Source organism: Gymnoscopelus microlampas (genome assembly GCF_963454915.1).
Source record: "Gymnoscopelus microlampas genome assembly, chromosome: 9".
In the NCBI taxonomy this organism is placed as follows: domain Eukaryota; kingdom Metazoa; phylum Chordata; class Actinopteri; order Myctophiformes; family Myctophidae; genus Gymnoscopelus; species Gymnoscopelus microlampas.
In genome coordinates, this window is record NC_139946.1 from 11557471 (window position 1) to 11617068 (window position 59598).

The 59598-nt window shown below is 41.9% G+C and overlaps 4 protein-coding genes across 5 annotated transcripts; 3 read left to right on the forward strand and 1 right to left on the reverse strand.

The window, feature by feature from the left end:
* Positions 1-3540: 3540 nt before the first annotated feature.
* Positions 3541-7385, forward strand: LOC311052126 (uncharacterized protein). The gene is made up of 3 exons (XM_084066934.1): positions 3541-3813; positions 5290-5418; positions 6069-7385. Exons 1-3 carry the CDS (start codon positions 3615-3617, stop codon positions 6968-6970), a joined length of 1230 nt encoding a protein of 409 aa, XP_083923060.1. The 5' UTR covers positions 3541-3614; the 3' UTR covers positions 6971-7385.
* A 1620-nt stretch (positions 7386-9005) lies between these two features.
* On the forward strand, positions 9006-18099 carry LOC311052737 (spindlin-1-like). 2 transcript variants are annotated; one of them, XM_084067916.1, is made up of 5 exons: positions 9006-9111; positions 10325-10362; positions 10918-11165; positions 11400-11633; positions 15329-18099. In XM_084067916.1, the coding sequence occupies exons 2-5, from the start codon at positions 10343-10345 to the stop codon at positions 15532-15534; spliced, it is 708 nt and encodes a 235-aa protein (XP_083924042.1). In that variant the 5' UTR covers positions 9006-9111; positions 10325-10342; the 3' UTR covers positions 15535-18099. The 2 variants fall into 2 exon arrangements, with proteins under 2 accessions (XP_083924042.1, XP_083924041.1); XM_084067915.1 differs by having other exon boundaries at positions 9022-9247.
* A 563-nt stretch (positions 18100-18662) lies between these two features.
* Positions 18663-22858, reverse strand: micos13 (mitochondrial contact site and cristae organizing system subunit 13). Its single transcript, XM_084067917.1, has 4 exons — positions 22693-22858; positions 21722-21878; positions 19843-19900; positions 18663-19132 (listed from the first exon to the last, which is right to left on the reverse strand). The coding sequence occupies exons 1-4, from the start codon at positions 22719-22721 to the stop codon at positions 19035-19037; spliced, it is 342 nt and encodes a 113-aa protein (XP_083924043.1). The 5' UTR covers positions 22722-22858; the 3' UTR covers positions 18663-19034.
* A 694-nt stretch (positions 22859-23552) lies between these two features.
* Positions 23553-51275, forward strand: hsd11b1la (hydroxysteroid (11-beta) dehydrogenase 1-like a; the record flags this gene model as incomplete). The annotated part of the gene is made up of 9 exons (XM_084065957.1): positions 23553-23649; positions 26279-26409; positions 27092-27295; positions 29597-29690; positions 30928-31093; positions 31718-31833; positions 36038-36167; positions 49378-49384; positions 51198-51275. Exons 1-9 carry the CDS (start codon positions 23565-23567, stop codon positions 51273-51275), a joined length of 1011 nt encoding a protein of 336 aa, XP_083922083.1. The 5' UTR covers positions 23553-23564.
* Positions 51276-59598: the final 8323 nt, after the last annotated feature.

The window sequence follows — 59598 nt, forward strand, 5'->3', positions numbered from 1 at the left end:
ATCTGGCCTGAGTCCAAATAATTAGACACCTGTTGTGCAATGAGCTAAATCAATGCAACGGGATTAAATGGTAAACCAGTGAGAAGTGCCCACTCTGGATTGATGCTCAAATTTACCAAGTGCCCACTCTACTTAGGTGCCCAGATTTAGCAAGTGCCTGCCCCACAATGTTTTGGTGCACAACCTTCATGTATTTGGATAAATAGGGCCTATCCCCAATAGGGAGAGAGCCTTGTGGCTAACTAGTGACTACCATACTACCAAAGTAGGCAGGGACGTGCTGGGCCCCTAATTCAGCCTGGGAATCTCAGATAGAGAGGCCCGGATGTTTTGCAGTTTAACATGTAACCTGTGTAGCATGCAGTTTAACCTGTAACCTGTTGTTTAACGTGACTTGTGTAGCATACAGTTTAACCTATAACCTGTTGTTTAACGTGACCTGTGTAGCATGCAGTTTAATATGTAACCTAACCTGTGTAGCATGCAGTTTAACCTGTAACATGTGTAGCATACAGTTTAACGTGACCTCACTGACCTGTGTAGCATGCAATTTAACATGTAACCTGTGTAGCATGCAGTTTAACCTGTAACCTGTATAGCATGCAGTTTAACCTGTAACCTGTGTAGCATGCAGTTTAACCTGTAACCTGTGTAGCATGCAGTTTAACCTGTAACCTGTGTAGCATGCAGTTCAACCTGTAACCTGTGCACACATAGGATCCAACCAGTGTGTGAGCACCTGCCTGTTTGCTTTCACAGGAGCAATTGCCCTTCTCTTATTTAAATAAAGGTCTTGCTGAACCACAGTTGCTCTCCACCCTGCTCTCATTCAATACGATGTAGGTTAGGTCGCTTTGTTTGAAAACGCTGAAAACGTTTTAGTTGAGCATGACAGTCTACAAGTATAAAAGGCACGAAAATAGCAAATTAAGTTGTCAGCACTCGCTATGCAAAACTTTTAAAAACACACAGCAGAAGAAGGAAATGTAAACGTTTCTCAGACGTATGTGGGTGTTAAGTGTGGTTTACATTTAGACTATGCAAGTAACACTCAAAAGTGTGAACTTGCTACAGTAGGTTCTGGTGACAGGCTTTTTATTAGGGCTTATCTATGAATCATTATCGTTCATATCTGTAATTATATGAAGTATGTACACTTTTGCTAGACTGGTTTAACTTGCTACTGTCCTTCACACCAACACGGTCTCACAGGGTTGGGGGTATAGTTGACTTGTGCGCCTGGATGATGTATTTCCGCTTTTATGTAGATGGGTCTTCAACGTTTTTCAGGTCAAGGACCCCCTAGCTTATAGAGAGATGAAGAAGGACCCCATACTGTGTATTCTTATTTTTTAGAATGCTTTCCATTCTGTCATACAGAAACGTGAATGGCGTCTGCATTATGGCCTTGCATAGAACTTTAACATTCTGTTCAGCTCACAACCCAGACATCTTCATTGAAATGGTCAGCCAGCTCTGTGCAGTTTTGGAGAAGTAAAAACTCCTGACTAGACACATAGTACTTCAACATGTGTGAGACACACTGTTCCGTGTGAACCTCAAAATGGTGAAGTAGAGCAGGGTGCTCTTCACAGCTTCTTCATTCATGACATCTGACAATTCAGCACTACTGTCTTTGGCAACGTTACGAGTGACTCCATACATGGGCAACTGGCAGCCCAGGGGCCACATGCGGCCCTCACCTTCACTTAATGTGGCCCGCAGGTTAATATCGGAATACTGATATATTATTGATTTCAGCTGTTACAATTCATGACCCGCTTTAATTACTTTAGTCTATTAGTAGCTTAATGACTAGTATTACAATTCTATTCTCTTTTTTTATGTCCAATGTATTTGTATTTAAGTTCATAAAGTTAACATACATACATATTAACTACATGGATTTGAAATTCAATAAAAATGTAACTTTTCAGGATTCCAATTAAAAAATAGCACAAAAAAATCTGAATAGAAGGCCCGACAGTATATGCAATGTGGCCGTCTGGAGTGAGTGTGGATATATAGTGGCCCTCTCCATGATCAAAGTTGTTAACCTGTAACCTGTGTAGCATACGGTTTAAATGAGAGATCCGGACATTTTAATTGTTTCGCTAATCACTCACCAACATTGAAAGGGACGTTGAGTTATTCCAGAGAGTCCCCTTCGTCACCGGCCTTCGTCCAGTCTGGCGAGCCCCTCAGTTGGCATAATGGGAGGCGCTGGAAGGCTGAAATTCGCCTAATATAACCGATGCAAAGTTAGTTTTTTCTCTACTCCTGCTCATCGTGGAGTCTCATGATACTCAAACATGCACTGAATGTTGCGAACGAGCGACCATTCGTGCAGAACGAGAAGACACACACACACACACACACACACACACACACACACACACACACACACACACACACACACATATGACAGAAAATCATGAATCAACGTTATTGCCACATCACAGTTGTATAAGTGTAACAAGAGGGTGAAATTCTTGTTTTTTCTTTTTCTTACCTCTCAACCGTTATGTCTCTCTTCCGATAATGCTTAAAGAATGTGATTTCTTTATTAAACCTGTAAATGCGGTTGGACACATCCAGTAGGTGGCGATACAGTTGGCTATGCAGTAGCTAGTTGTGTGCTTGAGGATGGATGTTAGGTCATTGTGTTTTGTTTTGGTAGAGGTGAACACCTTAAGTTGTTTAAATACATAATTAATTAACACCTGTTATAATGACGCAAATCAGAGTGCTTTTTAATGATTATTGCAGTACACTGAAGATATTGAGTTTTTCATTATTATTATTAATGGTATTATTATTACATTAATTAACTGTTTTGTGGAATGTACAAAATTGCACTTCCCTTCTTGTAACTGTATGAGAGGTGACCAATAAAAACCTTTTTGATTCTTTATTCAAAAATTGGCTCTATTAATTACGGTGCAAAATAACAACCATCCAGGCCAGCAGAGGGCAATAGCGGTAACATCAGGCTACAAGTTTCACATGGCCCGGAAGCAGGAACACCAGCAGCGTACGCAGTGTTGCCATGTCCGCTGATTATAAGCGACTTTGGGCTTCTTCCGTAAAGTTGCTTGTAAATTTATTGTAGTTGCGGGTTGCGTTTTTTTTGGGCTGGTTTCTAAATTGTAGTTGCTTATTTGGGCTTGTTTCCTAAATTTCGTTTAAACAAGTGGTTCTAAAACGTTTTCATTAAGGACCCCCTCATTAAGGACCCCCACATTAATATGTATTTGTCCACAGACCCCCTAAAAATATTTAAACTATTCCAAAGTATTCAAAAATTTCCTCCCCCAAGATTTTGAAAACAGTAGATCTGCAAGCTCACAATGCGTTGCATTTGAGCTTATAGATCTGCTATTTTCAGACAGCCGATGACGATGTAAAATGTTTAAAGTGCTTGTTGTGTGCCCCACAGTCGGTTCTTTTGGGCTTGTTTCTGGTTGCTTGTTTCTCTCACATAATCTGGCAACGCTGCCCCCGGAAGCAGGAACAATTACAATAACAACACAGTAGTAGTCCATGCTATCGTCAGTTGAGTCTTGGCATTTACTTAGTCATTTGATTTATTTGAGCGGTCTGGATGCTCCAAAATGTCAGGAAGTCAACAGCTCAGATTGTTTATTCAGGACCGCCTGACCTTGGCTGCTGAGGAGATCTTTGGTGTGCTGGAGAAAACCATCAGTGAATATGAAGAGCAAGTGGTTCAGTGCAAGTGGGAGGTGGAGCAGCTGAAACAAGACTTACTGCAACTGAACACAACACAGCCTCACATACACCTGTACAGAATAGGTACGATTACTCATCCTTTATATTAGCCATGGATCACACGACGGTCATCTGTCACGACCGTCATGGATGGACTTCAACTTGGTGTACAAATATAAAGTGCTTACCCCATGGCCACGGATGTTACAATGATCTACGGGCCCTCAGAAGTACCCGTATCTTCCGTATTGTTCAATAAAAAAGCATTTTAATCCGATCGGTGGCCATTTCACAGTTATAATGTATCAGAGTGCAATACAACTCCCAACCGATAGGGTTGCGTATTTGAACTCATTTTTTTGAGAAAATACGGAGAAAATGGCCACCGATCGGATTAAAATGCTTTTTATTGAACAATACAGAAAATACGGGTACTGCTGCGGGCCCGAACAGAATTTTAACATCCGTGGCCATGGGGTAAGCACGTTATGTTTGAAATATAAACGTTTATGTAGATGTACGGGCCATAAAGGGAGAAAGTTCAATCACTATGTTGAAGTTTCTTCCATGACAGTCATCTAGGCCTACCTAGGTTTTACCTTCAATAAAGAACAGTAGTTGGTAGTGAACTCATGATAGTGTGATTATATTTAGGCCTATATTTGTTTAGTTTTTATTATAAAAACTGCCTTCCTTCTTGGTCCACATAAAAGCAATAAGGTCACCAATTTGGCATGGTGATGATATATTTTAATACATTAGTGCTTGACATGTAGATATGTTGTCAAAGCTGTCTAAAGACAACCTACAAACCCAAATACTGTCACACAGGTTTACAGCTGTAAACAAAACATGGGGGGGTAAAATTCTCTGTCGTACAGACCATATTATGTCAAATATCACATAGACTAGTAAGGATGCACAATTAATCATTCATCACATCTGTATATCGGCCGGTATTTGATTATGCAATATCAATCAAATCAGTATCTGCAAAATAATCCATACATAAGTTTGAATATGAAGCTGAAGAAGCCCTCTTGTGGTGACTGAAGGCAGAACAGTTGAGGCAGAATCAGTGATTTTTTTTTCTGGGGGACTTTCAAAAGGATCTACGGTATCTGTTGAACAAAATAAAGTTGGAAAATGTCAAGTAAAAATAGATGTTCTTTACTACATTTAGGTTATGTGAAGTAATATACACACCAGTAGGCCTAATAAATGCAGTTTTTTTAAAAGTCTGCATCGGCACCCAGAATCACAGTTACTCTGTCACGGGTATAAGGTAACTCTACTGGTAACGTGTATTGTAATATCAGTAATGTTTTCATTATTATTATTGATTTTATTCCTTAGTCTTAGCCTTTCTTAGTGTTTTCTTTTCTTTCCTAATAATAATGTTGTTTTTCTTTTGTTGTTTTCTCCACCCCCCATGTAAAGCGTCTTTCCGTACTTAGAAAAGCTGTATATACATTTTAGATATTATTATTAATGGATCGATAGATATAGATTTGACCATGTTGGCCAAGCTTTCAAGTAATTGTTTGCTCTCTCTGTTAGATTCCCAGTCAGTTTCTGAGGCGGTGCTTCCTTTACAACAGCTGAACGCTAGACAGGAGCTGATGTCCAGTGATGAGGATGAGGCCGTTCAACATCATTCCCCACAAGTAAAAGAGGAACAGACAACAGGTAAAAACTAGCTTTACATTTAACACATTTCAATTTCTATTATTATGACTGGAATGCGTTGTTGTTATAGACCAGGGGTCTTCAACAGGAGGCCCGGGACACCTAGGGGGTCCTCAGACTCAGAGTTACTACAGGGGGGAAGCCAAATCTTTGCGTGATAGGATACCTTTTTTTTTTACATGAACCACTTCCCTAGCATCCCTATTCTGAGAGGAACATTACCCGAAAATAGCTGATCTTCAAGCTCACAACGCCTTGCGCTGCGAGGCGTTATGAGCTTGTAGATCTGCTATCTTTTTATTCAAAGAGGTTTGATTTCGGGGGTAAAAGAGCAGACCAAGTACAGACCCTCAATACTAAGTATTGAGGGTTTAAATGGTTAAATGTCTGAAAACACACATTAACATGAATCCAACACAACACTGATGACAGTGCTGTCAAACAAGTCTATGAAATCTATGAAAAAGTTGAATCTGCAACACAATTTTACGCAATATGTAGTGGGGGTCCCTGCTTCATCTCTCTCTCAGCTGAGGGGTCCTTGGCCTGAAGGCCCCTGTTATAGACTAATATGATAACATTTCTTTCATTTAAAAATTGATTGTTTCATTACAGTACATGTTCATAGTAATCGTTGCTCTCTCTGCCAGATTTCCAGCCAGTCTCTGAGGACGTGCCTCCTTTACAACAGCTGAACCCTAGACAGGAGCTGATGTCCAATGAGGCCGTCCAGCAACTCTCTCCACAAGTAAAAGAGGAACAGGTGGACCTTAGCATCATTCCAGACTCTGAGAACAGTATTTCCAACAGTGGAACAACAAATGGATTTGTTACATCAGAAACCAGCAGTGACGGTCAGCTGATCCCTTCTTATACCACGGAAACTGCGACGGCAAACCACAATGTCACAAACATATGCAACGGGAGTGGAGGATCGGGCTTGACGTTCAGCCAGACGGCCGACGACGATATTTTCTGTATGGAGCAAAATATTTGCCGTTTTTGCCGAAAGCAGTGCCGCTCGAACGCAGACCTGGTAGAACACGTGGAGGGGAGTCATATGGGACGGAAAGCCTTCAAATGTCCCCGATGTGACGCCGAGTTTGCTTGTCGAGACACGTTGGCTGTTCACTATCTAAGTCACAAACCTCACTCTTGTCCTGTTTGCGGGAAAGGTTTTAATCAGCGCTATAACTTTAACGTTCACATGAGAACTCACACCGGCGTAAAACCTCACTCTTGCCCTGTCTGCGGGAAATTGTTTAACGACGCCTCGAACCTTAACCTTCACGTGAGAACCCACACCGGCGTCAGACCTCACCGCTGTCCTGTCTGTGGTAAGATGTTCGCCGATAGGTCGAACCTTAAGGTGCACATGAGAATTCACACCGGCGTCAAACCCTACTCTTGCCTTGTCTGCGGGAAGTTGTTTACTCAGAACGTGAACCTTAAAGTTCACATGAGAATTCACACAGGTGAGAAACCTTATTTTTGCCAAAAATGTGGTAAAATGGTTACCCACAAAACTCATCTGAAAAGGTGTACACAATAATGACATAATCGTATGATTGCGATTATTTGAGCTAATCGCAAGTATTTTGCATAATCGTCCGAATTGTTTCCATTCATCTGTTGAAAAATATTAATTAACACAAAAACGTAAATAGTAGGTATACAAGCTCAAAATGTGTTGCGATGTGATGTGTTGTGAGCTGGTAGATCGTTGATTTTATCTTCTCTTTTTAAAGTGTAAATCATTAAGTATATGACTTGTTTTTTAGTACAGAGTATTATTTATTTAGATTATTGGTCATTGTCAGTCATTTCTTTGTATATTTAAGTTATTTATCATATCTGCCCTGTGCACGTTTTGTTTACAAATCTGAAAGTCAAACAGAAATGTAATTTTATTTACAGTATTTTTCAATGTTCAGTGGAAAAAACAACAATAAAATCATCAATTTCAATTAATTGTATGACGATCAATCATTCACTAATAATTCATGATCGTGATGACAGCCCTACATGCACATGAGGGTCCATGAAGCACTGAAGCGGTGCTTACTACTACTGTGTAGTGTGCTGTCCTTCATGAAAGCACATTTTAGAAGTCAAGACAGGATAGTTATTTTACCCATTTTGAGAAGAGGAAAGTGTGTCATCCATTCAAGTATTTATCTACAGTTAACTCATTCACTGCCTGAATTATTTCTGGCCGAGTTTGCCCACTGCCAAGATTTTTCATTGAAAAAAAAAAAAGTACTCAGGAGCCGAGATACAGCATTTTTAAGTTTTAAGTTAACAAGGAAGTGGATGGGAGTCTAGATCTTCGAAAAATCATATCTCCTTTGGGTCAAACTTAAAAAAAAAAAAAGTACTTTTTTTCCCATAAGTCGTTTTAGTCGTTCTAGGCAGGCATGGCTTATGGGACAGAAGTCGTTCTAGGCAGGGAATGAGTTAATGAGATGGCTACATAAAGTGAGAAATGAATATTACTGTATTTTATTACCTGGTTGTCAGAGTTATGGTCTGATGAAGGATGGATGGGTAGAGTCACAAAGCACACTGTTTTAGCTGACAAACAGTGTAGTAAACGAAAATTCCTGCTCTCTCTGCACTCTACACTAATGAAGGTCATGATATGACAGTCATGTTATGGTTGCGGCTGGACACTGAATGTTTTGTTTTCTGCAGTGCAGGCTGTAGTATTGGGGTATATTGTGTGTGATGTGTATACTGGTTTGCATACATATTTGAATTTGATTGTGCTTTTTGGGTGAGATACTGTGATGACACTGACTTTGTATATAGGCTATCCAACGAAACTGCTGCTTCATTATTGATGGTACTTTTTGTGATGTTATTCTATTCCTATCTACTTTTTCTTACTCTGTATCTGTAACTTAAATGCCTCTGGCGACTGAATTGAACATGACCTATGATGCATGACCTTACACTGCGTGTTAAAGACTCAGTGTAAAAAAATATTTTTTTTGGGGGAGACTTCGAAGAAAATGGACTTTGCCAATCTGATCTCTGGTATTTCATTCCAAAGAGTAGAGGTCCTGATAGCAAAGGCTTGATCACATTTGTTCCTATTCTCTGGATTAATTTCTGGACAGACAGAAATTGATACAATACAAGCAAGCACGCACACCTTTTTTTCCTCCCTGTCCTCATGCTATGCTAATGTGGATAGGGTTTTAGCTGATAAATCCCCTTATTATAATAATAGAGGAGACTTAATATAATGTAACATCGTTTTGAGTACTACATAACATGGACTATGTTATGTAAATAACATAGTCCATGTTATTATATAATTCACATCACTTGACGACACGGTGAACTGCCTTAATTATGAGTAAATAACAGTTCAATAAAAGACCAAGACAAGACAGGTGTCATTGTCTGCTCATTGAAATCAATGATCCAATTAGCATAAGCGAAGCCTACAAGTGGAACGTTTAATATGGGGACGGACATCAATTCCCATTGTTCATTGCGTGCACTTCCTCCTCGTGTGCGATCATCGCAACCAAAAGCACCATGGGAAATGTAGTTTTGTTCGGCGCGCCGTCCTCCCATTTTCCATAGGTTTCGCGAGGGTTTGCATGGGCGGGTGTTGTATGTTAGCCACATTTCTTTTGCTAGAAGAACTTAACAAATAACTGATATGAAATCGGCGTAAAGGTAATTATCCGACAACATGTCCGAGTTAAACTACAACGCTATTTATATCCGGGATCGTGATGTTGTGTGTTTTCGCCGATCGGGTATGAAACAGATATAGCAAGCAGCCTCTACTTTTCTTAACATCTGCATTGAGGTGAGCGTATGAACACAGCACAATTATTGATAACCTATTAGCCATCGATAGATTATGTGGTGTAGATGTTGTTGCCCTTAGACTAACCTTTAGTTTGGACTAAACATTGAGCTATAGTGCAGTGCATTTATATACCTCTGCAAGGGAATATTGCAGCAACTGATCAGACAATAGCTGCGACAAATCCAGCCGGCTATGTACTGTAATTTTTCAGATCACAGTCAGTGAGATCATGGCTGACGTGTTTTCTTGAAGTTGTGTGTCATAGAAGAGCCTGTTTAACTGGCTCCTTTCTCCTCCTGATCCAGCAGTGTGATCAGACAGTCTTAGTCAAAACAGTGATTGGAAGGAACAACGATCATTTGTGTTATAACCTGTGATTGAGCCAGACGAGCAGCCAGGGCCCTTACAATGATGTACATTATAAACAGTGACCTCCATGAATGTGTGTGTAGTTCATAAGGAAATATAACCAGGAAGTTATTTCGTCGCGCCAAGCCATTGGCTGAAGTGGGTGTCAGTCCCTGCTGCTGTGTGTGTGTACTAGGCCAGTGGTGGAACAAGTACTCACATTTTTTACTTGAGTAAGAGGATCAATACTGCAATGTAGACATATAAGTAAATGTCCAGAATTCAAAATGTACTTGAGTTAAAGTATAAACGTATTGGCATGACAATGTACTTAAAGGACCAAAAGTAAAAGTACTCTTTGTGCAGAATGTCCCATTTCAAATGTATAAAATGTATACAAATCCTTTGAAAATGGCAGATCTAGCTTGTAGATCTGCTATTTTCAAATAGTTATAATAATAATTAAAATCTACAAAGTATCATAATTGTAGTGGAGTAAAAGGTACAATATTTGTCTCTGAGAGGTAGTGGAGTAGAAATTAAAGTACTGAAAATTGGAAATACTCCAGTAAAGTAAAAAATACCTCAATAGTGTCCTTAAGTACAGTACTTGAGTAAATGTACTTAGTTACTTTACACCACCGGTCTGAAGCATAACAGCTTTCATAATCACTTTCATAATATTAATAATAAAGCTGTTGTCTCTCTCTCTCTCTCATTCATCAGCCGTTGCATTTTGGAGGCATGTCCAAGAAAAGGGGGAGGTATGTAGAAACATGAATCCATGTTATATGAAGCTATTATTGCTGGTTATCGTATATATGACAATAAAGAGGAAAAGTTGTGTCTGGTTTCATAATTAAGTGGCTGAACCAGTTGCACAACATTTTATATCAGACATGTGACTGGTGATGTTTCTTTTCCAGTGAACACTATAAGGAAGACTTACAGAAGGAATTTCCTATGTGTAAATGACTAGTTTTCCATCCTTCTCTCTATACAGCCACATACATTAATCTTTATCATTTTCAAAAGCAGTAACATCCCTTTAGAGATAAGCTAAATCAAGCTCTTTATGTGTTAACAAAAGTGGAAATGTATTCATCAGGTATTTGATAAGGTCTTGGGGCCTGACTTGATTAAGCTGTTCTGTTTATAAGCTTTTTTTTCCCTCTTCACCCCACACACACACACACACACACACACACACACACACACACACACACACACACACACACACACACACACACACACACACACACACACACACACACACACACACACACACACACACACACACACACACACTGTCTTTCCAGAAAACGGAGTAGCGGGGAACTGAGTGACACAGTAACCCCTGACCCCAACTGCATTCTGGGACTGCGTATTCAACACAACTGGCGTGAGAAAGGGAACCAAAGCAAATGGAAGGGCACTGTTCTTGACAGGCTCAGTGTTAACCCTTCCCTCTTCATGGTCAAGTACGATGGCTTTGACTGCGTATATGGCATTGAACTGTTCAAGGATGAGAGGGTATCGAACCTCCAAGTCTTGACTGAAAAAGTCGGTGAGTGTTAATAGGTGTTTTAATACCGTTGTCTGTATGGGCTACTTTGTATTGAGTCATTGTTTAAGTGCTAATGAACACCAAGACAGCAGTAGCTTTGGTTAAACAAAAGGAGCTCGGATCATAATTTGCATGCACTAACTACAGGACATTGACCTGTGTGTGGGAACAGGTCTCTGACCCCGATGTGATATGAAACTTTCACATGCATATGTCCTTTTGTCTGCTTTTTAGTAAACAACAAGATCAAGGTGCCTCACGGGGCAGAAGAACTGGTGGGTAAAGCGGTGGAACATCTTTTTGAAAAGGAGGATGGAGAGAAAAACGAATGGAGGGGTATGGTACTCTCCAGAGCGCCAATCATGACCAACTGGTATTATATCACTTATGAGAAGGACCCAGTGCTTTACATGTACCAGCTGTGGGATGACTATGCTGATGGAGACCTACGGATTCTGCCAGAAGCAGGTATTGGCTAATATGAGCATACAATAAAACATTCATGCACAGCTGAAGCAGGTAATGATGGTTAACAAAGCCCCATACCTCGCACAACTAACGTACGTATTGTCAATGAACAGAGATCCATACCTCCTGATGCAGGTGGTATCATCCATTAACAAAGATCCATACTTCGCACAACTGACACAAGTATTGTCAATTAACTGTCAGAAAATAGTCCCTGCATGGGACTGTTAGTCCCACTCCCACACGCTCCTGCTGGATTTCTGACCATTGCCACGCATGCCCGCAGTTAATTTGTTCGCAGCAGAAACTGAAGTGCTGTTTAGTCCTGCACAATCCTGCAATATTACTGTCTAATACTCCATACAAACAGAAACACAGAATATAAGACAGAGAGGGAGAGAGAGATGGCCATTACAGCACCACGAGACCGCAACACAGTGGGGACTGGGGTGGCGCTATTGGAGTGTGCACGTGCACACACAGGTGCACATATGCATGCGCGCACACATGTCGGAATAGCATTTTCGTCTCCACTACTACGCATATATCTACTTTAACGTTATAGTGTCTTAATGTGTTTATTTGTTTTTCACTTAGCCAAATGTTTCTATTTTCTAGAGATCTATTTTCTATTTTCAGAAAAATCATTCCAAGACAGCAGGTCTTAGAACAGAACAGATATATACCTACAATACAAATGTAATATTTGGGTGCATTCGTAGACTAAATGTTGTGCGAATCTGCTCTGATTCCAGAGCGCGTAATTTACCATTTTCGTGTTTTGAAACACATTCAAATGGTCGTTCATCCCAACTGTAAACATAATTATAACCTATTTTTTACTTGTAGATGTATGTTGAATAAGTAGTAGCAAAGATGCCACTACTGTCCCATTTTACAATGATACTTCATCTGACCGTCATTGTTGTGTTGTCTTGTCACTTAATGCTAAGACGCTTTAGTCAGTACTTAGAATTTTCGAGCACTCTCCGAATGACCAAGAAAGAGCACCCCGCGGCCCGGTGTGTAATGACTATATATAACAATGGTAATGGGTGGCACCTAGGCTGGCACCTCAATGGGCACCTCATTCCAGGGGTGGCCTGTGCCACCCGCCACTGAAAATGGCTCTTAAATATCCATACCTCACAAGAGAAGCACATATCATCAATTAACAAAGATTCATACCTCACGCAACTGAAGCAGGTATCGCAAATTAACAAAGATCCATACCTTACACATTGAGCTTACTACAGTAGTATAACAATGGTTCAAAGTGCCCACAACTGAAGTGGGTGTCGCCAAAGACCATACAACAAAGATTCAAACCTCCCGCCACTGAAACAGGTATTGCCAGTGAGCATATAACAGACTCATGCATGACACAGCTTTATACAATGCCTTTGTATCTCAACCCACAATTAACAAGGCAGCCTTGAGGTGTGTGTCGACTTCCGTTTATCAGTTCCTACTTCCTGTTTATCTGTTTGCCTTCTTCTACCACACCAGTCGTGCATTTGCCTCCACTCTATGCACAAATAATACTGCATGCCATGGGAAATCTACCAAAACTACATGTCACGCTTGCAAATTTCATATTTTCCATACACGTATTTTATGAAACTATATGATTGCTCGGAGTTCACGCTATGGGATCTTTCGTCGCCATAGTTACAGCCCAAAAGCCAAGCTATGGAATGATCAAACTGCGCGTGGAGGCAGGAAACGGACGGACCCACTCTGTTATCACGGTCCCAACCAGTGGCCAGTCCATAGGCTGCAGCTCTCGGTCCTAATAGCGCAAGCGTGTAGATTGTTTACTCGGCTATTGATACAGAGGACGGAGCGCTTATTATGTGCAATCTCACCACGTGTCAGAAAGTATGTTATTTCAAGTATTTTCACGTTGAGAGACGACACAAGCCTGTGTGTGTGTGTGTGTGTGTGTGTGTGTGTGTGTTTGAGAGTGAGAGTGTGTAATCATGTGTGTGTGTGTGTGTGTGTGTGTGCGTGTGAGTGTGTGCGTGTGTGTGTGCGTCAGGGCTAGGCAGAGATTGAGTCACAGTCAGGAACACACGGCTGGTATTTTCGGCGAATGAGTTTCTTTTGTGTGTGTGTTTGTGTTTGTGGGTTACTTCATCACGCGCGCGTGTGTGTGTGTGTGTGTGTGTGTGTGTGTGTGTGATCGCACGTGTGTGTGTGTGTGTGTGTGTGTGTGTGTTTGTGATCGCACGTGTGTGTGTGTGTGTGTGTGTGTGTGTGTGTGTGTTTGTGATCGCACGTGTATGTGTGAAGTCGGGGCTAGGCAGAGATCGAGTCACACACACGGCTGGTATTTTCGGCAAATGAGTTTATTTTGAAACTGTTGTAAATATTCAGAATCAATGTAGCAGTCAGTGTAGCATCAGTGTAGCGTACTGAGAAATGTATATGGCAACACAACAATATCTGATCGATGCGCACATTAAAAGTGAGTAGGTTATACGCAATATGGGCAACATTAATGACAGACATACGCCCTTTTGCACCATACACATTACATTTACATTGTGATTATTTTATAATTTAGAAATTCTAATTATATTATCCTAATTGCCTATAAAGGTGAACAAAAACCACAGGTGAAGATTTGATGTGAATCAATGTAGAGTAAGCACCTCCTCTGGAGATACCTCAGTCAGATGGATGGAAGAGGGACACACATGGTCTGGAGCCATGCTAGGACAGACAGCTTGCACATATATTTTAAATACTGGCCCCATAATAATAGTATACAGCCTATATTGTGGGCTACTAGATGTGAGGGCCAGGCGTGTTACCTCGTCTTATACTACAGTCACATGACTTCACTTGTGCCACTAGCCTCAACAGTGATCTTTTTTAATCGATTCTCACGTTTGTATATCAATATTAATCTCAGACGTAAGGGGGATAAAACCATTGACAGCTCTGCTTAACAACTGTATTTCGCCATACATGTAAAAATCTGTATACAGTCAATGCTTAGCTTAAAGCCACGGTTGTTGCCATCGAACCGGGCTGGTTGTTTTTTTCAATTAAATGGTGTAATCATGTCCTATGTCTGAATTTCATGGAATTTCTTTATTATTTTTTCTCTGGCTTCTTCAATTAGTAAAATCCTGGCTTTCATCAGCTGCACAGCGCCATCTATTGGTTTCAAAATGAATTGTGGATACATTGGATTTAGGTCTACCGGTTAGCAAGCTTTGACAATACCATTGTCAATGTGTGCCCTTTGACACACCAAATCAAATATATTAATTATATTTTTTTGCTGCAACAGTATTTATCCTGCGATGGCATTGGTGAACAGGGTCCATTGTTTTGAAAGTTAAATAAAGAAGTTACATTGTGGGATACAGCACACCACAAAGGTAGCTCTGATATGGCGTGTAGTGTGTTGTCCTGGTATCTTGGCCATACACTGGAAGTATGTGTGTTGTTCGCCTACTGCAGATAACTTACTTCTTCTATGCCATACTACTTTGTGATTCCGAGCACAGCCAACAGACCAACAGAAAGCCTCATTACAATATGTTTTTTTTTTGGTCTATGGCACATTATTCTGTGACTTAAACTCAAAATAAATAACTAAACAAAAGAAATAAATACATATAATCGCTACAATTATAGTGACAGAGATAAATCTCTTGTCCCTTCTCGTCTCTTCTCAGAGAACAAGCACCTGTTGCCAGCGGACAGGAAGCCCGGGGAGGAGACGGAGAGCCTGGTGGGGAAGCAGGTGGAGTATGTTACCGACAAGGGCGTGAAGAGAACAGGCCTGGTCATCTACCAGGTCCCAGCCAAACCCTCTGTCTACTACATCAAATACGATGATGACTTTCACATCCACGTCTATGACCTGGTCAAGACCACCTAAGAAGAGATGATGGACACTTCAATCTCACCCCCCCTTCAGCCCTCCTCCTCCTCCTCCACCCAGACCGCGCTACGTACATCCGCTTACTTTGCACTCACCTCTCATCTCTCATTCAAAGTCCCTGCAAAGGATTAAAAGATGATATGCTTTATCATTTCGGAGAAAAAAAAAACTGAAAAAGAAAGAAACAAACAAACAAACGGAAGCATAAAGGTTCTTTTGGTATGCACAGCAGCAACTGTAGCATTTCTTTGCTAGCTCCATTAGGAGGAGGGAGACAAACTGTTCGGAGCCGAAGAGTTATTGATATCTCTAGTAAACCTGTTTGAGTGTCGCTCTGCGTGCGATGCTTAACGTTTCAGTTAGTCCAGGAGTGCACTTGCTCAACAGATGCACGTGGTTAGTCGTGACTGCAGTTGCTTTTATTGTCCCTAAGATACTGTACTCGTTAATCTGGCCTTATTAAAAGCATTTTGAATGATAACTTCCCCAAAAACGTCAGTGTTCAACAGTACTGCCCCCCGAAACAGCCTTTGAAGATATTTCTTTAGATCAATAGGCCTTATGTAGGCGAGGCTTACATTCTCTGAGACCGGTCAAGCCTATAATTTCAATGTGATCGTCGTTTATGAAATCAAAATTTTGGTGTTCTGCATGTTTTTAATTTATTTGTTTTTGCATTAATCATAGACAATCACTCCCTCTTGGATCTGTAGTTCTCGATGGTCGGTTGTCTAGAAGACGGCTCACACAGGGTGTACCTGCCTAAGGCGGAGAACAGCCTGTGTTGTTTGCATTTTACACCATGGCTCTCTCCCCTGAGATCAGTGAGCAGGTGAAAGCAGAACAGACATTAAAGCAAAGTGATTAATAGTAGTATTGAAACAATACCCGAAGACTGAAGTTAGACTGTAGTGACCGCTCTGCCCCCTCCATTATGCTCCTTTTGGAAAACCTGTCCTGCTGCTACTGTATCCCTTTTTATCATCACTGGCTGTATAATTAGGCTACATTAATATACCTTCTCCCAGGCCTCGAACATTGGAGCCAGATTCTTTCCGTAGGCACTCACCCATCTTAGGTTAACGGCACAAGGATCAAGATCTAGCCTGATTTATACTTCGTCATACGACAGGGTCCTGCAGCAAAATAGCCGATCTACAAGCTCACGCAACACGTCGGTATGACGCGTTGAGCTTCAGTTATTCTTGGCACGGGAAGTATAAAGTGGGTATAAGGTCCTGTGTATTAACAGAGAAGAAGTGAGCTAAATTATTCTCATTTAAAACTAATCCCACACACATCATAAAGTGCCTTCAGGCTTATCATATTGCAATATTGTATATATCTGCTAATAGCGCGCAACATAACATTGCTTACGAAGGCCAAAAATTGGTCTTTATTATACATTGGGAAGTTAGATACTCTAACAAAAAATTGACACTGACAGCTTGAGAAACGTTTTGCAACCATCCGTTTATATTAGAGGATATGTGCAATGTTTGTGCTGTTTATGCAGTATAAACATACTCAGATGTAACATTCTTAACCATTGGTTGCTTAGTTTCATCAGTGGTGATATCGTAAGGAGCACTTAATTATATATGGTATAGAATTTATATGTTTAGGTTGTGGTACGCTACATTGTTTCCCCATCATGCTTCTTTGCTTAAGAGCAAATTGTGGTGGATTATGCTTTAAATCACACGCATGAAGAAGAATCTTATAACACAGTTATTTGTTATAATACATTACGCTTACAGTATTTAATCTGTAACTTTTGTGTAAAATGTATTGTAATGTTGCCTGTTGTGAGTATCCTCATTTATGTGAATATCTCATTAAAACACCAGCTTTTCTTTAAATAAGTTCTTAGTATACAATTATGTGTATATCGGACAGCGATCTTGAAATGACAGACGGCAGTTTAACAAGACAGTAGCTGCAGTTTGGGCCCTATTCATATCTGAAATACTGCTGTCTCTAACAGACTTGCGACTATGTGCATTTGATTTCGTCATAATTGTTTAATATCCCAGTTCTAGGAATTCCTTACTCATCTCAGCCCTCCCTATAGGGCATTCAGTGCATCACTCCGTAACATAATCGATTGGTAGGCAGGTGGTATACCGTGATTTTCATGCTTTTCTATTACTTAACTGTCAAACCTTTGCATGCATCATTTGAATAGAGACCTTGAGATATTCAAGTCTTTATTTTGGCAGCAGTAAAAAGTAGAAATGTCAGGCAAAAACAAGTTTCTTACCCCATGTTGAATAAAAAAAGTTGAAAGATGGCAAAAAGAGAAGCATTGTCAGCTTATTTTGGGGTACATCACAACCCTCAGTGTTGATTTAACTCTGATACTGTACATGTTTTACATGCAGTTAAATGAACACAGTGGCTTATACTGTGCAGTTGTGCTGTGGTGTTTCTACATTGAGTATTCAAAATGATTGTGCTCTCTGCTTCGTTCTCTTCTCCTTCCTGTTCTGACGTTGTAGCAGCATCTACAGGTCATTTGTGTCATTCTGTCATGTGTAATAAAAGTTTTTTGCACATTTATTTTCCTCTCAATGTGCTGTCATGTTCCAGATGCAAAGTATAGACAAAGTAGCACCATTGTACAAAGGCAAAGAAATACGAAGGTGAAGTCAGTAATGTGATGAATCCAACATGCACCCTGACATCCTACATTCATTATAAAATCAAATTAGCTGGTGTATAAAAACTAATTTAACTAGAAAAGTGCACTCCTCTGACTACAGGTCTCAGCCAGGCCAGGTTGCCTACATACCCAGGGTCTGTAACATTTGGAAGTCAGTCACAGCCAATTGAAATATGAAAAATCTGACTGACATCTTTATTACATGACTGCTGAGATATGTACCGATTTGGGAGTATTCAAATTTGACAATGACTTCTCATCACGGACAATATTTCATCTCCATTTCTCTTATCTATTAATATCGGACACAGCAATTACTTGATTATGGTTAAGGTTTATTGTACTCTCAGAAATGGTGAAATTGAATATATACAATAACAATAGACATTCTCTGTATAAAAAACATGGGACGGTATATGGACTTGTGTGAAAGCCAGAATTGAGGAAATGATATCAGACATGGTGTTGAGATAAATAACAATTTATAGTACACACAAAAACAATGTCCATTGGTGGTTATTTTGTTTTCTTGGCTACAAATTGTATTATGCATGACTCCCATTATAAATTCACTATAATATGGTGTGCAAAACACTGTTAAATTCAAAACTCAGGAAATTAAACTTGGTAAATAATTGTCAGTAATTACTTCCATCATCCAGAACTACTCATTCAGATCAGCTAAATGACTTGCAGGATGTCCCTTCCATTCCCCCTGTGAGGAATTTTAAGTTTTTAAGTAGTGTAACCATTTCCCAGATTTAATTATGATTGCGGACAACCATCCAAAAACCACAAGATCAGTAAATGTCAGGCTTTTCCATGGCAGTCTTCATTTGGTCAGGTCTTTCACATACTGCAGTCCCTGGTTTGTGTAATCACAGGCTTTTGTAGGTGCCTCCGATAGGGTCGAGATTGACGTCCGCACCCCTAGAGTGAAAAAGAGAAATGTGAGCCATTAACCTACATTCATCAGTTGCCTTGTCATGCCAGATGTGCCAAAGGATTGTGTTAACAAAACAAGAAATATATGAAAATTAACTCTGAAAAAAGGAAGGCCTGGAGGAATTATACTACAACTTAGAAGGAAACAATACAGCTGCAATCTTAAGGTTGCCATTTCAGTCCATAAGTTCACATGATATTTTAATTATTTCTGTTAAGAAACAAAAATAAAATAACCCATTTAGATCCGAGGCCCATTTTAAAAACGCCCTCTAAATCCGAAACCAAGTTTTTTATTTCAAAAAATGCAAAACATTCATGTTGGTGTACATAGCAACATCTAGAATGACAAAGATGCTTTCCCAGATTGAAAAGAATAACAACGTATAGGCTTTCAAGGTCTAAATGGGATAATTGAGAAATCAGGGACACATAAACACTGTCTTCACGTGCTCAATAGAGATTTAATAGCAAGAGTAAAGGTCAAGGACCTTATTCCAGACCTTCATATGCCTGGAGACGGTCCTTAACTGAAACATTGCCCATTAAATCTGTCGAGTGGTGTTTGTGTGTCCGTGATTCCTCATAATGTATACTAACTGTACGTGTCTACTTCACCAGTGCACCTGCCACAAGGTTTTTATTCCTGTGGGCAAGGAAAAGTAAATAACTCATGCCTGTGAGCCAGTCCTTACCAGAGTTCCATGCATGAACAGGGGAGAATTCAATCTTAGGCAATGTTGGAAGTTGAGTCTAAAAAAAAGTAGTGATCAATTCATTAGAAATTATTCAGGATGACCAGGCAATGAATATACAGCAAGATATCAAATTAGATTGGTACTTAGGAGCAACATAAGAAAAAAAAGAGAAGAGGGAAAAAACACACATCATATTATTGTAATAGAACCAAATAGACATTTGGCTCCTCTGCATGTACTATCAACTTGAGTGTGAAATACTGATGGGGTACAACTGCCTAACCATAACAAACTATGCTATTCAAAAAGCCGCAAACTTTATTTGGTAAATCTGTCGAATTGAATCTCCCCACAAAGGAGACGCTCAGGAGGCATCGGTACTAGATTCCCGAACCACCTTAGCTGGCCGCTTTCCAAATGCAGGAACAGCGGCTCTACTGTGAAGTCTCTTGCGGATGACTGAACTCCTCTAAAGGGAGACGCAAGCCACCCGTCTGCGAAACCTCATTTTGACCGTTTGCATCTGTGATCTTATTCTTTCGGTCATCATGACCCACACTTCATGACCGTAGGCCAGAGTAGGAACAGAGATTGTATCGGTATATCGAGAGCTTTGCCTTCTGGCTCAGATCTCTTTTAATTTCATTTATTGACAAAAGTGATTCATCAACAAATGTGTCATGTGTGCCATACTGCCATTGCCAATAATGGTGACCGGCATCTCATGTACAGTATGCATGTACGCCCCGCAATGGGCCTTTTTCACGGCAGCCATATTGACATAAATAGTTGTGTATTAACATTATGTAAATGTGGGGTAGCAGAGTAGCTCAGCCTAGTAGCCCAAAAAGACGTCATTGATATCTTCCCCACTGTCCCGGACCCAGGGGGGGATTCTCCCTTGACATATTAGGGTTAGGGTAGTCTCGCGTGGCCAGACTGTCGCCTCCCACAAGTTTCAAATGTTTCCGCTCATACAGTCTGGGACTCGGAAGCTCTGATCATGATTAAAATATAAACCGGATGTGAAGCCTCCTCCCCACTTCCGTTTCATCTTTAGAGTTGCGCAAATGTATCCTATTATAGATCAAAATCATCTAAGTATATTTAGCTTGCTGCTTAGCAGAAATGGAAATTAAAAAATAAAATGTAAGCTATTTTAAAATATATTTTCGTGAACGGAACTGCCAGTTTCCTCTCTCGGATTTGGGGAGGTGCAGTTCCAGACTCTATATAGCATTCGGAGATTGTGTTATAGTTGTCTGGCTACGCGAGACTAGGGTTAGCGCAGTAGACGTTTGGCTTTAACCCATAGCCCCACGCGGGAACTCTGGGTTGAAATCTTGGGTGTTACAGAAACACCTATGGCTGCTGTGGAATAGGTACAGTATACTACTCAGCACTGTGTGTATATCATTGGTTCTCAAAGTGGGGTCCGGGGACCCCCAGGGGTCCTTGGGGGGGGTTCAAGGGGGGGTTCCAAAATGTGTTAATATAGCATCACAATAATTTTGACCTTTTATACTTTGGCTATTCAGCTTGTAGATCTGCTATTTTTTGAAAAAACGTGAAAATTTGTGCAAATCTTTGAATACATATATATTTTAAGCAAACATTTGTAACTCAAATCTTTGCTTCTGGGAGGTCCCTGGAACAAACTATTTGAGATGGGGGTCCGCGGCCAAATACATATCATTTTGGGGGTCATCATTGACATGAAAAAGTTTGAGAACCACTGTGTGTATATCATTTATTATTCCTGTCCACAGAGAAAAGATAGGCCAACGATTAAGACGAAACAATGTACCTCTGACATAGCAGCATTAACTAACTATGTAGCATCAGACCACATCAGTGTCATTATGATCTTAGTTACCTCCACTCCAAAATACTTCATCCACTCTTCTATTGCAGGTGGAATGGCAGCTTTAGCTTTGCCCAACACCTCTGACCCCTGGGTGCTGTTCCCCAACAGTCCTGAGTCATAGACAACATATACAGCTCCTCCTGCAACAGTCACCTTGGCTGCTAATCTGCAATGGAAAAGAACAAGACGCAATGTACTGTATGTGCCAAGATCATGTAGTACACACATGACATTAACATGCTACATGTCCCCTTCTTGTCCACAGACAATGTTGTTCAAAACTACTAGCTTATTAGCAAGTAGCAAGCAGTGGTGGAAAAAGTACTCAAAGTTTACAAAAGTATTGGTATCAAAATGTACTTAAAGTACCAAAAGTACTCATTATGCAGAATGTCCCATTTCACAAGCTTACAAATGTATGAAATGTATACAAAAGGTATAGAAAATAGCATATCTACAAGTATCTACAACTTGTAGATCTGCTATTTTCAAATGGCCAAAATGTATATACTGTAGGGCTGAAGTGGTTAATGTATGTTTTGTAAATAATAATCAAAATCTACAAAGTAACTAGTAACAAAGTTTTCAAATAATTGTAGCGGAGTAAAATACAACATTTGCCTCTGAGATGTAGTGGAGTAAAAGTAAAAGTACTGAAAATTGGAAATACTCCAATAAAGTAAAAAAAAATACCTCAAAACTGTACTTAAGTACAGTACTTGAGTAAATATACTTAGTTACTTTACATCACTGATAGCAAGCAATACGTCGAGAAATGTATTCACCCAAATATTCACAGCAGCAACATGTTGGTAGAGACTAGAGAGTTGAACATTTAACAATCTATTAGCCAACAAAGACATTAAAAACCTAAAACAAAGCTAAAAGCACTAGCTTTATTTGACAGCTAGCATAACCTAGCTTAAGTGGCTAACATGCTAACTAGTATGCCACTGCTCAAAATGAAGAAACACACTCACTTTAGTACAGGCAAAATCTTGGCCGCCATGTTACCGACAGTGTGCAGTTATTGGTATATCCTTTATAAGGTGTCTTCGGTCAGTATATTAATATTACTATTGCTCTATATGCAATGGACGAGGCAAAGCTAACACTACATGAAGGGCAATCCTGTTAACAAGAGGTGTGTCAACTGTCAATAAAGTTGCTCTAAAAAAAAAGCTAACCGTTATTTCAGATCTGCTGATTCGTGTGTTTTACGTAACTTACGTAACGTAACATGTACGTATGTCAAATTATCATTCGTGCAATTATTTATCTGACTGAGGGGTGTATATTTGACAATGTTTTACATTGGTTTATACTCCTCTTTGTATTTTCTTAAACCGTGACTGAATCAAGTTAAGACTCTTTAAGGCAGTGGACAGTGGTCACTGGTTCTCAAAGTCTAGGGGTCCTTGGGGGGCTTCCAGGGGGTCCCCAGCAAAATGTGTTAATACAACACAGCAACACAATCATTCTAACCACTTTATCCATATTTTATACATTGGCAAGTCAAGTGACACACTGTGAGCTTGTAGATCTGCAATTTTTGAATTTATTTCGAAAAATGTTCAAAATGTTTGGAAAACTATTAATATACATGTATATATATTTAACATATCTTCTCTTCTGGGGGTCCCTGTCAAAACATTTTCAAATGGGGGTCCGCGGTGAAAGGGTTTGAGAACTACTGCTTTAAGGGAAGTGACGTCGCCAAACTGAACACGCCCTCTCAGTGGTTTGAAAGGTTTTCCAGTAATCATTGCAGCTCTGACTGCAACCAGGCCTTTTCATTTCTTCCACTGCTATTCCATTCACAGAGGCAAAGAAACACTTATATGATTGCAAAATGAATATTTTTACTAAACTCATGCTGCTTAGTGTTGGTGTAATTGTCATTGCTGTGAAGTGGAGGGCACCCACTTTTAATGCAGGTAAGAAATCATGTTTTGAAATGAAATTGTTGGGTTTTAAACCACTGTGCAGTGTAGTTAGTTCCTAACATGCATTCTTCTTGTGTGCTTAGACATGGAATTAAAACTGGATAATTATGATTGGTAACAGCTTTCATATTTAATTATTTTCCTCCAATCTTACCACCCACGACAAAGGTTATTGTATAGTAGTGTGTATATCTGTCTGTTTCTTATACAGTATGTCATCATGATTTGTGTGCATGGGGAACTCATTTTAAAGTGCTTTATGAGCCTTCCAGTTTAGTAGACCTTGTATTGTGAATTTGTACTTCCATGTACTGTTGTTCTCATGTCTTACTAAATACACAAGTACATCAATCAATCAAACCCCGCTATCTACAAACAACCAAGCTAGCTAATATTTGACAAAGAAGGATATCAAAGACCAAACCATTTTGGACTATGCCACAAAATAGAGCAGATTTGGTCCTCAACTGGGTCTGGGGGTTGGTTCAATGCCAATCAATGCCCTGAAATGGTCTGCATTAGCTGCACTGGAAGAAAGTAATACATTATTATTATTCTCATTGGGCCAGCCTTACTCCATGGCCTGCTGTAATCTGGTGGCTAGCACCTGAAGAGAGGGGGTGACATCCTGGTGCCTGGCTGCCTGAGTCCAGCCTAAAGTGCTCCAGATGATTGGTTCTCAAAGTGGGGTCCGTGGACCCCCAGGGGTCCTTAGTGGGTCCCCAGCAAAATGTGTTAATATATCATCACAATAACTTTAACCACTTTAACCTTTTATACTTTGGCTATTCAAAAATAGCAGATATCGGTGCCGCACTATGAGCTTGTAGATCTGCTATTTTTGAAAATCGTGAATTTGTGCAAATCCTTGAATATAATATTTTTTTAAGTGAACTTTTTTTACTCAAATCTTTGCTTATGGGGGGTCCCTGGAACAAAATATTTTTGACATGGGGGTCCGCGGCCAAATCGTGGGGTTCCTTGACAGTTTGAGAACCACTGCTCCAGATGGATCATGGTTCAGTGGGGGCAGATCCAATTTGGTCTGGGCCTGGTCCTGTGTTGGCTGGGATGTGGGACTGATGATGGCACACAGGTGCCACCCGCTGCACCAACCATAAAAGTCCTTCAAAGGCATGCTTGTGGGTGTCTGGCCCATTTTAGAAGAAGAGGTCCGTGTGGAAACAGAGAGACACACTAGACTAGATGACCCTAACACTGGCGTCCGAGCCTCCTGGGACTTTGTGATGGGGTTAGAGGTTTACTGTGGACAGTGAGCCCTTCCAATGGGCGCTGTGCAGCATCCCAGGCTATTAGTGGCTGAGGAGACATTTCCCGGTATACCACGGGGCACATCTGGACAGTTATTGTTCTTTTATTACGACATGGCTCTGCAGAAGTGAGCTATCTAGAAATGGGTGAAACCTTGCCCAGGGGAGCGACCCAACGAACCCATTGTAGTGAGCTCATTCTTGATCGTTTACAATTAATTGTTTGACCGCTGACGATCGGCACATACAGTAGTAACCTTCCTACAAAATAAATACCCTAGTATTACTGTATAGCTGTTTGTACGGAATAGACAATTTCTTACAAGAATTTAGGATTTCCATGACTGACATTTGCACACTGTAGTCTGTCTTGTAAAGCGTTATTATCCAGTGTTTCATGTGGCACCTTCGCCAGAACCAATTCCTGCATATCCTACTAGTGTCAATGGCAATAAAGTGCTTCCGACTGAGTTCTGGGTGATATGGTCAACATACTGACAATAAACTGCTTCTGAGGTCTGGGTGATATGGTCAAGGATGTTTGGTAAGATCCTGGTGTAGAGGGTACAAATGTGTCAGTACTGGCCAGACTGGCCATCCAGAGCCGCTAGTAGTAGTATCGTAATTAGCATACATTTTACTACAGCATGACTACTTTCTCAGTTTTTCTCTTGGTCTGTTTTCTCTATTGTCTACTCTGTGTCCATGCACTTTGTCATTAATCTTGTTGTGTCTATCTATTGTTGGGTTGTCCCGGCAGCACCAGATTGCCATAGAACGTCGCTTTTATCAGACTCATACTATAGGTAATAAAGTGAGTTTGATTCTAATGCTATTGCTATATCAAAAACAAGTGTTCTAATGCAGGGGTTTTCAACAGGTGGTCCGTGGACCACTTGTGGTCCCTGAAGGTATTGCATGTGGTCCCTGACCATGTTGCAATGTGTTTTTTTCTTCTTGTTCCATGGAACAGTGCATATTATCGACCTGGTGACCTATGATGACATGTCAATGTCGCCAGTTTCTGGTAAGTCGGAGGTCAAGAAATTCCACAGAAAAGGGAGTTAGAATCTCAAGAAGGGGAAGTGTACCGGATTGCCTGATGGAGTCATCATTATTAGGAAATGTGGCCATATAATTGCATGTGTCTGTAGTCCATGGACCACTGGTTGAGAAACAGTGGGATGTATCATGGGATGCATGCATACAGTAGCAAGTGTTAGCAAAGCACTAATCTTAGCTCATATGATCCCCACCCAACACAACAGTGGTCCTCAGGTTGATTCTTAGTCAGGATGGTGGTCCCTGGTTCACAGTCAGTTGAAAACCCCTGTTCTAATGTGTTTCAGAATCCCTGAAAGGTGCCAGAGTACTGGTAACAGGGGCCAGTACAGGTATTGGTGAACAAATGGCTTATCATTATGCTCGCTTTGGTGCCCAGATAGTCATCACAGCGAGGAGGGAGGGCGTGTTACAGGAGGTCAGTGAACTTTACATATTTTAATTGACTAAATGTATTCGCCATGATGTGTATTAAATATTATACAACCCAATAACATTCCAAAAATAACTTCTGTGTTGGATTCAGTCCAACAACCTTTGTTGAAGACAAGAATGTGTGATACCCTGATTAAGGTATGCAGCCAAAACAAGTTGATATATGTATGTGTGTGTGTGTGTGTGTGTGTGTGTGTGTGTGTGTGTGTGTGTGTGTGTGTGTGTGTGTGTGTGTGTGTGTGTGTGTGTGTGTGTGTGTGTGTGTGTGTGTGTGTGTGTGTGTGTGTGTGTGTGTGTGTGTGTGTGTGTGTGTGTGTGTGTATGTATATATGTATATATATATATATATATATATATATACACACACACACACATACATATATCAACTTGTTTTGGCTGCATACCTTAATCAGGGTATCACACATTCTTGACTGTATAGATCTTAATACTATATATTCCTTTTCTATTGTTATTACACTGTTGAGGAAGCTCTAAGCACAATAATTTCATTTCCTGCAATGTTACCACAGTTGTATTGAAAGTGTGGGTGACCATAAAAACCTTTTGGACGTACAAGTTTTCCAACCGACAACAACGATATGGACTTTTGTGTAACTGAACAGGTTCAAATAACCCTGCAGCTCTGTCCAATTTGGCTTCTACAGGTGGCAAAGAAGTGCATGAGTCTGGGTGCAGTGAAAGCCGTGTACATAGCAGCAGACATGAGCAATGTGTCTGACCCAGAAGGAGTTGTGAACTTTGCTGTGGACCAACTGGGAGGGCTGGATTATGTGGTTCTCAATCACATTGGGCCGAGCCCATACAGCATGTGGGAAGGAGATGTGGAGCACACCAGGTACTTGATGCAGGTATTGCATCACATTTTCTATACTCTTGAGAGAAAAAGTGTGTGTGTGTGCGAGTGCGTGTGTCTGCGTGCCAGATACAAGCCCTCCACCCTCTCTGGTTTCCAAACAGTCTTTGTCAGACATTGAATGGATGCTATGCTTTGCTTTACATTAGCAAGGCATGATTGAATGGTTTACTTACTACACAGTAGGTGTCAAATAGATATTCTGATAGCAATCATTGCTATAGAGCAGTGGTAGGCATATACCAGGCAACAGGTGGCCCATGGGCCAGAACTTGCCCGCCAGCTATTTTGTAAATGTATTTTTATCTGAATAGAGTTGTCCCACATACAGGATATAATGTCCAAATAGAGAATCTGCCCCCAGCTGAAGAATGCTTTTATCCATGTTGAGAGTGAATGGCATGCAGGTGTTTCACACTTTCTCTCCATAATTGAGCTTCTATTGTTCTATATTGTGAAATAATTTACCTCTGTTTGGAATGGAGTATGACTGTCTATCCAGAATGATGCAAGTTTTTTTTTTTTTTTTTTTTTACTTTTAATGAATTAAATGTCCTCTAAGTGCAACATTCAAGGATGTGGCCTGCACACATTGATTACACAAGCTTTTCTATCTGCACCTGTGTGATTACACACAATTCTGTTCAGTATGCAATTATGCCACACAAATCTTAAATTTATTAAGTTTCATAGCAATTAATATATGTATTTTATATAGAATGGTCTGTCGCAAGTTCCAGTTCTTAAATTAGCCATTGATTAGTTATGTTCTGGTCACACCATCTAATAACTTAAAACAAATCGGCCAGAGGCCAACCCCATACTTGCCAACCCCTGCTATAGAGTGTTTGTTTGGTAGCAGCGGACACCTGCCTCTCCAACTCTTTAGTAAAGTGACTCCTCTTAAAGTACGGTACCAACCAATCATAATGTTGTCTCACAGCTTGTTTTACATCATTGTAGACTGTGTGTGGGTAAAAAACATTGATTTGTGGTGAGTGGTGGTTCAGAATGCATGCCAAAGAAAAAGGCTAAGGTTCTGGCAAGGTATTGTTCTCTCTCTGCGAGTATTGGGTTGAGCCATTAGGGTTGTGGGCATAATGTGATTGGAGGGTGAATGAGTGTGGGACCAGTTTGACTGCTGTGCTTGCCTGAACTGCCGTAATGCTCCATTCATGACACTTGCAGGAGGTTGCTGCTACTTGTATCCTTAGTTATTGACACATGCTTCAACCCAGGGCTGCCAACGTTGAATCCAGGAGATTTTGGGGGGTGCATGTAGATGTTGTATGCTTTCATATTTAGCTTTTTGGAACCTACATTTCACACAGGGAGGCGTAATTCTTGGGCGCCATACGTGGGCTGAAACTTTGACCAAAAGATTATGATGATTCTATGACGAAAATCGCATCCAAAAGTGCATCGGAAGGGGTTATAGATTGTAGATATTTTTGCAGAATGTGCAATGAAAGTGCTATGGTTCAAGTAGATATGGGGGAAAACACTCAGCATTGTATATACAAGTATTGTGTTTATGTAGCTTTGAGTTTATGTATTTGTGACCGTTTTTTCTTCTTCTCCGGCGGGCTTATTGTCCAGCAGAAAAGAGCATAATCTAAGATGTGCTAAAGCCACTGTAGCAATCCGGTAATATCAGGCTACATTTCACTTAAATGCCAGAGCTTAACTTGACATGTAAATATGACATAAATGCATTAATGTTAAAGATTAAAAACCAAACAATTAAAACCCCACACATTATAGCATTGCATTGTCAACATTGCAAAACAAACATTATACACTTTCACTGGAAAGGGTTTACAACAACGCTTACAGTGTTTGTCATTAACTGTTCCACAGCAGTAACAGACTCTGACTGCATTACAATGATCAAAACAGAGTAAACAATAACAAAATAAATATTTGGACTGTGATAATCAAGGCGTTTTCTTTTTTCTTTTTTGGGGGGGGTGGTATCTGGGGGTCCTCCCCCTGAAACGTTTTAACAGAGTAGATGTAATTTCCTGTGTTCATGGTGAATTTTGTGAGTTTGATACTTTTATCAGGCTTGCTGTACTAGCATCGGAAAATGAGTGAATGGTACAATTTCATCCACTAAAACGCTCGCTAAAGGTAGGCCTACGGAAATTGATTTGATGACTGAGGCAATGTGAGACCCATCTTTAATGTGTGTGTGTGTGTGTGTGTGTGTGTGTGTGTGTGTGTGTGTGTGTGTGTGTGTGTGTGTGTGTGTGCGTGTGCGGGTGCGTGCGTGCGTGCGCGCATGCGCTCAAAGGTCAATTTCTTCAGCTATGTACAGATGGCTTGGAAAGCTCTGCCTACCCTTGAGCAAAGTAAAGGATCACTGGTGATTGTCTCATCTCTCTTAGGTAACGTTTCCCTTATTTCAAGGAATGTTAAGAAATAAATGTACTGCATGTCAACAGGCTATAACATCCTGAGCCACGTTAGGACGCTTCACGTATCTTATTTCTACAGTATTTACCTACATAGCTATAACTACATGTCCATATGTACATAATTGATCCATATTACTGTTGGATACTACATACAGTATTAGATACTACTATATCCCCATTTTACTGATGGGGATATATGATCGACTGCACATGGTATTTATGCCTACATTTATATCTGCAAATGCCTTATGCAACCCTATTTTTATTAATGATAGAATGCACACAATACCTAACACTCTGTTTCAATCATCAGATGTCATGCTATCTCTTATTTTGTCTTTCATATTGTTATCCTATTTTAATATTTGTTAGCCTACTACTTATTCTGTATTTGTTCTCTACCAATACCTGTATCTGTGTTTCATCCTTACTGCGTTGCTGCTGTGAGTTTCCCATAGGAACAGTAAAGGTCCATCACTATCTAAAAAGCCCAACTGCTCTTTGATCTGAATGATCTTTGATACTCAGATACTACCAGAAGAAACGATTATGTTTTCTGTATGCAATAATTTCAAGATCACTGTTACCAAGTGGGATTGTAGATCGGCTTAAAGTCAGTGAAAAACCCTTAAAGATGTCATTAATGGACCAGGCAGGAGGCAGGCTTGCAGGTGAAATAAAAGGTGTTTATTTTGATCCAGGCCTGGGTAACATAAGTGAAAACATAACTAAAGACAACAAAGCAACTCAAAACTCAAACAACACAGGTTCACAGAGAGGTAAGGTGTCAGCCTCTCCCCATGGCAGCCCACACTCAACTGAGCTGTTCCCTTTTATATAGTCTACAGACTCAGACTACAGATAAACAAAAGCATATTAGGATTCCAGTCACAGCAGAACGTGCGCCTTCTGTGGGACTGAGAATTTACATCTATAGTTACAAGCATGCAATACAGCATAACATACAGTACAATGAATGTGTACTGCTGAACATTAGACAATTAGTCTGTCAGGCTTGCTCTGTCACAATTACCTATTGTAACTGTAATAATAATATTATTATTATAGACTTGTAACACATTACACAACATTGCAAGCCAATGTTGTGTAAAACAAGTAACACTTTTGTTTTATTGTTTAAGTATATCTGACATTAAGAATATGTGTGAAAACTTGTGAAAAAGAAAGTCATTTTCGGGTTTCACAGGTAAAGCAACCAGTCCATTTGCGGCACCGTACACTGCCACCAAGTTCGCCTTGAATGGCTTCTTTGGGTCCCTGGAGTATGAGCTGGCCATGAAGCAGAGCAACGTATCTGTCTCTATTTGCACCTTGGGACTCATCGACACTGACGCAGCTATGGAGAAAGTCAGGTCAGAATGATTCAATCACAGAAAATCACATAATATAATATCAGCCAACTATGTTAAAATGACAAAGTATTCTCATTGAACGTCAATCATTGTTTTGTAATAATAGCAACAATTTTGATACTTTAATCTGTGCTTCCACAAAACTTCGCAAAAGTTTGAGAACCACTGATTTATAAGGCATTTGTGGAATCGCCCTTTGAGCTAAAAAGCAGAATTTTACACTTTGGCTATTCAAAAATAGCAGATATACAAGCTCATAGTGTGGTGCCGCGCTATGAGCTTGTAGATCTGCTATTTTTGAGAAATCGTGAAAGGTTTTACAAATCTTTGAATATATATTTTTTTAAAGCAAACATTTTTAACTCAAATCTTTACTTCTGGGGGTCCCTGGAACAATATATTTTGAGATGGGGGTCTGTGGCCAAATACATATACATTTTGGGGTCCTTGACATGAAAAAGTTTGAGAACCACTGATATAGTAACATATGTTTTTTTCAAAAAACAGTTAGGATTTAGAAGACATTTTGTAGAATCAAGTTCGGCCTCAGGTCTTAAGGGTTAACACTCAGGATTTTACTTTGTACCAGTTACAGTATTGAGTGTAGTGTTTTGTGTGCTCTAGGGGAATGCTCAAAAAACCGATACCGTATCCTGCCTCGGAAGCAGCCTTGAACATCATTGCTACAGGAGCTATGAGACATTCAGAGCTGTACTATCCTTGGACCATCCAAATATTATGTATTGTCAAAGACTGGTGCCCTTCCCTTACAAGATATTTTGTCCATAACCTTTATATTAACAACCCTTGATATTAGATATTAATTTTACGTCCATAACTTGTATAATTTTTATAACCCTTGATATTAATGATTCAGTGTTACAATTCCAATATCTGGCATAGAATGTCCACATGAGGGCAGTAGTGCCAAAGTAATGAAATAAAACGAAGGAACAACTCAATCCACCTTCTAGACTTCAAAATAATGTCATCATTAAATCCTTAAAACATGTTTCCTTTGTAACATGGCAACATGGTATAATGGTACACTTTGTGTCTAAAACTGAGTACATATTGTGAAAATTACGAAAATTTGGTTTCTGCCATTTGAATAACAAAGGATTTTTTTTTCATGGTGATTGGTAACAATAAAGTTGTAATTTTTACATGTTCTACTGTGTGTGTGTGTGTGTGTGTGTGTGTGTGTGTGTGTGTGTGTATTAGGGGCTTCACAGAATAATGTAATCAACTATCAAAACCACTACTCGACACTACATCAAAGTCGTCGAATATTCACACATCTGCTGTAGATAGGCTATTTCGCTTCAGCTTAAAAAAATTATATAATATCCTATATTAAAATTCACTAGTGGGTGGGTGGGTGGGCTGATGTCACTCTGACTCAGCCATAACCATATAAGGAGTTCCCAATGCAGCTACGCCCAAATATGGAGTGTGTTGCCTAACCTCAATGTGACATCATGGCATCAGTCGAAAAGAAACAAGTCAGCTCCGTATATATGGCCACAAAAGGGGCATGCTCATTTATGCCCGCCATCGAGCAGTTCGGATATCCAGTTGTCCAGAATCGCCGACCAATATGCCCAAGTTTGGGCATTCCAATATATGGGCATATACTGATGACATCAGGGATCTCCATACATGGGCATTAAAAGGGACACAGGTAGACAGACAGAAACAGATATCTCCATATATGGGCACAAAAAGGATACAGACAGATACAATGGGTTCTCTGACAAAGCCCCCGACACTATGACTTATGACAGACATATTGTTCTTATCGGCAGTGTGACGTAGGTGTGAGGGCTGCGGCCCGAACTGGATGTTGCGGCCCGAACCTCTTTTGTGAGTGTGTGTGTGTGTGTATATATATATATACAATCTGTAGCAATATAGCTACAGACGTGTATCTGCGGGCACTGGTGTTTTGTTGGCTCACAGTTCGAGCATGTAATCATGACATAGCTGTGGTTGTTTTTCAACATAGACAGGCTTGAACAATAATTTTCTCAGTTATTCCATGTTAAATAAACAGAATGAATGAGATCGCTTTCCCTTCAAAGACAGCAGTCTTGCTTGTGCCTAGGATCCGTCATATGATGGTGTCATGTAACGAAAATAGCAGAAGTTCACTATGCGTCCATCCACAACGCATTGTGAACTAAACTCTGGGTTTAATCCTCCAACGGCATTTCACCATAGTGTTATATGACATTCCTATTCTTTTTGATTAATATTGCTATTTATCTTTTATGTGTGGGCTTTTTAAATAATCCACTGTGCTTTTATGAGCGATCCAGTTTAGAGGACCTTGTATTGTGAATTGTACTTCCATGTACTGTTTCCATGTCTTTCTAAATAAAGTATTCAATCAATCAATCAAAGGCTAGATTACGCTGACTCCTATGAATGGGAGCCTGTCCGAGTCTATGGCGATTAGCTTAATGGTTGCTAAGCTAGCATTGGACAAAGGCTATTGGTTTAGTGAAGCTTGACAAATGTTCCATACACAACATGGCGTCATAGCTGGGGGCGTGGTGGGGGTGTGGTCAGTCAAGGGGTAAACATTGACTAGCTGCATTAGCAACAACGGGAGTTGTGCGATTTTAATCTCAAATGCTGTTAACTTGCCATTTTAAAAGTAATCGCCATGTCATACATCAATATTACCTGTTGCCACTGGACAAAGACCGATGCATTAGAAAAAAAACAAAATCGGAATGGATTGTTGTCCTGGACAGACAATCCAACACAATGGCCGCATGTTGCATTCTAAGATATCTAGACCTATCTGATTGAATCTCCTGGCAAGAGACACTTTTACATTTTCTAGAGCTATGATCAATTAAACTTACCATCAAACACTAAGAGCCAGTAATTCATTAATGATGTTTACTGAGCTCATTTGAGTGAATTACATGTTGTTTTGACCTGTGTAACCCCGTGTTACCATGTTGTGAAGAAAGCTGGTCTACTCTGAATGTATTTTTTGCGGTTCACAAACTTACCGGTAACAAAGTGTAGACTGCAGACGTAAACATGTTTAGTCGTCTGGTTCCACAGACGGCCAAACTCAAACTCTCTCTGCAAATGGCTTGCTGCCACTTTGTCTTTCTAAAGGGTTCTTTGTCTTTATTTGGTAAAACGATAAACTTTAAATCGGTAGATCGTTTCTTATTCGTTGTGTAAAACGCAACACAGCAGCTCTTTGGTATTGTAGCCCGTTGGTAGGCAGAACTATTGTTTCCCCCACGCTAACACCGGATGTGCCAAATATGGGTGTTCCTGTCTATCTCTGTGTGGGTCTATTGTTTCCATTATGATGTCACCAGACCTATCAGTAGACAGAGCTCTCTGATTCGCTGGCTACGTGAGACAAGGTCAAAGATCCTTATTCTAACAAGAATAGCCAATCACACACCTCACCACTAGTACGAACAATTTTACATAACCCCTAAATGGGCACGGTCACTCCACTTTATCCAGTTAAAGGAGACATCCGGACATTTTAAGTGTTATCTTTGATGTGTTGCTAATCACTCACCAACATTGAAAGGGTTGTTGAGTTATTCCCAGAGAGTCCCCTTCGTCCCGTCTAACAACCCCCTCCGTTGGCATAATGGGAGCCCGTGGAAAGCTGAAATTCGCCTATTTTAACAAATGGAAAGTATTTTTTTTTTCTCCTAGTACTCATTGTGAAGTCTCATGATACCATAACAGGCACTGAAAGTCCCCGACGAGCTAACGCTAATGCAGAACAAGCTAACGCTGGTTGCTTGTTTCTCTCCCAGAACCTGGCAACTCGTGTTGCCAGGGAGAGAATACGCTCTGAGAGCGCTGGAGCGCACCCCAGGCACACTGGTCATTCATAAATTCGGTCGGAGCATCACAGATTCTTAGAGCGTAGTTCCGAACACAACCATGGTCTCCTAAACCCACCTAAACCCACATGACACAGATTCAGGAAATAGTGTCACATATAGTATCGCAGTGAATCAGTGAGTTTGCAAGCTGACTGATGGGTTAAGGAATTTAAGGAGAAGCTGACACTAACCAGGAAAATGTCTATGACTATAGCATTTTGCTTTTTGGAATTACATAGGGATTACATTCTCTGTCTGTGGCGAGTCGACAACCAATTAAATCATGGTTAAAGTTTTGTTTTAACCAATCACATCGCTTTGACAGGTCAGGTGGGCATTGGCATTGGGCAGGTGAACCAAGCAAGTGAACCAAGCAAGTCAGTCCACAAGTCTGTTGGAAAAAAGTAAATGAGAGTCTAATTAACAAGGGACAGGTTAAGGTAATTGAAACCAATGACTTTTCAATGTGATATAACCCCAATGTGATATAAAGACCATGTAAAGGAAATTACAGGAGCTTCAGATACGAAATCATTATTTAAAGTATAGCTGTCCCACTTTTATGAACCATATAAAATCGTCCTACTACTGGGGGGCGAGACGTAAAAGGCGATAGCCCTTTTTAAGGTTATTAATCAATCAGAACAGGTTAGGGACTTTATGTTTATGTACTGTAGGTTTAGGTTAAGGTTAGTGATAGGTTTAGGCTAAGGATTAAGGTATGGGTGGGATTAGGCCTGGTTTAGGGTTGGAGTTGGGGTTAGGGTTTATGTTAACCACATGAACCCTAGCGACCATAACTTTATTTGACATGTTTCTTTTCAGTTTTCTCCTTGCTCTCCCACTCTACCCCCATTTCCTAAAAACAACAATGACGGAGCTTGCACAAAAACTAATTTCACCCACTTCTTTACACCTGTAAACCAGTGATGCATGTGACAATAAAACATTCTGCAAAAATAGCATATATACAAGCTCCCAAAAAATCCTGAGTAGTGTCGGCTTCTCCTCAAACTCCCAAACACACTGATTCCCATCCTTCCCTGTCCTCCCCAACCAGCCTCCAACTCCACCTCTGTGGACAGCCCTCTCAGCCCCTGCATTCTCAAGCTCCACATATCTCTGCTGCATTCACTTTGTCCCCTCTTTGCTGACCACAGTGGGCCTTATGTGGACTTCCTACAGAGAGAGTGGGGGCAGTTTCTGTGGGGACCCTCCTTGTGTTGTCATTGTTGGTCATCCCCAAGGCACCGCAGGGCAGGCCTCCTGTGAAGTAGTAGGACCTCTAATCCATCCATGGTGGTCTTCTCTATTCTAATACGCCCCACCACCCACCTGAGATTGTACCCTGCTAGGCTTAGATCGGGGAACCACAGTCAGGGGTGGAAAAAGTACTAAAATGTTTTCCTTAAGTAAAAGTATCAATACTGCAATATAGGAATACTCCGTTACAAGTAAAAGTCCGGAATTCAAAATGTACTTGAGTAAAAGTACAATAGTATTGGCATCAAAATGTACTTAAAGTACCAAAAGTAAAACTACTCATTATTTCAAGTTTTCAAATGTATGAACATCTTTTGAAAATAGCAGATCTACAAGCTCACAATTCGTCGCATCTAGTAGCTAAAGATTTCAAATAATTGTAGTGGAGTAAAAGTACAATATTTGCTTCTGACATGTAGTGGAGTAGAAGAAAAAGTATTGGAAATTGGAAATACTCAAGTAAAGTACAAATACCTCAAAATTGTACTCAAGTACAGTGGAGGTAAACACAAATAGCGGTTGGGTAAAAGCTGTATGCTGCACTGGTTATGAGCAGTATATGAGACTTTATATGCATGTCATGAACACCTACTTCCTATACAGAAAGTATTGTAGTGACCTTGAATGTATCAGTTGAAGGATTAAAAACAGGCCAATGACGGCACGCTTTTTTGATGCCGAGTTTTCCCTATAAGCCATGTTCACAGATTTGGTGTGGCTGATAAAGGGATGAGTCATTCAAATACATTTTGTCTTTGTCCTTCTCTGGGGGATTCTTTTCGATGATGTGAGAGAACAGTGAAGATGTTATAATCCCACTGGAGATGCGGCGGTGGAAGTAATCTCTCTTTCTCCCATTCTTTCTCTTTCTTTCTCACACACACACATGGTGGGGGCCTCCTGGGGAAGAGAGAACAGGCACGGCCTGGGAGAGCAGCCAGTAACACCTGCAACAGATTAGTGCTTCTAATGCTGGGTAATAAATCCTCTCACCCTCCTCTCTAGCATCTCCATCTCCAACAAGCATGCATGGAGCCCAGAGCTGCATGGAGAAACATCCACACGCACGCACTCACACTTACAGCATAGTGTAGACTGGAACACACCCGCATAACACACACACACACACCCTCACACTCGACTCACTCACACACAAACCAACATGAGACGCACTGAAACCATCGCGTGTTTCTTTCCCATGTGTGTATTATGTCACACAGGCCTGTTATTGCCAGCCATCATCCCCTTGGTCGTGCCATCCAATACTGCGAGCTTACCCATGCACCACTTACTTATACAATAACATTGCTATTGGTAGCTTGAAGACTTTTCCCCGCGAGTATTAGCCTGGGACTGCATGGGCCCCCGTATAAGGATCAAACAATTTCATCATGGCAGCAAACAAGCCAAGGCCAAGACCAGAGCCGAGGCCTGGTGCTTTACTGGCTGCACATAAAAACCTCAGTGGTGCCAGTCTGCTTCTCCAGCTGGACCCTGCATTATAGCACACATACAGACGCATTCACGGGAGCATGGACGTGGAATTCTGTTTTTTTACCATCCAGGTTATTAGATACTAGTGGAGCATTTCAATGTCAGCAGATAAAGAAAGACAATCTGTAATATGGACTTTATTAACCAAATAAAATCCCATGTAAAGTAGGTACCCCCCCCCCCCCCCCCCTCTCTCCCTGATAGCATATGTCCTCCATTTACGTTGGCTTGGCAAAGTCGCTGATACAGCAGAAATGTCATGTTTCAGGCCCATGAATTGTCACCCATCCATTGAAATAGTGCGGTGCACTTCAACCATCATGCGCCTTTCTCAATTTATGACGCTGCCTTGCCCTGGGTGTTTGAGCACAACGGACTACACAAATCTCCGCCGTGCGGTTCCATTCACTGGCTATGCTGTGAGCAACGTATAGGGGAAATGGCCTTGAAAGGTGCACACGCGTGCATGCAGCATGTGTGTGTACGTGAGAGAGAGTATAATAATATGCCTGTGTATGATTGCATGGGTATATGTTTGTTATATGTATTTGTGTCCAGATGAAAAAAATAGCACTGTCCGTGTGTTTGCACACCTACTACTATATGTCTACTACTAAGTACTGTGTGTGTGTGTGTGTGTGTGTGTGTGTGTGTGTGTGTGTGTGTGTGTGTGTGTGTGTGTGTGTGTGTGTGTGTGTGCGCACGTGGCATTTATCATCCATAGCCTATAGTGAATGGGTGGCCCGCTGCTGAGAATGTGACCCATGAATCTCCTGTGTTAAGGTGGAAGGGAGGATAACAAGGCTTAAATCACATGCAGCGAAGAGCTGATGTACAGAAAAGTATCCCTCTGCTATCTATCTATTCTATACGGTCACACGCGTGTATGTTCTCTCCCACATATGAAGACCACACATCTACCCCGCGCAGCCCCAGACTCTCTCAGGCTTATAATAAAGCCGCAGCTTATTTACCAGGATTGGTAGCTCCCTCCCCTCCCCTGTATCTGATTTTATGATCGTTTTACATGAATTTCATAATGTTGCCCCCAAAGGTCCAATCCGGGATTGTTTTGAATATGTAAATCAGGGTTATCACATACTTTCTTAAAGGGTTTGATTAGCAGATGGAAAATATGGTATATGGGACTTTCTTACACCATCATACATTTAAATGCGTGTTTTACTGAAGTTTAGAGCAAAGTTTAAACGTTATCTATCTATTATCTAGTGTTGGTCCTTCACAGAATTAAAACACGTTTTTCTCCACTGCTGTTTATTTATTTCGTTTTGTGGTGGGGCTGCCCATTGGTTTATGTTTACATCAATGGTTAGGTTACATTTAATTAACAGAGTCGCCTACAGGAAACTGACTAAACAAAAAAACTAAATCTAAAATTGTGACACTAAATGGGCTAAGTAAAACTGATTTATGAAGCACAACACATTATAGTGCGTGCGGTATACTGTAGTCATGTGAATCCTGCTGCGATTGTGGGGTATTGTGAAACTACAATTCTTACACAATAATAAACTGCCAGTATATACATTGGTAAACACACCCACTGCCAGCGATTTTTGTGTTTTATAACCTTTTCAAGTTGTCACAGAATATTTATCTCCAGTATGATCGATCCCCTGATGGTTGCTAAAGTTTCACTGTGTGGTTTCACAAATGTCAACGAGGTCATCGCGACCTCGTTGACATTTGTTGTCCGCCTTTGAAAATAGCATGTCTCGACCAGAAATACATAGTAAAAAAAAAAAGTACACAGGAGCCGAGATACAGCATGTTTAAGTAATAAGTTAACCAGGAAGTGAATGGAGCAGTAAATCTTCGGATCGCGTTATCTCTGGTTCTGTTTTCTCCAAACACGTCTAACGCGTCAATGGCCATGTGGACCCAGTACCAATTGACTCGAAAACGCTTCCATGGCAGTAAAAGAGTTAAGACACAATACACTGTATATATAAATATATAACTTTTTTTTTGAATAAAGTCCATGAAAATAACAGCTGAAGCTTTCACAGCCATTCATATATAATCATCGATCGTGTGCGCGAATAGAAGAGCATGTTAAATCTTCCCTGAACATTGGGCTTCGGCTGAACCTCCGAGATGTTTTCACAAAACGCTGAACTATGAAAACAAGAAGCGAGAGAGAGAGAGAGAGAGAGAGCGAGAGGGTTGAGAGACAAAAGGGTGGACAATATGAAAACCCATGAAAGGGGGCGTCAGTGTGAATAAAAACAGTGTGGGTGTGAGACATGGCTGAGGTGGCCTTGTGGCCCCCATGACCCCCTTCTCCGTGCCCTATTCAGAGCAGCACAATGGTTGACACCTGTGTCCTTTCAGAGCTGGCACTATTATTATTTACATCACTCAGTGGGAGAGGGAGAGAGAAAGAGAGAGAGGCTAGAGGTGCTGTGATGCAAGGGAGTCGTCCCCCCCTCCAACCCTTTTCTCTCTAATTGTTTGTGATAACTCCAAACACATAGGCTGAAGGCGAGGGATATGGGGTGTTTTTACATCCTGAATCCACAATGAGACTGTGTTTTTGTTCCATTTTCCAATTCGTCTGTATCGCCCCTCACCACTAAAATGAATGTGTCAGATGCAGTCAGAAGAAGTCTTGATTAAAATTAATTATGTAACACTGTGCGCGTGTGTGTGTGTGTGTGTGTGTGTGTGTGTGTGTGTGTGTGTGTGTGTGTGTGTGTGTGTGTGTGTGTGTGTGTGTGTGTGTGTGTGTGTGTGTGTGTGTGTGTGTGTGTGTGTGTGTGTGTGTGTGTGTGTGTGTGTGTGATAATTTCCTTGTGTTTGCCCTTACACTTCCCCTGAAAAGAGACCAACAAGACAAGAAATGAATTGACAGTCCTCTTTTTTTCCCCCTTCTTCTATGGGCAACCCTTCCAATTAACAACGTTTCCATCAACCCTTCCAATTAAACATTATATTGTCAGAGGCTAACGGCAGCCTACCCGCCAGTCTCTCAAGCATGAGCATGTCCCTGCTGTGCATAATAAACACACAGCGCTCATTGGACATCTGTCACGGTGGATAACGTGGATTCAAAACATTTTTTATTGCGTATTAACCCATCAAGACCGGCGGGAACGCATCTGTGTCACTTTAGATTTCTTTGGCTATAAAAATAGCAGATATACAAGCTCATAGTGGGGCACCGAGTGCCGCACTATGAGCTTGTAGATCTGCTATTTTTGAAAAATCGTGAATATTTGTGGAAATCTTGAATATATATATATACATTTTAAAGGGGAAATCCACCCATTTTCAATATTTAACTATGTCATTAATATAGCATAAAGGAGTTGTGTGGAAATAAGAAAAAAGTTCCCCCCTTTCTGTGTTGCCTTGAACTGGAGGATTGATTGTGGGTTTAACATTGCAAATTACAACATGATGACTCATCATGTTGTAATTTGCAATGTTAAACCCAAAATCAATCCTCCAGTTCAAGGCAACACAGAAAGGGGGGAACTTTTTTCTTATTTCCACACAACTCCTTTATGCTATATTAATGACATAGTTAAATATTGAAAATGGGTGGATTTCCCCTTTAACTCAAATATTTGCTTGTGGGGGTCCCTGGAACAAAATATTTTGAGATGTGTTTTTTTTAAACTGTTTATAAGACATTTGTAGAATTCCCAGATGCAAAGATTTGAGTTAAAATGTTCGCTTTAAAAATATATATATCCAAAGATTTGCACACATTTTCCACGATTTTTCAAAAAAATAGCAGATCTACAAGCTCATAGCTGCTATTTTTGAATAGCAAAATAAATCTGAAAATGACAGACAGATGCGTTTCCCGGTCTTAATGGGTTAAAATGTAACGGCGCACAATGGGGATGGGGTGTTGGTGGGGATGGGGTTCGGGGTGATAGGGGACGGGGGGCATCACGTCGGCGTGCTCTCTTGTGGTCCGTCCCCTCTGTGTGGCTGGCTGACCAGGCCTGGTGGAGAGAGAGAGAGAGAGGCACGTCAAGCCTGGGTGGCAGGGTGGGGGTAACATGAATTCTTTTTTTTTTTCTTTCTTTTTTTTTTTTTCATTGGGGGAGAGAAAGCCCAATTAACAAAGGATAAGAAGTGAACCGTAAACACCCTCAACAAGGCCCAACAAACCTACAAGAACAAGAGCTGGCTTTCTCTCTCTCTCTCTCTCTCTCTCTCTCTCTCTCTCTCTCTCTCTCTCTCTCTCTCTCTCTCTCTCTCTCCCCTCACCCCCCCCCTCCCACCCGACTCACTCACTCTCTCTTCCACTTCCACCACAAAAGGAAGGCTCAGAGCTTACAAAGTGCCAATTAACACTGAATGTTTGCCCCTCGCACCTCCCTCTCTGAACTGCTGACAGCTCTGGTGTTTGGGTTAATACCAAAGGCCTGCAAAGAATTATAATTCTCCTCCTTGCCCCCCCCCCCGCCCCCCCCCCCCAGCCCCTTTTCCCTCCCTCTCCTATCCTTTTATTTTGTTTCCAATGGGGTGGTTTTACAGTTCAATGCACGTTCAAAGGGTGATATAAAATGACTTTCCAAAGAATTTCATTCGGGGAGGAGAGGGGCTGTGTGTGTTGCATTGGGGCGACCAGGGGCAGGACCAGGGATCGGGAACGGGGGGGGGGGGGTTGGGGAGACGAGGGGGGACAGAAACACTGTGGACAGGATGGCACAAGGCATAATTTCAGCATAAGGACAATGGATCTTATCTTTATTTCCTTCATGATCCCGTGAAATGTACAGTAGTGTATGTGGCCATATGTCATCTGCATAACTGAAGCAGACGTTGATGCGAGTTCACCCCGGCCGGCGTTTTCTTCTGTTGTTTTTGCTGTTGTCTTTGTCACAAGCATATTGTAATGCAAAACAAACAAAAAAAACTGTGACCCCAATCGCACAGAGTGAACAGCACAAACAAACCTAACAGGCAAACACACATGCGCACACACACACACACACACACACGCACATGCACATGCACATGCACATGCACATGCACATGCACATGCACACACACACGCACACACGCACACCTTCTTGCCCAGTGGAGCCACATAGGTCCCAGTTGAGATGAAGATAGTGGTTTGGGTCATTTATCAAAGCGAAGGCTGTGGCATGCTTGTTTTTCTCCCTTGCTAGCGCCAATAAATCAGCCTACTGAATAAAAGAGTGGCCAATGAGGCGGGGTGAGAGGGTTAAACCCTGAGAGAAATGGAGAACCCCAGACTCTTTAAGGGAGCTTCTGCCTAGGCTCCATTCCTCCTTTTGCTCAGACTGTGGGGCTCGCCTGAACAATTTATGACCTCTGGAGACCGGGGTCTATAGTGTGTCTTCTCTTCTGCTCTCTCCATTCCATTGGCCAACTCACTGATTCAAAATACCTTGTCAGAAGCACTTAATATTATGGATTTCTAATTGTCCATAAAATGTTTGGCGCTCACAATTATGACTTGGTGGACAACACTGCGCCGTAAAATCCTTCAGTGTTGATTTAATTCTGAGAGCGTATGTGACCGAATGGACCAAATTGACCCCTTTTACCCTTTTTTTCTTAAGACAACGATGTTGAATATGATGATGATGATGATGATCAGAAGTTGTTCATGAAGGGCCTTCACTGTCAGGACGTTATATTAGTGGTGATGAGCAGCACCAAAGAGAGCGGAAGAGAGAGAGGATGAGTGGCACCGATGGAGTGGAACCAAGTCGGACCAGCTTTATTTACGTTCTAATAAGGAGTGAGCGGAGTGGAGCGGAGAGCTGACGTGACCTGACACGGTTCATGGTTCTACCAGTCAGGGCTGGCTGGGTCTAGACCTCAACCCCAGGACCCCAGGGTCAGATGAATACTCTTGCAGCCACACTGGAATGAGGAAAGCTGGGGCAAGCAAGGCATGTGACTTGTTGTGCACGGCCTCCATGCTAAATCCAGGATTCCAGGAACATACTTAACCACTTAAACCCATTATTTTACACTTTGGCTATTCAAAAATAGCAGATATACAAGCTCAGTGCCGCTCTACGAGCTTGTAGATCTGCTATTTTTGAAATATGATATATGATATTTTGTGAAAATGTGTGAAAATCTTTGAATATGTATTATTTTAAAGCAAACATTTTTAACTCAAATCTTTGCCTCTGGGGGTCCCTGGAACAAAATATTTTGAGGTGGGGGGTCCGCGGCCAAATATATATAATTTTTACATGAAAAAGTTTGAGAACCACTGATACAGAAACGCTTTTTAGAAAACTGTTGCGATTTAGAAGACTTTTTGAAGAATCGGCTTCAGGTCTTAATGGGTTAAATGATTCAAAGATTTTTCCAAAAGTTTCACATTTTCATAAATTGTGAAAATGAGCGTTGTGGAAAAATAGCGGTTCACAGCGCTCACAATGCATCGCATCGCGTTGTGAGCTTGGGGATCTGCAATAAATAAATAAAAAGTTAGGTTTTCTCCCAAAATAGGGACACCAGATTGTGGTAAACTGAAGTGAGCAAAACTAAAAACGGGTTGTTGCTGGTGCGGGGGTCTCACGACATTAATGAAGAATTCAACTGCAAGAAAACTGAATGTCCAGCGCCACATTTTAGATTCCAGGGGCTATACGTGAGTGAGCTACTACAGTATATTGTCTTTATCTGGAGATTTATTTGGGAACAGGTGTTTCTTCTCTGAACCGTGCTGCTGCCGGGTTGGTGAAGGAGCCACTCAGACCGACCGCTCTCTATAACATCTGATTCACATAAACTATAATTCACCCCCCACCCCCTTCCCCTCGCCCCCCCTGAAAGACAGATCCGAGGTCAGCAATGTGGCCGTGTCGTGGGGGTCGTGAGAAATGCGGAGAGGAGCACGCGCCTCTAGCAGAACTGAATGTCAAAAGGCAATTCAGTTGTGCTTTTCTCTCAAAAACTGTATTGAGAGTAAACTGCAATTCTCTCTCTCTCTCTCTCTCTCTCTCTCTCTCTCTCTCTCTCTCTCTCTCTCACATCCCTGCTTCCTTTCCACAGCTCCCCTCTTCCTCGTCTCTCTCCTTGTTGTTCCCAGCGAATCTCGTAGGAATTTCCCCCAAAATGTTAGGGCGGTGATGTGATCCGGTCTGTGCGTGTCTGGAGTCTGGGTGACCCCTGTAGGAGTGGAGCAGAGCACAGCAGTGTGGCCCTGGGGTCCACAAAAAAAAAACCCTGTGGGACCCTGATCTAGCCTTGTAGTCCAGGCCTTATACTCTAGCAGCATAATACATGGATCCTGCATGGCTGGGGCTGTAACTCACCCGGCCGGCCTACACACGCGGTTTGGGACGGTGTGGAGGTAGGGGTGAAACACAGGTCAGCCAGGGAGGGAAGGCCTGCCTCAGTGTCTGTCTGTCTGTCTGTCTCCGAGAGTGAGAGCGGAGGGAACGAGAGAGAGACAGGCAGAGAGACAGATAGAGAGAGAGAGAGAGAGAGAGAGGGGCCTGGTATAGGGGCTAGGATAAAAAGAGGATGAAAGAGGAGGGGAGGAGGTGGTATAGTTGGGAAAGAGGGGAGTCACAGGGAGGGAGGAGTGTGGGAGTGGGAGTCCAACGTTTGGACGGAGCTGAAGATTTGACTATGAGGAAAGAGATTGTTAAGAAATCGAAAAGGTGGAAAGGTGGGCAAGTCTGAACCACTTAAACCCCATGTGGGTAACCACTAACCGGAGTAGTCCCTCAGGGCTCAATACTAGTGTATTTTCTGTTTTCTGTTATTGTGGGGAAAGCTTTCGTGGAGAAAAGGCAGAAAAGCCGATCTTGTCGATATGCTGTTTTCAGCGAAAGCTTTCCCCACAATACCGGTGCTGGGGTTAAATCCAAAATCATGTAGTTCTTCTGCCTCATCCATCAATGTTCAGCTGTTCCCCATGTTTCAACGACCGACGCCAACAAGTAGACATACAGTGCATCTTATACAGGGTTATATTTTTTAGGGTTGAGCTGATCTTTGACAGTCCGTATCAAACAGTTGATCAAAAGCATCTTTTTTTGTGTGTGCGTTGCTTTTACAAAAGACCATATCAAATCCACTTGACAGTTCTTAGATGTCATACAGAGTAGTGCGCTGGCAATATGAAAGGTTTCAGTTGATCACAGCACGTGCGCGCGGACACATGCACGCACGCGCACACACACGCGCACGCACGCACGCACGCACGCACGCACGCACGCACGCACGCACGCACGCACGCACGCACGCACACACACACACACACACACACACACACACACACACACACACACACACACACACACACACACACACACACACACACACACACACACACACACGACCACCACCACTCGTAGAATAGAATACATACGTTCATAATAAAATGTCACTCGGCCAAGTAATCTGATTTGTACAGCTCTCTAGGTTATCAGTTCAGATGATTTTTACCAGGTTTTTTGGTGCTGAAGTTTTTTGCTGCTGAAAGTGATTGATGAGGGCTGGGTAATTGTCCATTGTGAGGGGATGTCAGTGGGGGGACGGCATGTCACCTCGCAGTGAGAGTATGAGAGTAGAGGGGGAATGGTAGTGATTACATCTAATATTCAACATCTGGGAGCGATTGCCTCAGAAGACGAGTTTCAAAGAGGAGAGGAAAAAAAGAAAGGAGCAGCAGTAATTTGCACGGGATTTACGAATCTCCTGAATCGAATTTGGGAATCTTTATTCACCATCTTGTTCTATTCCCTCAGGAGGGGGACGTCTTGCTCATGATATGCATGCACACACATCCATAAACATCCCTGCTCTATATATCGCACACACGCGCGTCGACCCAAATAACTCGTAAACACTTTTCTTTTGTACAAAAGTGGTTTGGGCTTAAGATAATTCCTGAGTGTTCGTTTTAACTCTGAGAGTGTACCAATGTAACCGAATAGATGTTTTACTGTGGATTAGTCTGTAAAGAAATACAAATAAATAAGTTCGCCACCAAATAGTTTGCTCACTGGCTCACGTATCACAACTTCATGGATTTTCGGTGTCTGCCTGTGTGCAATCATGAGCCACCCAAGAAATGGCTGCCTGTCTGTCAGAGTTGAGTCGGAGCCAGGTCAGAAGTGATCAAAGACTGTGGAAGGGGAGCGAGAGAAACAGGGTTATCTGGTCCCAATTACATTCAATCATGGGAAATTGGCAAAGTGCAAAGCGAGGGGAGATCTCCATGATGAGAGCACGAGGCCAGATGAGCTGAGGTGGTCCACCGAGATTCCTGCTGGCTTCACATAGAAGACGAGAAGATGATAGGGCCTGGATATGTGATTCCCATTATCTTTATCTTTATCCTTTCCCCCCCCCTATTTGGGTTTATATCTCTGTCTTGTGACTCACACTGTGCCTTTTATCAGCTGTGAAACCCACTGACTATTGAAGATTTAGGGAATTAACTAACAATTATGTGGTAGAGATGTATTGATAAGCAAAAGCGACATTAAAAGGTGATTACGGTCACACAAAGGGCCTTGGTTTGTGTACCAAAGGAATCAAACAGATTACATTTCCCCGCCTAATGAATGCTGATCCAGAGAAGGAGATAACCAAACCTTAGCATAACAAAGGGGGATTTCTCTTACTGAGGGTTTGCTTTCTGATTTGCGAAATACACATGGTCTGTCCTCTCTCCCGATTGGCCGAGAGCACTCACTGAAGAATGCCAACAAAGTGACTCTCCAGTGTGCTGTGCACCCCCTCCGCCCAATCCCCCACCTCCTCTCTTTCCAGCAGTCCCCCATCCCCCACCATCACCCATCTCTCTGTTTCCCCCATGCACCCAGCGTTGCCAGATCTGATTATTATAATTTCCCCCCAAGATTTTATTTGAAAATAGCAGATCTACAAGCTCACAACGCGTCGCATCGCGACGCGTTGTGAGCTTGTAGATCGGCTATTTTCAAATAGCTGATGCATGTTTAAAGTGCTCACGTGGCCCATAGTCGCTTCTTTTGGGCTTGTTCTCCTAGACCTGGTTGCTTGTTTCTCTCACAGAATGGCAACACTGCATGCACCCATCCCCCCTCGTTGGTCCCTACTTTCCCCCCTACTACCCTCTCCTCCCTCCCTCCCTCCCTTTCGCTCCTCACTGCCTCATGGCTCGCTGTGACCCATCTTGCACCTCCCGGAGCCCACAACAGACGCTTGGTGTGTGAAGAAGGTCAGGAGTTCAGGCCCAGGCTGAGGTTCCATCCCTCCCTCTCTGCACAGAGGAGGCTGGGCCCACAGGGTTTATAATTATCTGCCGTGGGCATTCAGTGCAGGTTCAAGCACAGTGCAAGCGCTGGCACCAAGCGAGGGGGGGATGCGCTTGGCTACACACTTGGTGATTAGTTTGTCCCTAATTGTCAGCTCCTTGTTCCTCTTTTACCAATCTCTCTGTCTCTGTCTCTCTCTCTCTCTCTCTCTCTCTCTCTCTCTCTCTCTCTCTCTCTCTCTCTCTCTCTCTCTCTCTCTCTGTCTCTCGGTCTCTCTCTCTCTCTCTCTCTCTCTCTCTCTGTCTCTCTCTTTCTTTCTCTCTCCTTCCTCTCACTCTTTTTCACTTTCACTCACTATCTCTCTCACACTCTTTTCCCGCAATATTATTTACATGTTTGCATAAAATGCAGTGCGTAGCTCGACTGTCCGGACCAAGTTCTTTGCCTCACATTTTGTGCTTCATTATGCATGCCAAACTGGGGGTCCTTCAATTAAAATGGTTGAGAATTTACTGCTAGAGCTGTAAAAATCATCTCTTATGGGGGGGTCCGTGGCATCTTTTCAAATGGGGGTCCGCGGGCTAATAAGTGTCAATTTGGGGGTCCTTGACATGAAAAAGTTTGAGTCCTCACATTGTCCTCCTCAGGCAAAGGGAGAGATTGAATGTCCAGTGTGTAATTCATAAGTCGTCCCTGGTGGATCAACAGACTTCAGACCGCTATAGTATATTTGACATTTAGGGGGTGAAGAGTGGCAGACACAAAAATAGTCAAAGATATATAGCAGACTTTACTCCTGAGCTGGAGTGATGGGTATCCAGATAGATAGCATTTCGGATGGGTAAATTACTTTCTGACACATTGAACCCCATTCAGTGCAGATGAAGTGAGCATGTCACGTAATCAAGAATCAAGAGAATCAAGAATCAAGGTTTATTATTATTATTATTATTATTATTATTCTGTGTGTGTGTGTGTGTGTGTGTGTGTGTGTGTGTGTGTGTGTGTGTGTGTGTGTGTGTGTGTGTGTGTGCGTGCGTGCGTGCGTGCGTGCGGCCGTGCGCGTTTGTGCAAATAAGGCGGAACCATAATGTGCAGATAGCTTGTGTATATAGCCTACTATAGCAACACTGGTAACATAAACATAACATTAAAAGAAAATGCTGTCAGGATCTGCATTTTTGTGCCTTATTTTTAAGTGTGTTCTTGTACCTTACTTTGAAGTAATAGTCTTGTGTTTCCTGTCTTCCATTGTAGTTGTCACCTGTCTCGTCTCGCTTACCCTTGTGATTATTGTTCATTTGTATCACCGATGATGTCCCGTTTGCCCCAGCCTATCCCTGTGTTGATCGTCAGTTGATTCACCTGTGTCCTGTTAGTTCCTGTGTCTATGTAAACTCCCCTGCAGGTGTGAGGTTTGCGTTCATGCTTTTAGTCATTTGTGAAAGGTGTTCTAGATCTGTGTAGGTTTTGGCCTGCCCAGTTGATTTGGGTCCTTCACTCATAGCCTGAGAAAATGAGGCATGACCATGTGTACCTCTACCTGACATTGTCGGAATCGAGCAATCCAGCATTGACCAACACACTTTATTTTTGTTCTCTTGAGTGTCCTTGTTTCTCAAAACCCATTCAATCCCGGAACGCAGCTGTGTCATATACAAGCTCATAGCACGGCACAGAGTACCGCGCTATGAGCTTGTAGATCTGCCATTTTTGGAAAAATTGTGCAAATCTTTGAATATGTTTTAAAGCGAACATTTTTAACTCCAATCTGTGCACCTGGGGGTGCTGGAACAACATATTTTGAGATGGGGGTCCACCGCCAAATGCATATCATTTTAGTGGTCCTTGACATGGAAAAGTTGGAGCTCCACTGATATACAGTAGCAACATACTGTTAGAATTTAGAAAACATTTTTAGATATGTATTTGGCTGCGGACCCTCATCAAAATGTTTTGTTCCAGGGCCCCAGAAGCAAAGATTTTAATTACAAATGTTCGCTTTAAAAATATTTGTATTCAAAGATTTTCACAATTTTTCAAAAATAGCAGATCTACATCTGCTATTCTTAAATGACACAGATGCATTCCCGGATTGAATGGGTTAACAGCCACCAGGTAGAAACTCTTCCTGAGCCTATAGAGCCCCGGGCTTAAGACATCTCAAGCACTTGCCAGTCCGCCTCATCTCAAAGTTCAAACAGTCCATCATTCCTCCAAGAGGAAAAAAGCGAGGCCCCAAGTTCTACGGCCACAGATGGCCTGTGTGGGTCACTGACATATAGGGAAACCATGTGGCCTTGACATTGTTGTGTCCCTGTCTGTCTGAATGAGTTCACATCCATGAACACAATCCACATATTCTTCATGCCTAAGGCAGGGTGCGATTTTTCGCTCGGAAAAAATGGACAATATCATTTTTTAAAAGAACACATGGTTCTCTATGACCTCATGCACACCGGCTCCGAATTTGCTGTGAAGCAAGTGGCTGCGGCGGTGCGTTTTTTTCTTCAATCGAACACACTTCGATTCGTGTGTCTTTTTGCATGCAGTTAAAACTGATAGACCAATCGCATCCTGTCTGCAAAGGCCTTTACCTGGGACGTTCAGCAGCATTTACTCAAAAACTAACTAGCATGAAGATAGGAGGTCAAACCTAAAGCAAAGATTCTCAACCTGTGGGCCATGGGTGCGAGGGTATTGCAAGTGGGCCCCCAGATAATTGGCAAAACATTAAGATTTATAATATAATAAGAACTTAAAGTCTACTACGTTAGTTCCATTGCCGGAACACATTCGGTTGATTGATCATAAACGTGTTCTGAAAATGCCCACCCGTCTGACCACTTAACAGGGCAGCCAAATGGCTGTCGTGTCAAGTGGTCAAATGGGTGGGCCGCGAACGCTTTCGAAGATTTTCAAATGGGCCCCCAGGATCCAGAAAAGGTTGGGAACCTCTGACCTGAAGTAATGAGCTTTGTTTAAAGCTCTCTCTTTCTCCGAACTGATGATTCAACAGAAAGAGTCAACACTCAATATTCAAACAAAAGAGCCGGGAACTTGTTGTAATTCATTTGAGAGTTTCTCCTCAGCCTTGGAGGGGGGTGGGGGGGGGGCAAGTGATTCTGATGTGTTCCACTGAAAGGTGAACGTGTGCTTTCCATCAGGCCTTTATATTGGCACTGACAGGCGGCGTGATAAATGACACTGGATCACTCCATCCCTCAGTGCCTTCAGAGATGTCTCTGTGCCATTACTCACTTACACATGAGATCTCTACGAGGGTCCATCACGGCCCAGCTCTGACAAACGCATCTGGAACAGAGAGAGAGAGAGAGAGAGAGAGAGAGAGAGAGAGAGACCCCTCAAACAGGTCGACAACTGAACCAATACTGTAGGGGGCTGTTTCAGGGGGAGAAAGAGAAAGACAGATACAGCAACAGCAGTCGGGCAGATGTGGAGCCTGGAAGGCTGCCAACCAGAGCCCCGCGCCCGCCATCCTACAGTAAGGTCCTTCATCTCAGAGAGAGAGAGAGAGAGAGAAAGAGAGAGAGAGAGTAGAGTGTAATGTTGAAAACAATACAAAAGGAGGTGGGGGATGAAGAAGAGGAGGGTTTTTCCATGACTACTACAGTCCTTCATCATCCCAGAACATCCTCCAAAGCGGTTTGCTTCACGACGACGTGGTGACTGCTAATCCAACAGCTCAATCGGCTTTGCCAGCTGACGTTTTAGAAAAAGAAGCCAAATTGAATCTGAAATCGTTTTATTGTACAAACACCTCGGCGAACGTAACACCTTGAATAGCCTATTATTCTTTGACATTTTGGTGGAAAGTAGAACTAGTCCTTTGAGCCCTCCATAACAATCTATATTTAACACACACAGATGGTTGGAATAAAAACTCAAAGTTTGTCCCACTTCCCCTCCTCCTTTTTGTGAGAAAAAGAAGTAGAGATTTTCTTTTGCCAATTTCCAAGAGCCATGTGAGATGAGACATGGACTTTTGACAGGTGTTTGTTTGAATATCAAACAGAGAGAGCTATGGAGGCCTGCAGATGGCCGGCAGATTGCATTCCAGACAGGGGCTTCGTTCGCTTCGGTCTGGGGGCCAGACCAGCGGGGGGGAGCAGAGAGCACGGACGTGCTCCGATGGTTCTCCTGGGGGAACGGATGTACATACCTCTCATCATCATCATCATCATCACAGTCATCATCATCATCGTGGTCGTCACCATCATAATAGAGGCCTGTAGACGGTCTGATGTCCAGTTGTGAACCAGATAGCACTTTGTTTTTCCATGAGCTGTGTCCAAGAGATGAGATCGGCTTAGTTAGTGTGTAGTCAAGCAGAAGCTGCTACAGGTGGAGATGTGTGGATATGAACAAGAAGTGGTACTTGAATTGTGAGCGCTGGAGTCAGGTTGTTGTAATGATTAACTACTAATAATAACCATGGCCTGGTCCTGACGGGGGCGGCAGTGGTTCAGGGGTAGAGTGGCCGGGTAGAGTGAAATGGAAACCGCAAGGTTCTTAGTTCGATTCTGGGCTGGGGGGCTCCCCCAGAGTTAGTATCGAAGTGTCCTTGAGCAAGACGCTGAACCCCTAATTGCTCCCGATGAGCAGGTTGGTGCCTTGCAACGGTTTTCTCCGCCATCGGTGTATGAATGTGTGTGTGAATGAAATGCACAATCTATGTAAAGCGCTTTGGATAAAAGCGCTATATAAATGCACCATTTACCTGTCGCTTTAGTGCCAAACCTTGGCAATGTCTTGTAGTCAAGATCGGCTCAGTCAACCCGGTCGGCTGTCGCAGTGGTCCGGGCACCTAGGCTCAATGCAACCTGACAGCGTGTCGCGGGTTCGAGTCCCGATCCCGACGGCCTTTACTGCATGTCTCTCCCCATATCCTGTCAAGCTACTGTCCTATCAATACATTTTTAAAAAATCGTCTCAGTCAAGACCAAGGCCCATGCCAACCAAGACTTGGATCTTCTCATTGGCAGAAACGCCCTCCACACTAATCTGCTGAATAATGCTGAAACCATAACTCTTTCTTTTTCTTTTCTTTTCCTTTTTTAGATATTACATTGTTACACCACAATGGTATTGTTGCAAAGTATAATATAATTATAAATATTCAAATATTCACATCACCGCAAATATTCACATCACTCAACACCGTAAAATTACAAAGAATATTATGCAACTTAATGAATGCGGCAGAGACTTGTGAAGACTGATCAGTGAAGGAGATCCAGTTGAAACTATTCCATTCCTTTGAAGGATGCTAACTGACTCCAAAGACATGACCTTCGTTCTGACATGACTTAAAGCATTATCTGGGCAGATGGTGCAAGAGAAAGTGCTTGTATTCTTTTCATTTTATCTTTGTTATTGCATGGTATTGTGAAACCCAAAACTAAAGCAGCAGATCGTTGCAATCTGATAAGCGTTTATGTTGAGATGCGCCGAGGGGAGAAGGCAGCGTGGTATCATGGATTGTAGGCAATATTATGTGTAGTCATAATATTAAAGCAATTTATCTGAATAGAGAAAGAAAGACTTCAGTGCAGCTGAGTTTCAACATTATTCAATGTTGTTTGGGCCAAACTGGACTAACTTGAAAGCATGAAGTGATGTTTGAAAGATTGATGATATTCACATTGCTGCATCTTATCTTCTTACAGTATATTCAAATTGGCTTCAGGGAGGACCGGCCGGCCAGCGGGCGGGCGTACCACGTCGTCACGCTCATGTCACCATGACTCAGCGATAACCATGTAGTACCCAATGCAGCTACGTCCAAATATGGAGTGTGTTGTCTAACCTCAATGTGTCGTCATGGCATCAGGTGCAAACAAATCAGTCAGCTCCATATATGGGCAAAAAAGGGGGCATGCCCATATATGAGCATATACTGATGCCATCAGTGATCTCCATATATTGTATGGGCATAAAAGGGACAAGAGACCCGGTTGTCCAGACCCACAGACATCAGACATATTAGTCCGATCGGCGGTGCAACGTAGGTGTGCGGGCTGCATAGCGGCCCGAACCTCTAGTTTAACAGAAAGACACACTTGAGAGAGTGTGCTTGTAGATCGGCTATTTACACTACTATAAAATGTTGTTAAAATTATAATTTAAAAAAGGAACAGTTTTGGACATTTTTAACAGTTTCCACCCGACAGCTAACGAAATTATGTTCCTGCGGTCCTGTGGAAATTCTGTGCCACAGAGATGAGATACAGTCAAATCTTCTGTGTAAAATTGGATCCAAATGAACCCTTATGGGTCTGTCTGACTGTTATGTTTTGACACTTGCTTTGGAATTGTAAACGTTTGTTTTCCTCCTTTGAATTGAATTGAATTGAATTGACTGACTAATTGGCTGGACAGACTAAACATATTTGGATGGATGACATGAGTCAATAGGAATTGGATGCTGTCAGACAGCCCATGTGGCAATGTTGAGAAAGTTGTTCTACCCTTTGCTCTTCACTTAACTATTCAGTTCAGACTAAAAAATGATGTTGTGTGCTCCAGGCTGATAATTATGGATTCATGTTTGGGAATAAACAAAAGTATGATGACAGGGGGCTCCACAGCCTGGACTCTGGAGTATTAGGCCTAGACAGGGACCCGTGGGTGGGCAACTTTGATGATGGAGAGGGCCACTATATTTCCACACTCACTCTATTGGGCCACATTGCATATACTGTCTCGCCGTATTTTAACTTTTTTCGCCATTCTGTCACACTAAAGTAGCAAAAATAGCAGATCCACAAGCTCAAAACGCGTCACACTGCGACGCGTTTAGAGCTTGGAGATCGGCTATTTTTGCTATTTTTGAATTGGAATCTTGATTTGTTTTTGCTATTTTTGAATTGGAATCCTCTTTACTTATTTCAAATGCATTTAGTTATACTTATGTTAACTTTATGAACTTAAATACAAATACCTTGGACATAAAAAAGACAATATAATTTTAATACTAGTCATCAAGCTACTAATATAGACTGAAGCAATTAAAATGGGTCATGATTGCATGTTTGGAGTTATATATAACTAATCAATAATATATCAGTATTCCGAATATTAACCTGCGGGCCACATTAAGTGAAGGTGGGGGCCGGGCCGCCAGTTGCCCATGTATGTTCTAGACATGGACAGACCGAAGCGAGGAGGAGAGGAGAAATGGGTGGACGGGGGCCTGGAGAAGGTGTGAGGCCTGAACACACAGAAACGAACCAAGTCCTATACAGACAGGCCCTACGAGAGAGCATGGCCAATGTCAACACTAGGAGCCAGGCCACAGCTCAGGCCAGGGTTCCTGCCCACGCAGACATCACCTGTTTCAGGGGCCGTTACATAAGCGCTTGTGAGAGTGACTGACTGTGTGAACTGAATGAGCCGCTGTTTGTATACCAGTGGAGACGTTTTCTGGTGTCCTCCTCTCTTCAATTCGGCTCTGTTTCGTTTTGTTCGGTTTCTGGTCATGTTTCTGTTGCGTTTGGTCAGACTCCACCTCCAAGAATGAAGCCTATACAAGTAGCTCAACAGCTGCATCTGTGTTCACTTTCACACAAACTTTCCTGTGTCCAGGAATGGCTTAAAGGAACTGAACAAGTGAGAATAAAACCCCCAGAAAAGGGAAGGAGAAAAAAACATTCCCAGAGGTTCCATTCTTCATAAGAAGCTGGAGAGATTTTTTTCTAAGGCAATCCAAGAGCATCTGCACTCTTTAAAAAAAGAAAAAAAAGGAAAAGGAAAAAAAGAAGAGAAAAGTAAAATAAAAGTCCACCCCAACTTAGACCAGATGTGCTTTAGGGCTCCAGGGCCAAGTTCTATCCAGCAGCCATACAGCACTCCCCTTCCCCTGAGGGTGGCAGGCTAGGCAGCATGCATAATGCCCGAGTTGTTTCATTTCAACAGGTATAGCCTCGGTTTGGTCTCCACGGTCTCCCTCTGTGAGAGCTCCACTCAGGGGAAGGCTCTATTCTGTAGCTTCTCCCTCACACTGTGAAGCAAACCCACAGGGGAAGAGAAGTCAGTCCCTCCTCCACCCCACTGCTCCATTGTGACCAAACACATGCTGCAGCTTTTATCTTATTTTATTTTTTTACAGTAACAATGAGCTGTGGATAGATGCAAGGCCTGTCCGCCCCCAATATACCCCCCCCCCCCCCCCCCCCACACACCCCTCCCGCCATCCCATCCATCTATCCACCCATTTATGCCCCCAGACCCCCGACTCATGTTAAGGTAAAGTCGTGTGGTTATTTTCTTAACCCCTGTTACAAGACAACTGCTGGAACTCCCAGGGAACAGAGAGCCAGGGCCAAATTTGCTTGTAATTCAGAAAAGATTGCCAAAGGGAAGCTGTGTGTGTGTGCCTGTGTGTGCGTGTGTGTGCGTGTGTGTGCGTGTGTGTGTGTGTGTGTGTGTGTGTGTGTGTGTGTGTGTGTGTGTGTGTGTGTGTGTGTGTGTGTGTGTGTGTGTGTGTGTGTGTGTGTGTGTGTGTGTGTGTGCCCATGTGCGTGCGTGCGTGCGTGCGCGCGCGTGTGTGTCAGGGGGGTTTCTGTGCAGTCCTATCTGTCCATGACATGGGGGATGTGGGCTAGAGGGAGAGGAGAGCACCCAAGCAGAACTGTTAGACTTTTTTAGACTTTCTTTTATAGGGGGCTTCTCTTTTAGTAAACCTTCAACATTTTTGCCCCTTTCAAAATAGTGAAAGTGAGCTTGTAGATCGGCTGCTTTTGCTCTTTTTGCACGACAACATCATAAGATATAAAATAGGGCTTAAGTAGTTAGTCGGGCAACTTCAATCACATGTTCCTGCTATAAAGCTGTTTTCATTGAACTCTCACTATCAGAGAATACATGCTATGGAGGCATTTGTGAAAAAAGGAGAGAAAAAGGTTAATAGCCAACTGTATAATAGTCTATATGCTAACACTGACATACGCATACCTAATAAATATAGTCTATACTAACACTGGCATACGCATACCCACTAATAATGAAAGTGACCAGATAGCATGTTATTTAGACATATGCTAGGTTCATTTGTTTACCTGGCATAACTATTTCTATAGTTTCAATGTACAGATTATTGTTTTTTTGATACCATATTGTTTAGACTGGTGCTAGGTTCTTGGGTCATCTATGATCCTAGATAACTGAAGCACTACATTGTGTCTCTGGATTTTGATGCATGTGTTTGCCTTCGCAAGTCACTCTGGATAAAGAGGCGAGTGTCTGCCTAATGCTTAAAAATTGGCCACTTGATGTGACCCAAAACATGTGACCAAAGACATCTTTAATTCAAACTGACTTTATATCTGATTATCTAAATTCAATCTTGAGTTCTGCATGCTGTGCCAGATATGGATGGGCCTAGATGTCAGTTATTAACCCTCTCGGTTCTTTAGTTTGGTTTTCTTCAACAAAAGTTCAAGGTGAGGAAAGCCCCCTCAAACAAACACAAAATGCTGAACAAAAGAGAGACGAGGGAACCTAGTATGCTGAAAGAATGTGACTCCTCTTTCAACTGTTGCCGTGCTCGCGGCACCTCCTGTCAAGGGAAGAGAAATCCTCAGGAAGAAACAAACTCAAGAAATGCAAAACAATGCCATCCTTCCCAAGGCTTGCCGAGTGATTGATTAGGCCGTGTCACCTTTTTTCTTCTTTTCAAACTGCTGACAGTACCTGAAAATAATGTTTGAACCTACCAGGCTATTCACCTTAAAAGAGAAGTGCTGGAACACATTTGAAGAGAGCGGTTCTGTTGTGCAACCTTTCGTGCTTCCTTGTGTAACACAAATAATGTTATAATCTATCCACAATACTGCTTATTGCCTAACATGTCCTTTCCTCTACTGTGTTTTGCGTATCGCCCGCATATAAAACTGTGTTCAATTTATTTGTTGTCGGTCTGAAATTGCTGACCAAAGACCCTGTTTAAAGATAACAATAATAATGACTTTCGTAGTTTTCCAAAATAGAAAACAGTTGCGGGATAAGCTTGTCGTTGCTTTTGTAAGCCCTTTGTTTGTTCTCTTCCTCTTTCTTGTTTTGCTTTCCCCCATAGTCAAGCTGCAAGTCTTTAGTCGAAGCTTTGCTTTGACAGGTGAAGATCCACTGGAGCCATCGCTATTGGCAACCATGTGGGATTGGAAAGGGAGAGGTGGCAGTGGGGTCGGCGGCGGTTGGAGTTATTCTATACCTATGCAATAACACACCCAGCCCCCTGTTGGGGGCAAAGTTCACCAAATACCTTCATCCTTTTCCCTGCGAACACTGCACCACTATCTACCCGAATGAATTCCAAAGCTAAACCAACGTTGAGTTCATCTAGCGAAGGGGATGTTTTGAATTTACAAGGACAGCCGAGACGTTATTTATTACCTGAGATGATTCCTCCACCCTGTCAACAAAGAACTAACGAGCTGCATCAATGCGGGTTTTCAGTCTTTACAAGATTCTCTTTAAGAAAAAAAAGAAAGGAGAAAAAAAAAGGTGTTTTCTTTTCAAACGTGCCATTACAAAAAGACAACTTGTATCCTGTTTTCTGATGAATGGCCCAAGTGGAACAGTTGAACGTTGCCTACTTCCGCTGCAGACACTTAAAAAACATGAAATGGCTGTCCGAGCGATTAAGCAGCAATCACATTTTGTAATTATGATAATGTCAATTGAGCTTGTCAAGGATGAATAATTTCAGTGGAGACAGTAAAATACACCTAACAAGGCTGTTCTCAGTGGTAAACATGGGGCTTTTAAAACTGTAATTAGCCCTTTAATGTCTAACACATGGCTTACAAGCCATCCATGGGCCCGACTTCCCTCCTCTCAACCACTTTCCCCCTCTGCTCTCTGTTGGACACACTTTTCGCGTAGCTGGAACTTCAACCACACAAAATAGGAAGTACTCAGTGGGTTGTTGGGGGGATAGGTCTCAGGCAGGCATAATACTGTGATTGTGGGACAAATTGTATTTTTCCTGTCACTTAAAATAGCCACACTAAAGATTGGGGAACACAAATCTAACTCTTCTAACTTTGTGCTGTTGTTTAAGAGACATTTTGATTTGTGCAGTGGTGGAAAGTAACCCAGTACATTTACAGTACTTAAGTACTGCACTTAAGTACAATTTTGAGGTATTTGTACTTTACTTGAGTATTTCCAATTTCCAATGCTTTTACTTCTACTCCACTACATCTCAGAAGCAAATGTTGTACTTTTACTCCACTGCAATTATTTGAAAACTTTAGTTACCAGTTACTTTGGACTTTTACTTGTAACAGAGTATTTATATATTGCAGTATTGGTACTTTTACTTAAGCAAAGAATTTGAGTACTTTTCCCTCCACTGGTTATGTGTTCCTCCCCTTTATATCGTTGCTGTCGGGCAGAAACCTTGTATGTCAATATTTCAACTTTTTTAGTGTTTTGGAAAATTGATTGCCTACTTCATCACACAACAGTGTCACACAAAACAGTGTCACACAAAAGTAGTGAAAATAGCCGATCTACAAGCACGCAGCGCACCACGATGCGATGCGTTGTGAGCTTGTAGATAAATTATAATTTAAAAAATCACACCCAGTGTGAAGTGAGTGGT

Excerpts from the sequence above, each read along its gene's own strand:
- LOC311052126 (XM_084066934.1), top strand. The coding sequence starts at position 3,615 with ATGTCAGGAAGTCAACAGCTCAGATTGTTTATTCAGGACCGCCTGACC. Across the intron at positions 3,814-5,289 it reads CATACACCTGTACAGAATAG|ATTCCCAGTCAGTTTCTGAG; the intron begins GTACGATTACTC and ends TCTCTCTGTTAG. Across the intron at positions 5,419-6,068 it reads AAAAGAGGAACAGACAACAG|ATTTCCAGCCAGTCTCTGAG; the intron begins GTAAAAACTAGC and ends TCTCTCTGCCAG.
- LOC311052737 (XM_084067916.1), top strand. The coding sequence starts at position 10,343 with ATGTCCAAGAAAAGGGGGAG. Across the intron at positions 11,166-11,399 it reads AGTCTTGACTGAAAAAGTCG|TAAACAACAAGATCAAGGTG; the intron begins GTGAGTGTTAAT and ends TCTGCTTTTTAG. Across the intron at positions 11,634-15,328 it reads ACGGATTCTGCCAGAAGCAG|AGAACAAGCACCTGTTGCCA; the intron begins GTATTGGCTAAT and ends GTCTCTTCTCAG.
- micos13 (XM_084067917.1), bottom strand. The coding sequence starts at position 22,721 with ATGGCGGCCAAGATTTTGCCTGTACTAAA. Across the intron at positions 19,901-21,721 it reads TGAAGTATTTTGGAGTGGAG|ACTCAACTTCCAACATTGCC; the intron begins GTAACTAAGATC and ends ACTTTTTTTTAG. Across the intron at positions 19,133-19,842 it reads TGTTCATGCATGGAACTCTG|GGGTGCGGACGTCAATCTCG; the intron begins GTAAGGACTGGC and ends TTTTCACTCTAG.